The sequence below is a fragment of the Zingiber officinale genome, unplaced genomic scaffold (assembly GCF_018446385.1).
Source record: "Zingiber officinale cultivar Zhangliang unplaced genomic scaffold, Zo_v1.1 ctg26, whole genome shotgun sequence".
NCBI classification, from domain to species: domain Eukaryota; kingdom Viridiplantae; phylum Streptophyta; class Magnoliopsida; order Zingiberales; family Zingiberaceae; genus Zingiber; species Zingiber officinale.
The window spans coordinates 436-65,008 of NW_024589927.1; the positions used below are offsets into that span (position 1 = coordinate 436).

The 64,573-nt window shown below is 39.8% G+C and overlaps 7 protein-coding genes across 11 annotated transcripts; 4 read left to right on the forward strand and 3 right to left on the reverse strand.

The window, feature by feature from the left end:
- Nucleotides 1–7,616: 7,616 nt before the first annotated feature.
- Nucleotides 7,617–9,415, forward strand: LOC122037334. The gene is made up of 3 exons (XM_042596768.1): nucleotides 7,617–8,223; nucleotides 8,351–8,661; nucleotides 9,092–9,415. Exons 1-3 carry the CDS (start codon nucleotides 7,914–7,916, stop codon nucleotides 9,134–9,136), a joined length of 666 nt encoding a protein of 221 aa, XP_042452702.1. The 5' UTR covers nucleotides 7,617–7,913; the 3' UTR covers nucleotides 9,137–9,415.
- A 3,245-nt stretch (nucleotides 9,416–12,660) lies between these two features.
- LOC122037337 (homeobox protein BEL1 homolog) lies at nucleotides 12,661–16,550 on the reverse strand. The gene is made up of 5 exons (XM_042596773.1): nucleotides 15,784–16,550; nucleotides 14,987–15,668; nucleotides 13,995–14,380; nucleotides 13,624–13,684; nucleotides 12,661–13,458 (listed from the first exon to the last, which is right to left on the reverse strand). The coding sequence occupies exons 2-5, from the start codon at nucleotides 15,653–15,655 to the stop codon at nucleotides 12,832–12,834; spliced, it is 1,743 nt and encodes a 580-aa protein (XP_042452707.1). The 5' UTR covers nucleotides 15,656–15,668; nucleotides 15,784–16,550; the 3' UTR covers nucleotides 12,661–12,831.
- A 4,743-nt stretch (nucleotides 16,551–21,293) lies between these two features.
- On the forward strand, nucleotides 21,294–29,326 carry LOC122037339 (protein REVEILLE 6-like). 5 transcript variants are annotated; one of them, XM_042596776.1, is made up of 8 exons: nucleotides 21,294–21,916; nucleotides 22,937–22,994; nucleotides 23,626–23,749; nucleotides 23,825–23,929; nucleotides 24,103–24,225; nucleotides 24,896–25,017; nucleotides 27,758–27,817; nucleotides 29,022–29,326. In XM_042596776.1, exons 1-8 carry the CDS (start codon nucleotides 21,717–21,719, stop codon nucleotides 29,100–29,102), a joined length of 873 nt encoding a protein of 290 aa, XP_042452710.1. In that variant the 5' UTR covers nucleotides 21,294–21,716; the 3' UTR covers nucleotides 29,103–29,326. The 5 variants fall into 5 exon arrangements, with proteins under 5 accessions (XP_042452710.1, XP_042452713.1, XP_042452709.1 ...); XM_042596779.1 differs by having other exon boundaries at nucleotides 24,896–25,005; XM_042596775.1 differs by lacking the exon at nucleotides 29,022–29,326 and having other exon boundaries at nucleotides 27,758–28,056.
- A 78-nt stretch (nucleotides 29,327–29,404) lies between these two features.
- Nucleotides 29,405–30,471, reverse strand: LOC122037341 (transcription repressor OFP8-like). The gene is made up of 2 exons (XM_042596780.1): nucleotides 30,318–30,471; nucleotides 29,405–30,236 (listed from the first exon to the last, which is right to left on the reverse strand). Exon 2 carries the CDS (start codon nucleotides 30,202–30,204, stop codon nucleotides 29,536–29,538), a length of 669 nt encoding a protein of 222 aa, XP_042452714.1. The 5' UTR covers nucleotides 30,205–30,236; nucleotides 30,318–30,471; the 3' UTR covers nucleotides 29,405–29,535.
- A 2,747-nt stretch (nucleotides 30,472–33,218) lies between these two features.
- On the reverse strand, nucleotides 33,219–40,615 carry LOC122037338 (CBL-interacting protein kinase 9-like). The gene is made up of 14 exons (XM_042596774.1): nucleotides 40,236–40,615; nucleotides 39,541–39,603; nucleotides 36,617–36,688; nucleotides 36,306–36,413; nucleotides 36,101–36,181; nucleotides 35,887–35,940; nucleotides 35,676–35,801; nucleotides 35,490–35,579; nucleotides 35,236–35,358; nucleotides 34,774–34,881; nucleotides 34,304–34,420; nucleotides 34,159–34,215; nucleotides 33,474–33,548; nucleotides 33,219–33,399 (listed from the first exon to the last, which is right to left on the reverse strand). The coding sequence occupies exons 1-14, from the start codon at nucleotides 40,443–40,445 to the stop codon at nucleotides 33,337–33,339; spliced, it is 1,347 nt and encodes a 448-aa protein (XP_042452708.1). The 5' UTR covers nucleotides 40,446–40,615; the 3' UTR covers nucleotides 33,219–33,336.
- Nucleotides 40,616–45,057: 4,442 nt separating this feature from the next.
- Nucleotides 45,058–48,706, forward strand: LOC122037336 (probable LRR receptor-like serine/threonine-protein kinase At1g12460). Its single transcript, XM_042596771.1, has 2 exons — nucleotides 45,058–46,879; nucleotides 46,973–48,706. The coding sequence occupies exons 1-2, from the start codon at nucleotides 45,714–45,716 to the stop codon at nucleotides 48,450–48,452; spliced, it is 2,646 nt and encodes an 881-aa protein (XP_042452705.1). The 5' UTR covers nucleotides 45,058–45,713; the 3' UTR covers nucleotides 48,453–48,706.
- A 3,857-nt stretch (nucleotides 48,707–52,563) lies between these two features.
- Nucleotides 52,564–53,138, forward strand: LOC122037333 (CDGSH iron-sulfur domain-containing protein NEET-like). The gene is made up of 2 exons (XM_042596767.1): nucleotides 52,564–52,822; nucleotides 52,919–53,138. The coding sequence occupies exons 1-2, from the start codon at nucleotides 52,617–52,619 to the stop codon at nucleotides 53,016–53,018; spliced, it is 306 nt and encodes a 101-aa protein (XP_042452701.1). The 5' UTR covers nucleotides 52,564–52,616; the 3' UTR covers nucleotides 53,019–53,138.
- The last annotated feature ends 11,435 nt before the right edge of the window (nucleotides 53,139–64,573 follow it).

Consider the following 64,573-nt stretch of genomic DNA (forward strand, 5'->3'; position numbering starts at 1 on the left):
CATGGGAGTAGGAGAGAGAGGAAGAATTAGGGCCATTGAATTCGAATGATTGCCTGTCACATCAGATCACAATAGTAATATATCTTTTTAGGTATTCTTTTTACAGACAAGTGCCACATGACATAAAAGTACGACCCGCATTTATTAGGGATGTGAATCGGTAATCATTACTATGGTCAAAAGACGTGCTTACCGCACTAAGTATTAATTGTGAGTGATGTACCTTGTTTTCGAGGTGCAGGTATGGCGATGGGGAAATGACGTCAACTTGAGCCGAATGTTTGATCGGGGAGATATAAAGGAACACAAGTCAGTCGAGCTTGCAGTCCTTTGATTAGACTTGAAGGAGAGGTTTGTTATACGACAAATAAGATAGGCCCCCCGAAGTTGGGGCCGAAGTCAAGAAGGCTAGTTGATGTGACCGTCAAAGTCAAGGAGGGGTCAACACACAGGGTCATATGATCGACCGAGCACTCCTGCCGATCGGATCTTTTGTCTGATCAGCTCAATTGAAGCATGAGTCCTCCTGGCTCGATGGAGAACCGAGTCCTCCTGGCTTAATGAAGAACCGAGTCCTCCTGGCTTAATGAAGAACCGAGTCCTCTTGGTTCAATGGTGAACCTTGTCCTCATGGTCTGATTGGAGCTTCTAGACATATGGCCCGACCGAACTCTTATCTGATCATATGCCGAGTCCCCGAGATGGTCAATCTTCTGCAACCGACTTAACCTGTCCAAAAGAAATGTCAAACCGGATAACAAAGGGGACTCGGTTAGCTCATCGTTAAAGTATGACCCATCATCCCAAAAGCCCAATATCCCTATTTGACGTCTTGTGTAACCGTTGTCAGAGAATCAAGAGAATATTCCTTGTGCAATCTGTACGATGGAAGTTTCCACTCTGTTAGCCAGAGGTGGTGGACCCAATTTAGGAAAGACTGTAAAATGTCAGAATTGTTGGTCCTATTTTAATAATGCATTGATATTCATATAGAGGGGGAAAACAACGCTAATAAGGGGTATCCTCCTAATTACACAGGTACAAGAGACAACGCTACATTAAACTATGCTATCATCATTTTCTTCTTGAACATCGGAGTGCTTGTAATGGGGAATCCTCACTGACATTTTCTTCTTCTAGCTTTTCTCTCTGACACATAGACTTGATCATGACACTAGATTCTTCTTACTCGAAATCTTCTCACGGTCATTCTCAACGCCACCTCATCAATTTATCATCTTCTTCCATTTCAGACGTGATAAATTGTCTCGTCGAATACATATGCAAGAGAATTCAAAACGTTAGATATTTTCTACCTTCGTTTTTTCTACTATTTTCTTATTAATAAAGAACATATTCCATCACATTATGATGTGGTTATTATTTAGTAAGGTGGGTCCTCATCTTTACAGCCAACTCAGTGTTGATTGGATGTAGTGAGGCTTAAGAAATTGATTGATTGTAGTTTGGTTCTCACTGACGCTTCTATCCAATCTTTAGTTAAGTGCGTTTGGTTTTTCTCTTGGGTAATTAAGTAAACTGTGAGTTTGGATTCAAATCTTTTTCAGATTCTGATATCTATCGCCATCTTTAGACTTGTCTTATCTTTTGATTGTCAGATTAGAGATTCCAATTGAAGTGACAAAAAAACTTAGCTGAATCACCAACCAAATGTGCGACACCAGGGGCTGGAATGCAATATCAAGGTAAAGAAAGACTTTAGTTGCCAATCAACTTTGCTATGTCGATGATAGTCAACTAGTATTATCATATTTACAGTTGTATCATTTTGGAGATTTTAGTTTGCTCGAGCTGAGATGAAAAGCTTGTCCCTGCCTCGTTTTAGAATTCATCAAATCAAATTCTTTTGCCTAAACTTTCTGATCAGCTGTGAGACATTATTCTATGTATTATTGATTGTGTATGCAAAACACATGGTCCACTGCTACGTTGCTCTAATCTTGTACGGATAAGGAGGATATGCTACTAGAAAGAAAGAAAGAAAGAAAGAAAGTTTGGATAGATTTTCCTCTCTTTAAAAGGAAAAAAAATTAGGAAAAAGTTTCAAATCGTCATCACAGTTCATAAGATAACCCAAAAGGAAGTGCTGATGACCATGCTTCCATTTGCACATGACAAATCTTGTCGGGGGGAAAAGCCAGGTTTTGAGCTGGATTTGGACGCGGATGAGATGTAAAGAATGAACTCCAGGCGTCGCGAAACGTGGCTTATCTCTATAAACGTCACGGAATCATCTTTTCATGTGCTTCTTGAAAACATGAATGAACTCGCACATTAGGCTCCTAGTGAAATCTCCGTTAATAAAAAAAATGATAAATTACCAAATCACGTTCATGAAGTATCGGAATACTCAAATCATTTATTGAAAATTTGAAATTATTAAATCACTTATTTCATATTTATTTTGAATATAATCATGAGAATTGAGAATGAAACGAATATATAGGATTGGATTTCATATTATTTTGAATTTTTTTAAATTAATGAGTTGATTTCGATTGAAATTGATTAAAATTGACTGATATATTTAGAAAGTTCAAAATGACATAAAATTATATTATAAGGGTTCATCTAGATATTTTTGATTATATTTATATTTTTAAATATTAATTTAATATATATAGTAAAAGGAGTTGCTTTCCCTGCTCGTCACCGGTGAGGTAATTCTTGTGCAGGCGATGCATGTTCCAGAATGAAATGAGATGGATTTGATTGGATGAGTAGATTTTTGAAATATCGTGGCGGAAGATGGCACATGTAACTGACCGTTAGGCGATGCAATTTGAGCTCCTTTGTCGTGTGAATGTCGGCATATGTCACGGAGAAAATAAAGCAGCAATCCCCCAGATTTGACTCGCCCACGTGTCCTTATCGAATGCATCACCATCTTCTTAAAATCGCATTGCTTGCTTGACCACGCAAAATGCCGTTTGGAAGCAGCGATTATCCCGCCGTGAAATGAATGAATGACATGAAACATGATTAAATTTTAAATTTTAAATTTTAAATTTTAAATAAAATGAAAAACTAAAAAATATATATATGCCGTACGCCCGAGGTCATTGATGAAACTGCCTCCAAGGTCAACCTGACATGGTCTGTAGGAGGAGGTTAAAGGTCAATTCTCTTGTGGAGTGATGTGAACTTAGAAGGGTGAATGCACTCGACCGTTGCTTCTAAAATTTAAAATTAATAATGATTCATCATTGATGGTAACCGCTCTGAATGCCTTATTGTCAATAGAGTTAACTTCATTCCGATGTTACTTGTCATAATTCATCTAGATAACTCAAAAGTTAATCTAAAATGTGTATCCTCTGTAGAGACCTACTCAAATTGATGGTCTTGCAATGTTCTTGTCTGAATTCAAGTAGATGGTGTGCTATGTAGATGATTTTTCTATTGACCGTGAGAAGAGTAGGTCAGTCGACTGAGATAGTAGAACAATAGAGCCAGAAGAATGGCCAAAAGTGGAGAGAAAAAATAAATAGTAGTAGAACAAAAAATACGTGTGTGTGCTTGTAAGTGAGTATACCTGTCAATAGAGAAGACCCCCTTTTTATGCCGATCCTCGTAACTTTCATAATAATAAAGCAATAGAGAATGTCTGATGTCAGTATGTGTCGAATAAAGGTAGAAGTATGACCACGCTTAGAGGAAGGTTTCATTGTGTGCATATGCTAGGGTAGCAGAATATTCTCTGACGAGTGACTACTATTCTTTGACAAATTATTACGATTCTCTAACACTACTGTTGTCTCTTGGAAGAAATCCAACCGGCCTTATAGTCGACCGGCTATATGCTAGGAGACTGCCCAAGAGAACTGAGGAGCTTAGGCCCATAGGTTCAACTAGCGTTTTCAAGCGACCGACCATATACTGGAGGTCTTGCCCTTAAAGAGTAGGGAGCTAAATTTCAGAAGGTCCAACTGGCCATATGTTGTAAGACTTACCCCTAAAGAATGAGGAGCTGAACTCGATATGTCCGATCGACTCTTAGGTCGATCGACTATATGCTGAGTGTCTTGGCGATGAAGAGTGCGAAGCTAAACCTCGTAAGTTTGATTGGCTCCTGGGCCGACCGACTATATGTTGAATACCTTGGCGTTGAAAAATGGAGAGTTGTGCCCCGTAAGTCCAACTAACTTTGGGGTCGACCGACTATATACCGAGTGCCTTGACGATGAAAAATGGGGAGTTGAATCTCATAAGTCCGATCGATTCTGAGGCTGACCAGGCTTATATTGAGAGTTGCATTGTAATAGTGGGGAGTTGGATCCACTAAGTCTGACTGGCTCTGGGACCAATTAGGGGTGTAAAAAATGAACCCGACCCGACGACCTAACCTGAGTCGACCCGAAAAAAATCAGGTTCGGGTTGGGCATTTTCGGGTTCGGGTTGAGTTCAGGTTGACCCTGGTTGACCCGGGTTGACTTAAATATAAGGTTTTGTGGGTTTTTTTTAGGTTAAATCAAATTTTAATTTAAAAATTTAGATGTTTTTATGTATATTAATATCATGTTTGTATGATAATGATGGAGTATTGAGATAAAAGTGAAGAATTATAGGGAAAATAGTCCAAAAAAATCGTTTTGAATCGGATTTTCAAGTTATATGGGTTGGGTTCGGGTTGATCGGGTTGGTCGGGTTCAGGTTCGGGTTCGGGTTCGAGTTGAGGTGTTTTGGGTTGAACTCGGGTTCGGGTCGGGTTCGGGTTGGATTAAAAAAAAAAACTTAACCCGACCCGACCCACCCAAATTGACACCCCTAGGGCCAATCGGTTGTATGCTCAGAGACTTGTGTTTGAAGAACAAGGAGCTAAGCCTCAAAGGTAAGTGGTCTGCCTGATGATCACACTCTAACTGTCTTCTTGACGTTGATTGTCACCTCATCTTGACTTTGACTGTCATATTAGCTTGACTATCAAACCCACCTTTCTTTCAAGGTCACTTACAACATATCGTATCAAACACTATTTGTACCTTCTTGTTTTAGCTACAATGCTATAATTGTTGGAACTTAATGAGTCTCCACAGGGTACCCAGTTAGTTAGAGGATGATAACTTTACTACAATGGGTAAGGAGTTAATTTCCGACGGGCACATACCTTCGGAGAAAAAAAAACCTCTCTGATCACCCTCTAGCTATTTGGCGATCGGCTATAATTGATCCGATGATTTACTCTCCTTCATATAATTTGAGGACGGGCTTTGAGAGGCGCCTGGGATAAGCATAATCAATTTTTTTTTACAACAATTGTTGGAACTTAATGAAGGTCAAGTAAGTCATCAACTCAAGGTACCATTCTTCCCATTAGAAATTAATGCTCCTTTTCTATGTCAAGGGCCCTCAACGCAACCGGTATGTCTTCCTAATAATAGAGCAAACCTTGGCGGTAGTAATAAACATCACTAGATTTTTCTTGCTACGATAAACTATGGAGTGACTTAATAAACAACCTTAGTATTAGACTCTTTTCCAGAAAAGAAAAGCTTGATCTAGACTGCTCTCTAGATTAAACAAATTCTTAGGTTAGACTTTTTCAAGTAGAGCATTGATCTCCACACTAAACAACCCTTCCTCGTTGCTAGAAACCTTTTAGCAAATGAGCATGACAAATTGATTGTTTCTAGATCTCTAGAAATAATCTACTTCTCAAGATGACATTAAATGAGTATAAGAGAGATAAAACTCGCACCTTACACTATAGATAAAGATCCATTCTAGGTGAGAAGAAAGTTATCAAGCAAGCTTTTAAAAATAAGGATGAGGCCTTGGCCTTCCCAAGCCACTTGGTGGGGGTTCTTTTGGTCACGTTAGTAAAGGCGATGGATGATTATAGATGTTTTCGTATTTGTTCTTATGTCAAAAGTATCTTCAAAAAAATTTTATATTGAATCCCAATTGGCTATATCCCAATAACCCTGATTTTTCATACGTATTAAAACCTTAACATAGCTTTAGATTACATTTCTTAAGCCAAGCCATCTAGAACCTTGTTTAGATTTCCACCTTTTCTCGAGTTGACCCACCATAAAAACTGTCAAACAAACCCTTCATCATCCTAAAGGTTAAGCTTTTGGTGGAAGCTACCAAATTAAAGTCTCGCCTAAGTACTACTATTAAGCTTCCTAATGACAATTCACAATCACTTATACTTAAATGATGTTCATCCAAGCTTTTTCTACACTTGATGTTCATCCATAGATTCACCAAAGAACTTTTAAGTAGACGGCAAAAAAAACATCAAGGAAAGTGGCAAAATAGTCTTTTGGTAGATTCACCATTCTACCTCTCGACAATCATTTAGCTTCGGTATTGATAGAAGACTTCAAGCAAGAGAAATTTGGTGCTACTAATTATTTTACGTGTCAAAGAAGAACAAAAAAAAAAAATATTAACAATCAGATTAGGGAGGTGTCCTTGACGCATATACTCTGACGCTTAAGTTAGACGAGGGACGAGGAAAAAATGGACGATAGTGAATAGTAAATTCTGATAGCAAAGTTTACCTGCGTTGATAGGTAAAAACCCCTTATATAATGTTATTTTTTTTCTTTATACGAATATCAAGACATTATTAAAATAGACCAATTATTTTTAACACTTTGCTATCTTTCCTAAATAAGGCATAATATCTCTAAGCTTGCAGGGTGGAAACTTCTATCGTACGGACAATACAAAAAATATTCTCTTGATTCTCTAATAACGGTCATACAAGACTCTAAAGAAGGATATTAGATTTTTGGGATGATGGACCATATTTTAACGATGAGCTAGTCTAGTCTCATTTGTTGTCCGATTGGACATTGCTCTTGGACAAATTAAGTCGGCTGCGGAAGGTTGACTATTTTGTGGACTTGACATCTGATCGGACCGTATGTCTAGAAGCTCCGATCAAATTGGGAGGACTCGATTCTCCACTGAGTTAGGAAAACTCAGTATACGATCGAACAAAAGATTTAATTGATTAGAGTGCTTGGCCGTCCATGTGGCCATGTTAACTTGAGTATTGATCCTCCTTAATTTTAACCGTTATCTTGGTTAGTCTGATCGATTTCGGCTCTCATTTTGAGGTCTTAACATCAGCAATTGTGGCAAAAGATGAATATGGTCGCCCCAATGTACTCGTCAATTTGTCTCAGGGCTAATATGAAGGAGGTAAATCATGGACGACTACTAATCTTTGGAATAGTAACTAGTACATAAGAAAAATATTTATCTCGACTTTATCGAAATTCAAATCTCAAATTTTATTATGATAATTTTTATATGTTAGTCACTATATCCAACCGAGGAAATTCATGTAACATCAGCAAGAAAGAACAGAAGAGTAGAAAATAAATAAATAAATAATAGAGAAAGAAGGCTCCGTTTAAATGCCAGTTGGTTGACCAGATGAACCTTCCTGTAAAAGCATACAAAATCTGTGCTTCCTGCGGACCGTCGTTCGTCGTCCCTTTTGACCGATTCAGAGCAGCCGACTCGGTACGAAACACGCAGTGGCAAATCCAAACCCCTCCACTCAAATCTTCTTTCCTTTTTTCCTTCATTAAATAATTAAATAAATAAATAACAAGCTCCATAAATCCAACGCCAGCACCTGAAATCTTCACTCACACTAAAGAGAAGGTCCTCGTTTTTTAATTATTACTATTCTTTTAATTCTTTTATTTTTGAGGAAAAAAATAGAGGGTTAAATTCGATAAGAAAGGGAGGAGGTGACGGTTGGTGTGGCAATCGGAAGCGGATTCTCCCCGGCCGCCGCTCTGTCTGTTTTCCATTTTGATCAGTAACGCGGGATTTCCGTCGGAGCGCCGCCGCCGTTTTGGTTTATACTTCATATAGCGCCTGCTGATTGACACGCTGCAGCCGCCGTTGGCAGGTAGGTCATGGAGAAGAAGATGCTGATCGCCATGAGCTCCCCGAAGGCTAGGCCGCTCGGCGGCCGCCCGTGGAGATGGGTCAAGACCCTCTTCTTCCTCGCCTCCATGCTCGTTTCCCTCCTCCTTGACTGCGCGCCTCCGCCTCTCCTCGTCGTCGTCCTCGACTTGCTCTTCCCCGCCGCGCTCATCTCCGCCGCCGCGGCTGACTCTTCCCTCTCCGCCGCCGCTATGTCCCACCAGCTCCGGAGCTTCCGCTTCCGCTCCTCGCTGGTCGACCTCCCCCTCGTCTCCGCGCTCCGATCCGTCTTGATCCTATGTAAGTCCCAACGGAGGAATTAATTGGATTGATTGCTGAAAAAGGAAAACAAAAAAAAAAACAGGGGAATTTTCCCGTTAGTTAATCGTTCGTCGGGGTGTTTACTTTTGATCGCCGGGATTTTCAGGTGCTTTTCTAGCGTGCGGCGGGAGCCGGGGGGCGTACCTCGGCGTCGCCTCCGTCTGCGGCTCCGCCTCCGTCGTCTACGTCCTGCTCAAGGTCTCCGGCATGGCAGCGGCGGAGGCGGCGGACAGTTCGCTTCGAGGAGGGGAGCCGCGGCGGGTCCTCTCGGTGGCCGCCGGCGACAACGTGACGGCGGCTGTGGAGGCGCTGTTCCTGGCCTCGGTGGCGATGGCCGTCGCGCACATCGTGGTGGCGTACAGGACCAGCTGCCGGGAGCGGCGCAAGATGCTCGTCTACCGGATCGACGTCGAAGCGGTAACGTTAACGATCGCCTGCTCTCGAATTAATTAAATCTTCAATTTATTGCTTCGTTTGCGTTTCATTAAACTGTTCGATCATCATCGAATGGAACCAATTCTGGAATCGATTGAACTGGAAAAAGAACAAATCCTCCAGTTTCTAAATTATAGTGAATTATCAACATCGCCCTCAAGATTCAACAGCTTGTAAAACTGGATTCCTCTAACTCGACTGTTCATATCGTTGCCTTCCAGTCAAACAAGTTGAATGATAGGAAATAGGAATGGACTAAAACCGCAATTCATTGACTATTGAACATGACTTTGTTCTCTAGAGACATTTAGCTCAATTTGCATGTGGAATAGTCTACAAATGGCGATGCATTTGCAGTCTTTCAAGGTTAAGTGCATCGACTAATTCACAACATTTTTGCAACATTTTGCAGGTAAAAGTAAAAGGAGGACTGATCAGAGGAGACATCAAACTATGAAGCGGTTGACTCACAATGGAATATTATTATTATTATTATTATTATTATTATTATTATACTGTTTTATGTTGCTAGCTGAAGGCTTGGCTTTCACAAAGTGAGCAATTTTGTTGAGGGATAAAAAAGAAAACAAAATAATCATTTTTTGAGGATCGTTTTACTTTGTATATATATAGCTATGTAATTATGCTTGTTTGGAAGCAGTGTGCAAGCTACGCTGCTCTTCAACATGTAATCAATGTATATATCTTCCCATTTATTCCATTATTATTATTATTATTATTATAGTTTTAACATGCCAATTTGTACAGCGGATAGTTCATTGATCGGTTGGAATCGAGTTTACAGTAGATTCGGATATATATCCGTTTCAAGGAAGGCCTGGCCCAACCTAATCAGATTGGATCGTATTTGGGTGGCATGTCAATTGGGGACCCAACTCAAAACTGTTAAGACATATTTGAGCTAAAGGAGGATAAATAGTTCATTTCGCTTCTTTGAATGTGATTGACAGTTGAATTTACTTGGTATTCATGTTCTTGAGATGACTAATTTAAGGATCCACTACTCACACACTCATTTTCAGAAACAATCTGAAAGTGATGAAATCTTGTACAAAATCAAGCATGAGAATACAATAAGAAGAGTAAAAGCAAATACAAAGAAAATCGAAGATGATTTTACAACAATAAAATCTTGCTTAGGTTGCTATTTTGTTGATGGAAATGCCTCTTCATCGATTGAGAGTGCAACAATACTTCGTTTCAAACTTCTTAAGAATTGACTGTTTCAAAACATCATGAACCCCCATTTTCTAGGATTTCTCTTAGGATAGAGAAAGTTTCTTAATCGATTGGTCTTACCCCTAATCGATTGTCACATCATATCAACCGTCCAAAACCTACAAAATGACTCTTTTTCGTTCGTCCAATCGATTGGTGAATCATACTAATTGATTAATTGAATCAATTTAAAAACTTTCTATTCTTCGTAAAAACACTTCAATCGATTACCTCAATCGATTTGTCTAAACCCATTGGATTGACCAATCCATTTTGATACTCACTGTGCTCTTGCGAAAACACTTCAATCGATTGGCCTAAACCAATCGATTACGCTTCTCACTATGTTCTCACGAAAAACCTCCCAATTAATTAGTATAATCGATTGACTTTGGTCTAATCGATTAAGTTAATCAATTGTCCAACATTAAACTCTGAACCTGAATTTAGGATTCTTTTGCCTAATCCTAAAATCATCAATGACTTGATGAGACTTCCCATTACTTAGAATATGGTCAACCTTGACTTGTAAAGACTTATTTACTAAGTGTCTGGTTCTCCTTGACCCATTTAGACTTTCCTTTGCCAACTTCTTGTTGATTTTCAAATCATCAAGTGTTTGATCAACCTTTGACCCACTTAGACTTTGCCCCTTGCCAACCTTCCCGTTAGACTTTCGATCACTAAGTGTTCGGTCACACTTTGATCCACTTGGACTTTTTTTTACCAACTTTTCTGTTGGACTTTCTTTTACTTAACCTCTAGTTAGAACTAGTCACTCGGTAGACTTTTTATTTGTCTAACCTCCAGTGAGGATTTTTCTTTGCCTAACTTTTAGTTTGGACTTTCCATTACCTAACCTCCAGTTAGGATCTCCTTTGCCTAGTTCCCAACTAGGTTTTCCACACGGACTAGTCTCGTTTGGACTTTCTGTTGTCTAAAATCTCTAGTTAGAACTTCTCAGTCAAGTATTTAGTCAACTATTGACCTTCTTGATTTCTCTCTCACATATTATCAAATATCGAAACTCAAACTCGAGTGAATCTGAGCTTAATTAACTTGATCAATTTTAACCTGAGGAGGATTACACCAACAAATATGTGTCTCTCTTGGTTGGTGGAGCACTATGAAAAAGCATAAATCCCCACATGCATAACTGAGTTGATACTCTAACAGTAACATTGTCACGCTATGAAAAAACATAGGGCATATAAGTAATATTTATAAAGATGTTTATTTATGAAGTACGATTCTATCCATCAACTAAACATGCAAGAAATATAATAATGAATTAACAGTAGCATTTTATTATCCATTGACCAGGATGATTGTGCACATTAATCATAATTTTCATGTAATACTTGATGGATGAATATCTAATCTGATGTTTAAATAAAATGATGAAAGAGTTGATAATTTGCTACCTAATTAGAGACTTAGAATATTATAAAATTAACTATACTTTGGGTCATAATGAAAATCCTAATTTAAACAGCTACAACCTTTGTATAGTCACCGTTTTTTTATGATTTCTTTACATAAATAAGATAATAGTGAGATGATATATTCAGTGAAGACAACTAAGACAATTAATGCTTTACTTGTATTACTTAGCTAATATATATATCTTGTGTTTTAAAGGTGGGATGATAGTATTATATTGGTTGCTAAAATGCTCGATAGCCTTTGGAAAATCACGTTTGTTAGATTTCCTAGCTATCCCATTGTACTCGAGAGGCAACACATTAGCAAAACAACATATCGAGAGATGTTTTGGACCATTAGACATTGTATTAATCGAATTATTTCATAAATATTTTACGTAAGACATTTGACTAAGATGGGTAGAGTTAACCATACAATGATATATCTAATCCACTATCATTGTATGGTTAACTCCACCCTCCTACATCAAGTGCTTTCATTCTCTTGAGGACCACTTCTTCACTTCCCCTAGGGTTCAACGTCAAAAATAGCTCACCCTAAAAGTATAGTAAATGAATATATTCTTTAATTAGATTGTCTGCTTGTCGTAATTCAATCCTTTTATTCCTCACATGTACCTTGTACCATCATTCTGATTGATGTGATTAGGTTAGTTAGAATACCTTTAAACTTCTATTGATTCAATAACTATTTATTGTTCTTGGTGTTACAAATCTAAGCCTACTTTATTATATATTGAATTGAATAGAATAGTCATTCAATTTTTTTTTCTCTAATTACAATCTACCTTTTTTAAACATACTTGTTTTCACCAAATCTTATAGTGCAATACTCTTAATGAATTGCACCAACGGACCTTGTTTAGGAGAGCCTTAAAAGGAAAAACTATTTTGATTTTTTTTATTATGATTTAGTCTCTTGCATTAACTAATTCATGTAGAAAATAAATGTTCTTATAATAATGAAATTCAAACATTTCAAACAATAAAACAAAACAATAATATTAATTAAACTCCATTAATACTTATTTATTGTTTTAAAAAACAATTCATTCTTTTTTATTTATATTTTAAATAACCTATATAATAACTTTTTTACACATTTATTTATATTTAATCTAAACTTCCTCATAATCATATATATATATTTTTTCCAAATTAAACATAATTAAACAGCAAGAATTCCCTGATTTTTTTCCCTGCCCATGAAAATTTGAGATGCACGTACGTGGAGCGAGTCATCTTCTTCTTCCACCGAGGAGGTCGCATAGATTAATACCACAATTCGCCCGCACAATGATATACGACGACATGATCAAGGTTGAATTAATTAAAGGAGTAACTCGTGCATGGGGCTCGATCGTGTGTGCGTGTGTAGGCGACAAACAAAGATCGACGATGGATCTGCTCCTCGCTCCATTAAACTATGCGTACCTCCGTTTGACTTTTTGTACTTGATCGATGCGATTTACCCGGCCAAGTCCCGCAGCAGCTGATGGGCTCCCATCAGGTTCCTATACACCGTCGTCGCATTCTGCGCCTCGTCCTCCATCATCGAGGAGAACTGGTGGCTCCCGGCCGCCTGGCGCTCCCCCATCTGCGCCTCCCTCGCGAGCAGCTGCGTCGCCGGCGGCGAGAACGACAGGCTCACGCCCGGCCTCCCGGTTCCCCCGCCGCCGTCGTGCTGCTGCAGGCCGAGAGTGAGGGACACGCCGCCGGCGTGCGGCATTCCCGGCCCGGCGCCGCCTCCGTACGAGGCGAAGTCGATGTCGATGACGCCGAAGCTCTCGCTAGGGTTTTGGTAGCCCTTGCTGCTGCCGGCGCCGTCGTGGCCGCTGATGACCCAGGAGAGGGAGTCCGGGTCGGGAAGCTGCAGCTGTCCTGCTCCCGGCTTCTGCTCCTCGTCCATCTCCAGCTGCAGGGGGTTGTAAAGCAGACCCCGGCCAGCGGCGTGGTTGTTGTCATTGTTATCGTCGGCGGCGTCGTCCAGTTGCGCCGACGTTTGCATCTCGCTGTCCTTCGTTTCTTCCATGTACATCTCCTCCACCATCGGCTTCCATAGCCGTACCCGAGCGTTTATAAACCAATTCGATACCTGCTCATTGCACACAATTAAGTTGATCATAATCAAGAATTAAATATAATATAATCTCTGCATTAAAATTGTACACCGGTTACTAAAAGACAGACATGAACAGACATTCTGGTTATAGAGATCAACGCCGAGAAAGCGAAAGGTAGAGAGTTAGAATAATTGTACCTGACTCCTGGAGAGTCCAGTTTGCCGAGCTAATATGTGTTTATCAACGTCGCTAGGATACCTGTAAAAGCAACATTTATTAATTAATTAATTATAAACACTGATTAATCGAGTAGTCGCTTAATTCTCTTGTGAGAAAAAAAAAGGGGCATCATTGTGAGTCCATCGGCTGCAGGCCTAGCTCACTGCGATCCAAAATTAGAAACCTATTGGAAGAGATCGATGCTGACATTAATTTTCGCATCACTCTGGCTGGCTCATGTGTTGTGCGTGATGTATGCATGCATGTCGAACACTAGCTAGCTAGGTTAAGTATTAATTGTGTGACAGGAGGAGGAGGAGGAAGATGGGTTATGATGTGTAATTATTACGGGTGGAGGAAGTGCTCGAAGAGCCATGCACGAAGGATGGAGACGGAGCGCTCGGGGAGGCCCCTCTGCGGCCGCCAGGGGTGGCTCTCCATCATGCCGGCGTGGTGGAACGCCCGCTGCTGGCGCAGGCACTGGTCGATCCTCTTCAGCCTCGGCGTCTCGCCGCGGGTCGTCCCCGGCGCGACCGCGTCGTCCTTCTCCCCCATCGCCCGCCGCATCGCCTGCACCTGCTCCGCGATCCCGTCCCGCAGGCACCGGAAGTGCCTCGACATCACCTTCGACGCCAGCGCGGAGTAGACCGTCGCCGCCCCCTCGCCGGCCACCCCCTCGAACGACGCCACCACGGCCCGCATCTGCTCGCGATATCTTCTGTACCGGTTGTCCACCTGGAAGACGTGCAATTAATTAAGATCAAATTTTTATCCGATCCAGAGTAATTAATTAATTAATTAGCTAGTACGTATAATGCGAGACAGGATAACCAAAGAAGAGAGATATGGTGGGAACCGTATTTATGGCAGAGGGATGGAGGACCTGCAGACCTAGATACCTAAGGGAAAGGAATAGAGGTTTCCTAAAGTAAATGGAACTCCCAGAAATATCAACCTGCTGCTGTGAAGAGGCAGCACTGTACTAATGGTAGTTGCGCAGTACTGCTGGGAACTCACTCACTCACTCTGCATAATTGAACCCATCGAGATTCATGATCATCAACTCTTCTATCTACTATCGATCGATGGATGGATTTGAGGCCGATAGGAATCAGGATTCCCCTCGTTAATTTTACACTCCCTCTTCCACTGCTACTGCTACTAATATCGATCGTGCGTGGTCTTTCAATTCTCTCAGGCCTACCATGACCAATTAATATGTGTTTGCTATGATGTGGGCCGGCGATGGACAGCGATTTGGACGTGGAGTAAATCGGAATTGAAGATGATTAAGGAAAAATTAAAAAAAAATAATAAATTAGAATTGATCGGGATCATCACCTCTTCTAGCATGGCCAGGAGCTTGGCCTTCCGGGCTTGAAGCTCATGGACGTTCAAGGTGTAAAGGGTGGAGTGGTTGGCGGGAGTGGAGGAGCTAGAGGGACCTCCTCCCTCCCACTGCTGCTTGTTTTTGCTAGCTGCCTTGAGCTTGGAAGATCCGCTACTGACGCCGGCGGCGGCGGCGATTTCGAGATTACAGAACTCGTTGAGTAGCTCCCGAGCTGGAATCAAGAACTTGGAGTTCTTCAGCAGCTGGGGCGGCTGGTGGTGGTGGTGGTGGTGATCTCTTGAATTGGTTAGAGCGTGGTTTAAGGACAGGGACAAGCCGCTGGTGTTGGCGAGGGCCATGGGTGGCGGCTCGCACTGCGGTGCCGCCGGAAATAGAAACCTCGCGGCGGAGTGGTCGACGTCGACGAGCATCCGATTCTGCGGCGCCGGCGGCCACGGGCACATCAGATGCTCGCTCATCGGCGGTGCGGCGGCGGCGGAGGAGCTGGCGGCGGCGGCGACCGGGGGAAAGAAGGTTCGCCCCACGACGTCCATCCCCGCAGCCGCTTGCTGCAGGCCGTACAGCTCCTGGCTCGACTGAAAGCCCTGCATCGCGCCGGCGCCGGAGGAGAAATCGGTGTAACCCAAGGTCGCGTGATGCCCCGACTGATCATAAGCCATCGAGAATTAAATCCTGCACGCAGCGAAAATTCCAAATTCGTGAAAAAAAAAAGTTCAACCGAAGCAGGCGATCAAGGAGCTAGCTCGCCGAAGAATGACGAGGCCGGAAGAAGCGAGTCAAGATTAACCTTTTCCAGTGAATTTAAATATGAGAATCAAGCAGTAGCTCTTTCCACAGACCAAAGAAAGAAAACCCTTTCTCTCCCCATCAAATCTTTCTCCCTCTTCCGTAAACTAATCTATGAAAGCCAGAGGAATAAAGAAAGAAAGATTATAAAAGAAAAGCAGGTGGGAAAGATAACATCAATAGCAAAGGTCTCTCCTTTCTCCTATATCTCTTCGTAAAAACGCCCTCAACAGCCGCCTCATGGCCATGCACCATCCATGCTTCTTTCTTTAATTTCTCTTCTCTTCTCCTCCTCCTCCTCCTCTACTTATCGCTACAATCTTTTTGTTGAGTGGCTTATCTGGGATTGGTACGAATCCCAACACCTTTCTTTCTTTCTCCCCTGCAGAGTCCCACAGCCGGGCCACAACTTTTCAGATGAACTCTACTCCCGCTCCGCCTCTTCTCTCATCAGAATCAAAACTGGCGGTTTGATTGGGCTACAGGATCCCTCTCTGCGTGCAGCATGCTGCTGTTCTGCCTCTGCCACCTCTTTCTCCCTACCACTCTACTTCTCCAAAGCAAACACGCAGCAGGGATAGAGAGTCAGAGAGTGAGAGAAAGAGAGAGAATTGATTAATGAATGAATTGAGAAGAGAGGAAGAGGAGGAGCAGTAATAGGAGAGTGGAATCGATGCGAGTGGAAAAATATTCCAGAAACAGGGGCTGTGCGCCGAACCAAAGCGGGGGGATGTGGTCCTCCCCTTCCAACTAATTCCCATTAAAAAGCCAATGGAGAAAGAGGGGGACCAGCCCAACCCTGGGACCGCATCTTCCTCATATGCTATGCCATTCTCATTTCTTCCTCTTCCTTTCTTTTCCTTTTCCTTTTCCTTTTCCTTTCCTTTCCCCCCTTTCCTTCCTTCTCATCTCATCTCATCTCATCTCATCTCATCCACACTCTCTTTTCCCCTTGGTTAATTACTGGTGGTCCACTCCCACCTCGTACCCTATTTTTCCATCTCGTAGAACTTGTCTTCTACCTCCGCCATTACCTCCCCTTTCATCCACGCTCATTAAATTAAACACGCCTTAGCTTCTTCTTCTTCTTCTCGACGTCATCTTCCTTCTTCGGCTTGTTTCCCCGGGCCGGGATTAGAATAAGTTATACAATCAAATCCAGCTGCCTCTTGTTAACTCACCATGCTTGTCTTTTGCCGGTGTAACTTAATGGGAGAAAGGTATTTAAGTATTTTGCATGCTTCAAAAATATATTTATAGCTTGGTCTTGTGTATGATTAACGTCAAACCAAAGGAATTAAGCATGGTAAAATTAAACAGATGCAAGGCCAAGGTAGTTAGTTTGGTAGGGTTGACCTGAGCTGAATTAAAAGTTAAGATAGATGTCTGAGTCTTATGAAACAGGAGGCAAGTTTATATATATGTATATATATATAGGTCTTGAGATCAGTGATCATAATAATTGAGAGATCATGAATGAAATACACAAGGAGAAAGACAGTTTTGACTCGAGACGTGTAGTCATTAGTTGCCTCATCATAACAGGGTTGATTCTCTTTCGGATTAAACAGGCCTCAGTTTATCAGTATTTATATCTATCTGGTGGACAAAGAGGGGAAATTAAGGATGGAAACGTACGAGTGGTTGAGTAGAGAGGGGATTAGTAAGACAAGGCAGCAGCGGATGGTTCCTAATTGAATGATGAAGGGGTAATTAATGTATGGCTAACAGTGGTCGAGTGGAAGGATTAGCGTTTTATTAGGAGGAGCTTAATGTCAGGTGGATGCAGTGTCAGTGCTGGGAGGGGGACGCGGAGGTGGGGGCCACAAGGACTGATCAGAAATTAGATTGGTTGAGGGAGAGCTATCGATTCCCGTCCTATGCATGTTAGCTTGATGTGATCATCTAACCTTACGCTTTGTTTATTTGTTTGTGATGATTAAAGAAATAAAAAGAAGGAAAGAAAGAAAAAAGAAGAAGAAGAAGAAGAAGAAGAGGAAGAAGAATCGGAGGAGGTAGGGGCTTTTGTATATTAACTTTCTTTTTGAAGGATCACTGTTATACAAACAGAGTCAACGCTGGTCATCTCTGCAGTATATATAGCTTTCTTCAATATCCGTTCACTTTTGATGAAGTTGTTCTTTAAGAAATGGCTACAAGCAAATTATCGTTAGCATGTTTACTTAGAGAGGAATGAAACCGGAGCAGAAGGGAAGGAATTGATGGGCGGCTATAAAACAGCAAGTTATCTTATCTACTTCGATAAGAAGAAGAAAGGACAAAAAGAAAGAGAGAAAAGGGGTGCAATTTCTCTGCCTTTTGTTGAAGTCCATGCCAATGGTCTGGGCCCAGATCCGGGTCTGCTTGAGCTTCCAGTTGAATCGATCATGCCAACTCGATAAGCGATCGATCGACGAACCTAGATTTAGCCTGAACCTGAGCTTAATTGATGGCACCTAAACCCAATATGAATTGCACAAAAATGTTGATGAGTTATGATGTGAAGTTTGTGAACAAGATCAGGTAAATATATATGATACGGTGCATAATGGTAGAGCCCGATAAGATTAGGTAGTCATAAGTCAAGGGGGCTTGACAGTCAGAAGTCAAGGGGACATGACAGTCAGAAGTTAAGAGGATGAGGCAGTCAACAGATATGGAAGGAGGAGGCAGGACTGTGTGATGACGTCAGCAACATGATTCCCAATCGGGTTCTCATAGATTGGAACTCCAGATCCGAGACACCTTAGTCTAAGACCTGGTAAGCAGTTGGTAGATACTTGATATGGATCTAATTGATCGAGCTCTCATGGCCTGGTTATACCTAGGCCTAGTGCTCTCAATAAGCTAAACACGATCAGCTAACTCTCGGTCGGCTCTTGGACGATCTCTCCATAGCTCCCAGCCTCTCCACGGTTTAGGCCAGGTGGTATACCCGACTGATCATCTCGAGCTGCCCTATTCATACTTGGTCGGGACAAAAGGCACTACATGACAACAAGGTCAGGGGAATCGTAACCGTCTGTCAGAGAATAACTGTTGCGTATCAGGGAATATTACAATGGTCTGCGATCATCTGCGGATGGAACCTTCCTTCAGCCTATAGGTGGATGCCACGTGTCCTCCATCACCTAACAGGACCTGACACCCGATATTTTCTGACATCGGCCAGCCTTCAGAGGTACACACTGTCATATAAAAAGGGAGGTTCTCTCCTTTGCACAGGTACGTTCTCTCGCACATTCGCATTTGTCTTCTACTTTCTTTCTCCTTCACACACTGTTCTTCTGGGGGAAAAGTACCTGACTTGAGCGTCGAATGACCTGCTCTGGGGACTTTTTCTCTGGTTTCTGGCCTCTAACACCCGTGTGCTTGTCTGAGTGTGCGCAGAGCTCAGGTACCGTCGGCTCAGTCATCGTCGTCCGTCAATACCATGTGGGGTCCATTTTTGGAAGCGCATACGAGAAAAATATCTCAATTGTACCTCCGTTAACACCAACAACAATTCATCCGACCTTCATTTGACTCAGATTCTGAACAAAATTAATATACTTTTCATTCTTGAATTTTTGACATGCCTAACGCAACTCATGAGCCAGGTTGGGCACGCAGACTCGTTGATAGTCCTTCACCCATGTCTACATCTAGACTTATGGACGATATATAGATGATGCTATATATAAGGCAACTATGGCACTTATTATGGAGACCTTTATTGGCACCAAATGTGTTTGCCTAATTTTTGGCAGAAGCTAAAGTAAGAGAGAAAGAAAATAACTCGCTTTTTAATTTTACTCGTTAACATTAGCTAGAGATATAGATGATTTGTTAATTAGTTAGATAAACCATTGTGATTATTAGAAGATTAATTCAATGTCAAATATATCAAACCTCGATCACTGGAATTAATTGACTTTCTTGCATCTATAATTCAATTCATAACAATATTGTACTGTGAATTATGACATCAGTCAGATATTTGACACTCCGTGCTAACTAGGCCCAAAGCACAGCCACGAGTTTGTGTGGCCATCATTTTGCCATCTTTTAGACTGTGCTGTGATTTTCATAGCAATAATTTAGATTAATTTTAAGCATTTTGTATAAATTATAAATAATCATTGAGATCAGGCTGCCATGGAGATGACTAACACACTGTAGAAGCATTTAATATTGTTACATACGAGGGTTGCAGGGAGGACTAATACTACTATTGCTCAGTGACATTAACATCGAGATAATCATGTTGTTCTACACAGAATCCAACATTTTTGACATTTTATTTTCTGTTTTAATGGAGGAATTTAGAAAACTGCCTGCACCTCCAAGTAAATAGAGTTACTTACCATGCTGCTTGTGTCAATACTCAATAAGAAGCTAGATTGTTTCTTTGTGTCAATAAGAAATGGAACTCAGCTCACTATGTAATCTCTCTTATTGATATCAATGTAAGACAATTTAGAAACATATAATAAAGATTCAGGATTTGTCTTGATAGCTTTAATATATATATGCACAAAGGCAGATTTTATTGTGTCGTTTTTTTTAAAAGAAAAACTTAATTATATATACTTCTCTGCCTTAGTTTTTTTTGGGTTGGCGAAAGTTTGAACATGGCCCAAACCTAAGCACTTTTGGCCCATGCCTAACATTTTCTCGGTATTAAGCTCCTGTAACGAATATCAAACCTTTCTGAAGACAAGACAAGGTGTGTATTAACAGTTTTGCAGTATATTTAACTACCGTAAAGCTTGTCCTGATGCATCAATTTAACTATTAAAGGCATGAATATATGATTCAGAGCCTCCATTCCAAGCACAGCTCAGCACCTCTGTCCTCTGTGCACACGAGCTCACGATCATATAGTCTGCAAAGATCAATTTCATTAGGTAGAAACATGAATAATTAGAGACAGAATCTGTAAACAAACAATCCGCCTTAGCTGGCCTGTCTCCCCACCAGAAATCAATCTTATAGGAAGGAGATTAGTCTGCAGAACCTGCAATAGTTTATACTGGTTTCGTTTGCTCGGACTGTATAAATGGACAAGAGATTGCCGAAGCATGCAATTGCCATATACCTCTCGATCGAGTCGAAGGAGAAATGAGTAGCTGCAAGGGAGGAACTCTCTTTGCCTTGGCCATCGACAGTGAGGGTGGAAGATGTTCAGGGAGAAGGCCTATGCCGAAGCGGGGGCAGATCAAGACTCGAATAGCCATGGCAGCCATGGCCTCCATCGCGTCTGTCCTCTGGAGGGCCATCCACTGCAGCCACATCCTGGTCAGAAATCCATTTTAAGGGAAGCGTGCACTGAATCGATCTTAATTTGCTTAGTTGTTGGAACAAAAATGTGAAGGATCTCGGATAGATTTTGTGTGTGCATATATCCATACAATTTACTTGGAGCTTTCTTGTATACGAGCAGCTGCATTGCACAATTTAAAACGAGTGAAATGAAATGAGATGAAATGAAATGGCATGCTTTGAAATATTATAATAGAATTACGAACGCGAGCCGGTCCGAGGCGTGTTTATAAAGACGGGACCACCCGTACGATCACAGGCGTAGAGGCGAACAATGTAGCGAGCACATCATGTGCGCCGCGCGCCGCGGTGGCCGGTGGGGCGAGCAGTGCAGGCCACCCAGCCAAGGCACGCCCGCGTCAGCCTCACGCCCTAGTGGAGCGCCCCGAGAACGATCGGGCAAGCAATCGTGGCGTGCGCGATCCGTGCCTGGTCCATGGCTTGAATCGTGTCGAAGTTAGGCAAAGCAGAGGCGAACAAACAACGACGAGGCCATGGCCACCGAAAGCAGCGCCACCAGCATCGCAGAAAGGGTCGCGAAGCCAGATCCCATACCGCACTCCGGACGAGCACTTCGCGCCTTCTACGGTCAGAGCCTCCCGCGGTGAATCGTACCGAGCGCGCTTCTTTATGGTCCTTGTTAATCCACCGCCCGACGGTGGAACTGGAATCCGGGCCGACCCCGGCGCGCTGGGAATGGCGCTCCCCGGATTCGTGGGCTCCCTGCCGGATGACGGCACCAAGAAGATCCGGAAGCCCTACACTATCACCAAGTCTAGGGAGAGCTGGACGGAGCAGGAGCACGACAAATTCCTAGAAGCGCTCCAGCTGTGAGTTCACTAATCTGTAGTTGGTCGCTTCTTCTTCTTCTTCTTCTTGTGATATGATTTTTTCCCCATTTATTTTAGAGGAAAAAATTCTTCCATTATCTTCTCGTAAAGCTTTTCGTGAATGTGTTGGTTTAGTTAATGTATTAGGTGTCTCTACTTTGATATGTAGCAGTGCACAAGGGAAAGCAAGCATTCGGTGTCACTCTGAATACTGAATAAATTGTATAAAATAAACTTAAATGATGCTGAATCCCAGCTCCTAGATAATTTCTATTTTTTATTTTTTTTTGTTTTGGAGATGCAAAGAATACAGTTTAAGCACTCAGACAATTTCTAGTTCTTTTGAAGATATATATACGATAATCCTTAGCAAATGATCTTCTGTTAGGAGCTATTTTAGATTGTTAATGATGCCTATTTCTCTTCTGTGCAGTGTCTCATTGGATCGTCTCCATAAAGGGATATGTAGACACTTAAAATCTTTAGAGCTGATTGGTGATGCTGAAGTTAATTGTTTGAGTGTAGCTGATGGAAAATAATAAGAGTTGTCAAACATCATTCTAAGAATCCTGGATGTGTGAACTAAGGAATAATAATAATGTATAGGGAGTAATAATATTAACAATCACTCACTGCCGAAATAACATCCCAATTTGCAATAGTATTGTGGATCTATTTTTAAAAATAGGCATACAAGAAAGATATAGAGGGCTTTCATGAATACTGTTTAAACTTCCTGGAGAAGTTTAATCATTTTTGTAAAATTTTAAAATTAATATATATGAAATGATTTAACTGCACAAAATTCTGGTTACAACTTTAGCACATAATATACGCCTTAATCTGCATCTAGTCATTTAAAGCTTATAGCTGAGTAAAGGGCAACCTGCTCTTGGAGTCATGATCTCATCTTTCACAGGAAATACAACCTATGTGATTGCTAGTGTAGGATCTTTTACTTGTATCATAACATGAAGGTAATATCTATGACTTCTTTCTGTGCCTTTCTGGTTCTTGCAGTTTCAATCGTGACTGGAAAAAAATAGAAGCATTTGTTGGCTCAAAGACAGTTATCCAGGTAATTTAGATGACAATTTTGTGGGAGTAATGTAGTTGAATGTGTTGATCAATTATTAGATCTAAAAAAATGTATATGCTGCTAGTAAATTAATGTTAAGCTTGAAAATGTTACAATGCAGCATAGATAGCTTGAATACATTGTTGAGTGTGGATGTATTAAGTTCTATGTTGGGCCAAAAATGAGAACAAGAATCAGCACTTTAAAAAAAATTCTTCCCCATGATTTCCTGTTTTTCTATATACGTGTTTCTACTTCACCTTTTCTTTTACTCATAATTTGTTTTCATTAGAATATGTAGGGGAACTTGTATGCAGGGTTATGCTTCCTTGTAGACAGACTACAATTTTTGGACAGTGTAAAGACTTATAAATTGCAAATTCTATGGATGTTCAGAAATTCCTATGAAATATTGGTTTCAAAATTTTCTACAGTAGATTATCTTATGTTCTTAGCAACCTTGTAATTATCATAAACTTTATATGATCAATTCAAGTGATTTTCCCATAATATATTTATAGCATTTTCATCTGTAGATGTAGTGTTCAATTGCTTTGTTTCATCTCAGGTATTTCAAGTTAGCCATATTTTCTTGCAATTTGTTAGCTTAGATTAGAAGCTATATATGCAGATAAGAAGTCACGCACAGAAGTACTTCTTAAAGGTCCAAAAGAATGGAACTGTTGCTCATGTACCACCACCTCGGCCCAAGCGTAAAGCAGCTTGTCCATATCCACAAAAGACATCTAAGAATGGTTAGAGACATTACTATGTTTTTGCGAATTTTTTTATGGGGAGATACTTTGATATTGTATTACTAAACATTGCAGCTCCTCAAATAGCTCAACCAAAACCATTTCAAGTTACATATTTGCATGAACAAAGCTATGTCTATGGGACCAAGTCATCGTCCTTGCTCAGGAACTCTTGCAATGGTGCACACTTCTCTTCCTAGGCACAGCGGTCCCTCTTAATTCTTCTATGCATCGCATCTAAAAACTAGTTGTCTTTTTTGTTCTTGTTTTCTTACAAATAACACAATAGATAATGGTTTATTGATAGTGTCTAAAGTCTTATTAATATTTTAATCAAGGCTCTTGATATGTAGAAGGTGCACAACCAGGAGTTATTGTAGTTGAGAATTGCTGTTTGAGCAGTATTGAAAGCCCTTGTGCATCCCAAGCAAGCTGTGAAAAATGCAAGCAAGGAAACCAAATAGCATTACTTCAGGGTGAGTAATTTTATGCATGAATTAGATAATTGGGTTGAACTTTGTGAAGTTTGCTGAGTGTGTTTTTTTAATAATTATTTAGAGATGGTTCTATGTAAACTTCATCCAACTTAGTCCTCCAAGGTCTTAGCTTTTAAATTTATCAAAATTTTACTCTCCTTGAGAAAACTTTCTAATCCCACACGGGGATAAGGTTAGTTTTCTAAAAGTGGTACATGAACTACAGATCCTCAATCACAATTAATGATAGTGATAGCTGAAACTGTTAATTTTGAAATTTCCATAGGTTTCACTATAGTCTTGAGCATTATTGGTACTATTTGGGGGTGGCTTACATGTTTCTTATTCTTCCATGAAACTTGATGGCAATGTCAATAGCAATGCTCAAACCGATTTAGTTTTTTTTTATTTTGTAGAGTTTTCATTGGTCTTCCTTTGCCTTTACTAGAGATTTGTACTCATCTTACCAAAATAGTATTGTATAAACCTTTTAAACTGTATATTGAATAGGTGGAAAGAACGAATGTTATTAGATGAATTCATAAATATAATTTGAACTGTATTCAGGATGGGTCAAGTTGATTATAAATTGCTTTGAGTCTTTATGATTTCACGATATCAAATTATAAACCTTGACTTTTAACTAAACTTTTTATCTTTCTATATGAAGCCATGCCAGATTTTGTTCAGGTATACAACTTCTTAGGCAGTGTTTTTGATCCAAGTACAAGATGCCATTTACAGAAGCTAAAGGAGATGGATCCTGTTGATGTTGAAACAGTATGCCTCTATGTATGATTAATTATTCTTTGTTGCATGAAGGACTGCTTAATTTTTCTTTATTGTGTGAAGGACTTCAGTATCCAATATATGTATTTATCATCACGAAGACTGTTACCTAGTTTGAATCCAACAGTGGCTTCAAACATGTCCATATCTGGGAGTCTATGATTAAGTAAACTGCAGAAAGTAATATAATTTGTTTTTGTCACTGCATTTCCTTGCAAATCTAATAGGTTAATGCATGTATTTCCATATATCAAAATTAATTGCCTAATTACCCTTTAGTCTTTTCTTTGAAGAATGGGATTATTATGAAATTAATCTTTTATTGTATTTAACTGCAAGTTTGTAGTTTCCTTTGTAGCAAAATGTGATTACGCTCACCCCAAGCGTCCCTCACATCTTGTCCCTAGGTTATGTGAAGGGTGAGATGGTTTTTTTTTCCCCCAAGGGCATGCGTCCGTTGGAAATTGACCCCTTCCCACATTATAGCAAAGTTGTCATTCTTTAGCCAACTGGACATCCCGTAGGGACAAGTTTGTAGCTTCTTGCATTTATTGATAGTTGACTTGCACCATTTGCAAATAGGGATGGTATGTAGAAGCAAGTCGAGGGATGACAGTTTTGGTATACCATTAAAGATTATTATTGAAGCTATAAATGATGTACGAGCAAAGTTGCAAATCTATGGCAATAAACCGGAAATAACCCTAAAAGTTAATCATCACTAGCCTTCTAAATGGAGAGGTTGATCAGCTTTTACATGAGGTTCAATCACATTTGACACTTGTCCTCCGTGTGGTGCATATCTAGCTTAAAGATACCTCTCTCGATCAAAGTTCATATTTTTATTTTGTTTGGTCGAACTGTTAGACTCACCAACACATGATATGGAATAATGACCTCTTAGACAAGCACAGACTAGCAGTCATCTTTACTTTTCTGTACCTTGTCAGTTTGATTAGCTTTTCTAACAATCGTTCAATATTTCTATGGAATTTGTTTGCCATAATCAGAAAAGTTATCTCATGATCTTAAACTTATTAAAAAAGGTAGATCCACTACCTTATCGGCCCTCCTAGTGCCGCCATTACGCCAGAGATACTATGTGTCCACCGTCTGCGCTACACCTTGGGACGATCTTAAACTTATTAAAACTTTGAAAAGAGATGAAGGGGCCATGCCATGCATATACATTAAGAAGTGTTATTGATCCATAGAATCTTCAATAATCAATGAAGAAATTGCATGTTAAGGCTCCATTTGTTTCTGGAAAAATGTCAGCTGCTAAACATTTTCTGCATTTTCCAGTGTTAGATAGCAGAAGGCTACGGTAAAATAAAAATGATTTCTGTGAAATCATGTCTTAGGAAAATGACTTTTCCTCTTGTAAAGCGAAGGCCATTTTCTGGCATTATTCTTTATGAGATCATACAATTTAATAGTAAAATAACGTCTTGTCTAAAATAATGACTATAATGATATTTAATTTCTAAAACATTTATAAAAAGAATATGGAACATGATCATAAATATTTAATGTTGGGTGGGAATAAATAATAATAACTTTTTTGCATAACAAAAAAAAAAGATGATAATAATTTGTAAAATATTATAAAATAAAATAATATTGAAATATTTTACACAGCATGCAATGATTCACCTCTAGTAATATTTAAATGTTTTAAATTACTTTTAACTTTTAACTTCGTCAAGCCAATGTTAACTTTTTAACTATAATTTAATCAATTTCATAATGATATATAGTTTAACTAAAAGTGATAAAAAAATAAAGAAATAATGAAATACAAGTAATATAATTGTTAAAATACTTATTTATTAAAAAGAGTATAATAAATCAATTATAAATATTATCTTACTAACAAAGTAATTTTAATTATTAAATAATGCTATAAAAAATTGTTAAAATATAGTATAGTTATTAATGATAAAGTAAAACATATATATTATGTAAATGTTGGTATTAATAAATAATTAATATTAAGTAAAATATTCTAAAATTAAACTTTATAATTAAATAACAATGCAACAAATTATGTTAATATTATAAAATTATTTCATTATGAATATAATAATAAATAAAATGGTATAAATATTATAATTTTGTTAATAGAAGATTAATAGTACTAGTAAATAATGCACTAATAATAATATTGTAATAATTATTGAATATTTTTAATAAAAGTTTAGTAATTATGATAAATAATGTCATAATAAAATGGTAATAAATTTTAAAATATTAAATTAAAATACAAAATAGTATCAAGAATATTTATTTTCTAAATAAACATAAAACTGTCAATATGGAGTGTAGCTTTTCTGTTGCATTTCTCATATTTGCAAACAAACACCAGTAGTTGTTTTAAGTTGTTTGCAGTCAAACTAGGATACTGGAGAACATTTTATTTGAAAGTGTTCTTCTCTGGAAGTATTTTACATTAAGTAAATGGAGTCTAAATATTTTTTATGTTACAATCACTTTTTTTTGGTGCAAATACTGTAATGTTAATTCTGTAAAATCTGCTTTCCACATGCTTTTTTTTTAATCTGGGAAATTATATTGTTGTTTAGTAGCTTCTTTGGTGTCCTTCATTTTAGATATGCACTAATTGATCTTCATTTCAAAAGAAAAAAAATAATAAAGGCTCTTCACTTTTTTTACTCAAAATTTTGATATGCATTCCTCTAATTTGTTATAGGAAGGGCTAACCACTTCAATTGTTTTCTAGGCTTTATTGTTAATGAGGAATCTGTCCATCAATTTGACTAGCCCTGATTTTGAAGATCATGTAAGTATCTTCCATTATTTGTCAAGTACAACTGCCACGACTTGGTTGCATGCTTGCATCGAATGTATCATTTTTGTAGGGTAGTTTGTTCATACATGATTGGCTGTGACTACACGCGTTCTTGTTCAATTTAGTATTTGATTTTATGTTAGAGCATTGATTGTAGCATTTCCATTTGCCCATGTCACAATGCTGCACCGGTTAGAATATAGTTATTTAGGCTGAATTATTGACCACTATTTATTGATCAAATTATGAATGAATGGTGGTCCTGTTTCCCCTGCTCTTTTGGTATCTTTAATTGTGCTTATTTATTTAATTTATTTGGGGCCATACGACTTGGGATGTGACCAGTATTTACAGGTCCATACTAATCCAAATCATGTAAGATAATAAAAATGCATAAAACATGGTTGGGAGTGATAATAACCACTCGCTTTAAGAAAACCAAGATTCTAGTTACAGAGTCTCAAACACCTACCTTCACGTGGGACTCTAATTATAGAATTGACACCAAATAAGTGAGAGAAAGGTTGAGTATATGCTAATGGTTGTTTCAAGTCATTAGTGGTAGTAATGTTATAATACTGGGCTTATTGTTTGGTTTCCTTGCATGGAAGTTGTTGATTTGCTTAATGTATAAGTCTGTAGACAAATTAGAACAAGTAGCAATAAACTTGTGGCTTGACCTGAAACAGTAATTCAGAAAATTGTATTTGGGTTGGTGAAATCACTGTACTGCTACAATACAGCGTAGCTGTTTAATCTTAGCCTTTGAAATTGATGTCCCCATCTAGTCCCAAGTCATCTCTGTCTTTGTATTGCAACCTGCGTGACAATTCTTAAATCATAAAAACAATCCCAATATCGACTCTCCTTGAACACTTTGGTACTTTGGCTGGCATCAGACCTCTTCAATGTCGTAAAGATATATTTGTTTGCTACAAACACCTTACGGGTGACTGAAATTACTTGCATCTCTTTTATTTTCTGGAGTTTCTGATTTACGTTTGCTGTATCCACAATTTTCGGTTTTCTTTTGCATGTATATATCTATAATCTCATAAGCTCGTGAACTATCTTATATCAACACATCTGGAGACATTACACTGGATGAAGTTAGGATCTATAGCATAATCAACCTAGCATTTGCTCCATTAGATTTCTATCACTGTCATGAACTTAAAAAGTTCGATTCATGCAGATGAAGTTACTGGCCGGGTATGGCTCTCAAGTGTCGGAACCTAAACCTGTCAGCGCTGACAAGCTACTACTTGCTAATTAACATTCAACTACTGTTTGTACCTGCAAGATTAATCATGTCATTTACACGTTTCTATCACATTAGTTCTTGATTTGTTTGCAAGCCTCGTCTGAGTACGGCCTTAGCTGGTCTGTCTCCCTCAGTAGCTAGCAAGCAAATATCACAGCTAAAGCCTATACAGAATTGCGTACGATCGGACCAATCCTGAGGTTGCAGAATGCCAAGTGCGAATCTCCTTGTCGGATCATTCCCCACCCACCACGTCCACTGCCAGGAGGACACACTCAACTAAACCCATTTCATGCATTATAGTCTCTGCAAAATAGATTCACATCACTTCCCTATTCATTCCTTTAACTGAAACAAGTATTCTCTGCGTGTGATCGACACATTGGCTTGTAAGAAATCCTTCGAACAGTTAAATTTCTTCAGAGAATGTAAATTGAGTATGACATTAGGCTCGCCGGGGAGCTGCAAGTCTCGGGGCGGTGGCTCTGTGGAGGAGCTTCGGAGTGTGCTCGTAGCCGGCGAACACTTCCTCCCATATCTCCGCAAAGGCCTGGAGGATGGTGGTGTGGTGCTGCGGCGCGTTGAGCGTGAGCAACCGGCGGAGAAGCTCCTGTAGCTCCTCGCCGTCGACGATCTCTTTCTCCACGATCATCTGCAGCATCGACCTCCGAAACTCACCCAGCGGGTCCTTTGTCTCCCTCACCACAGCCACGCTTTCCTCCTCCACCCGCCGCCCGCCGCCCTCACTGAAGCTACGCTTATGCTGCCGCTTCCGCTGCGGCGGCGGCGGCGTGCACTGCGCCCAGGACGCCACGTCCTGCTCTAGCTCGCCGAGCTGGCGGAGTAGGCCGGAGACGCTCGGCGTGCTGGCGGAGCTCTCCACCACCTTGATCTCTGGATCCCAGTAGGAGGAGGTGGAGGGCGAGGTCATCGTGAGAGTCTCCCCCGACGACGTCGCCTCACGCGCCCTCTGCTGTGCCGGAGCTGCCGCCGCCGCTGCAATCGTAGATTTCGCGTCGGAGCTCGACGACGAGACCGCCACCGATTTGGAGTTCCGGCAGCCGCATCCGGCTAGGCCGATGAAGGAGCTGCTCCTCCTCCGCTGCGCGCTCATACTCTTCTCCTTCAACGCAAAACTACTTGGCGCTGCATATTGCAACTCATCAACGTTGAATTCACATCAACAAACAGAAGGAGAAAAGCCCCAAATTTAGCAATTCAGCGTACAATAGTAGCGAAGAACTCTTTGAACGGCATTCAACTGTTCCCTCCGATCCGTCGGACAATTTATGCCGCGGACAGCGATCGATCGATCGATCTCCCTCCTTTGCTACGCCCTCGTGGTTCTAATCATCGCCCTCCTCAAAGCATGGCACTCCACGATGATGAGCTGCCCCGCATTGCCGCTTAAATGGGGCTCGGAAACGAGTAGGCTCGCGACATGTCAAGGAGAAAGTCTCTGATAATCGTCACGGACACGATTATCTAAATATACCTTCTGAGCTTAGAAATTACTTGTTTCATAATTAAATCTTCGAGCATGGATAAATAAAAAAAATTAGAAAGGAAAAAAAAAACACTACAGCTAAGATGTGCATGATGATGGGCTGCCGTCCTCGCACGGGAATAAAATAAAACAGCCATTATTAAAAAAAAAATCCCAAGATTTTCTCAGAGACGTTTGGTTCTCTCCTAGAAATCGAAATGGGAATGAGTATCATAATATTATAGAATAGAAATGAGTATGAACTTGGGTATCATTCTTAAAAATGATATTTAGTTAGTTAAATATTTTCAATCGGAATGAACCTAAATTTTCTTTTTCACCCTTACAGGAAAATAAGAGAAAAAATTAGATGGGAGAGAAAGTTGAATGTGAGAGAAACATATGATGAGAGAAAATGATGAGTGAGAAAGTGTGATGAGAGAGAAAGTGTGTTGGGAAAAAATAAAGAGAGAGAAAGGAGAGAGAGCATGATAGGAGAGATTGAGAAGAGAAAAAGTATGATGAGAGAGAAAGAGTGATGGGAAAAAATGAAGAGAGAGAAAGTATTATGAGCGAAAATGAAAGAGTGAGGAGAGAGAAAGTATGATGAGAGAGAAAGTGGGTTGAGAGAGAAAGAGTGATGGAAAAAATGAATAGAGAGAAAGTATTATGAGAGAAAATGAGCGACTGAGGAGACAGAAAGAGTGATGGAAAAAATGAAGAGAGAGAAAGTATTATGAGAGAAAATGAAAAAGTAAGGAGAGAGAAAGTATGATGAGAGTGAAAGAATGATGGGAAAAAATGAAGAGAGAGAAAATGCGAGACTGGGAGAGAGAAAATATGATGAGAGAGAAAGTGTGCTTAGAGAAAAAATGTGATTAGAGAAAATAAAGAGAGAGAAAGTGTGATGAGAGAGAAAGTATGATGAAAAAATAAATAGAAAATGTGTAATGGGAGAGAAAGTGTGATAGAAGAGAATGAAGAGAGAGAAAATAAGGAGAGAGAGTATATGATGGGAGAGAATATAGAGAGAGAATGAGGAGAGAGAACGTATCTTGAGAGAGAAAATGAGATGATAAAATAAGGAGAGAGAAAATATGATGAGAGAGAGTGTGAAATTTAAAAAAATTGAACAAATATACTAAGGGTATTTTTGTCTAAAACTTAATTCACAATCTTATTCCATCAAAACACAAGGGAGGGGGTGAGTTTCATCCATACCCAAATTTTTGAGTTTCATTCCAAAATCTTGATTCCATTCTCATTATTCAAACATAAAATTTAGGAATAAATCCATTTCCTCGTTCCCAAACCATTCTCAGTTTTTACTTTTTATCATCAAAATATTGAAAAGTATTCTAATGCTGTGTGACTCAGTTAGCGACCACAGTTCGTGAGAGGAGACGGCTTGTTTCAGTTGCCAATTGGAATTAAATGCATGTAGGTAAAGGCTTCAGTTGGGGCGTCCAATCAGATTTCTAATCTGTCCTCTTCTGCGTTTGCTGTATGAAGTTTGTTTTAACTGTTAATATCAGGCGCAAATCGACATTTTTAAGAGAGATTGCTCAGGTAGAGCAGAGCAACGAGGGCCATTCTCAAGTTAGATTCTGTAGTTGAAATCAGAATTCCTGTTCTCAGAGGCTATCGACCATTAAGATCCTGCAATCAACTGTTTCACACATAATTTCTGTTAAAGTGAGAAGAAATCTTCAACAACGACCTTAAAACGTAAACTCTAGTTAATGATGTTGGTGAAAAAAAATTCTCAAGGCTTGAGATTTTGTTTGCAAATCTGAATCGGTATATATAATAGTTGTTATGAGTGAGAAAGGTGACAAAGTGGGACAATTTTGAGAGGAAATGAGTGTGACATGGAATGTGTTTGTCTGTAATCATCCCAACTCAATTGAGCTGGAGTCTCCCACTCTGCTTTAATTCAGATCCCATCACAGATCCAAGGATTTGGAGTCTTGGACATATTCATAACCAACCAAAAGAAAAAGAAAACAATTATCATTTAAATAAAATATACATGTGCTTCAGCTGTCCTCACACATCAGATTATTTTGTACATAATAAATCAACCTTATTCCTTGAAATATTTCGGATCCAAATGGCTCCATTCTATGCAATGTTTGAAAAGAAGACAGAATTAGGCTGTTTAACTAGAGTTTGTCCAGTTCAATTAGTGGATTTGACTAGTTCAATTAGTGAAAACAAAGAAGAGAGATACGATTAGTGAAAGACTTTTTAGGCCTTCAAAGAGAGCTTTGTGGTTCTTTAGGTTGATGTTTAACGAAAGAGAGAATGGTTGGATAAGTCATGATGTGATGCTCTCGCCTAGCTTATTCATCTTTCTTGGACCTCAACATTAAAAAATTGAGATGAATTATGCTTTGGCTTCCCCAGAAATGCCGACCAATATCTAATTGAAAAGGCCTTGATGGTCTAGTTGGTCGAGTATCTTGAGAATTAAATAGTTTGCAAAAGAGAAGAGAGAGACAATTAGAATTGAGTTGATTGCTTAAATATATTTCTTTAGTTTACTCGATCAATAAATATATTTTAAGAAGATGGAAGTGAAATATGCAAGCCAGTTCATTTGGGGAACTTTTCATTTGGTTATAAAGAAACAAAACAACTATATATCAAGGCGAAAGTTTTATTGAGAAGCACAAGAAAATCCAACAGAATCAGTCGATTTACATTTACGGCATCACGGCATCTAGCTATAAATGTAACCGCAAAACCATTTGGTTTCTAAGTGCTAGTTTCAGTCTTCCAGACTATATCTTTGAGGCCCGAAGAGAAGTTCTTGTAAAACTGCATTGAAATGATCATTGTGATTATACATGGGAATGAAGTGAAAGAGAATGCAATTTTAGTTTTTGGCATACCTTGTGAAATTCCAATGTATCGCCGCCAGTTTTACGAAGCTCGACCATGTGAAGAGAAGGAGCTACCTCAAAAACCTGGAGGATAATTATGTTAGGATTCAGTAGGTATGAAGTACATTTTCCCCCTCTCTTTTTGGAATTATTTTTTAAAAGAAAAAAAATACGTACCTATGAAATAAATGATCAGTTTACAGGTTAAGAGATGCACACATTTGCAGCAAATGTGTGTATTTATTATGGATCAATTAATCCAGAGAATGTATGGTTCGAGCATTAATGTAGCTTAGAAGAAATCTGTTGCATGTACGAATTAACTCAATGCAATGTTATGTATTCATTGTTAATTTTGACCTATCACACGTGTACATAACAAAACCTTGAACTTGGGGCTAAACCAATCCTAATAATTTCTAAAACCTCTTAGAATCCATTACCATACAAATTCATGAAGGATGGTACTGCAATTGATCTTGATTAAAGGCAACTAAAGGATGGTGAGAACTTAAAAGTATTTTACTTCTCTTGATAAATAAAAAAAATCTTCTCTTGCCCATGGATATAGGACTTGATTTGGCTGAATTAAGTTAAATTCTTTGTGGTATCATCAATGATTAGGATCTCAAATTCCCAACAGACAGAACGCCAATAGTTAAATGAACAAAGAGAGGCTAATAAATTTACTTACCTCTGTCGCTACAGATAGGTGCCCTTTTCGTCCAGACTTATCACCTTGTAATTTCATCTTGACAGAAGAAAAGTAGCAATCAGCTAGCTCAGAATACAGTTGCATCAATGTAAAGTAGACATCATAGTTCATTATGTGAACTTACCTTGTAATTGTGCTTGCGCACTTTGAAACCAAGGGGTTTAGCAGCCTCCTCTAGCTTAGATAAGATTTCATTTGGAGGATGCTGAGAAGTGAAGCGTGTTTCTCTTTTGACTAGACCCTGTATACAACAAGGAGATATTGTTATCCTTCGATAAGCAGCACAACTGCAGGTGAAACAAATTGTAAAATGATAGTGGCAAGTTTAATTAAGGACTACCATATAGAATGATTTAATGCAATTCAATTGCCTATCGACCCAAGAGATATCTTCCAGTTCAGTCGAAAAGGAGATACTAAAATTACACACCAATCTCTCTTGAAAAACATTAGATGAGGCACCAAATCCATGGCTAGAAGATTCCATAACTTCGTTTACTTAAAAAATGGATCCATTTGGCTGCTTTTGCAATAAAATCAAAGAAAAAAATGTCCAACAAACATATGGCAAGCAATAGGCTCAGTAGAATGTACCATCTGCTTTTCAAACAAATTTCCCAGATTGAAACCTTGTGATCTAGAAATGAGTTCGAAGGCATTCATTGACTCTGGCTTTTCTTTCTTTTCTGTTACAAGATGTGCCTGACATACATAACACAATAAACCAAAAAATGTAATTGTGAGTAATCATTATTGGATTTATCTGCATTTTGACATCAGAAATTAACAAACTGCTTGCAAAGAGGTGTCAATGGCTGTGCCCGGGCCAAGCATGCATCTGACTGGGCCCATGGATGCCTGGACAAGCATAAATTGCACTACAGAAAATTAGTTACATTGTGGGTGGCTCGACATGCATGACATGCCAGGTGTCAAACCAACTAATCTTCTTTTCTTAGCTAAAGTCGGCGTCATTGCACACCTAACTCAACATATCAACCTCTTTGACAGCTCTACTTATACTAGCAAACATACTCATTTATGTTTAGTAATTACCTCTGAGTTATTGAAGACGGCATCAATATCATCAAGGCTCACATCTTCACCACGTTCAAAAGATGGTGGCTTATATCCTTTCTTGAACCATTCGTCTGCTAAAATTTCTGGAATTGTTATTCTCTGTGATAAAAGAGCAAGGTGATATTAAGTTTCAAAGCCAAAAAAAAGTTTGCATTTACATACTAGTAGTCACTGTAACTTCTCAATTTGGTGGTTGAAAAACAAAGGAAAGTAATACAATCAAAACTTACAGTTAGAGGATTTGGATCTAGAATACGAGCAATAAGTTTCTTTGCACCAGACGAGAACCAAGCTGGGAATGAATAATCTGCCTTAGAGATCTGTGGTTTAGGTGAATTAAGATGATACTCAGAAATAGGGAAATATGGACTTATTGATAAGAAAAACAATGATGCATCTACTGATATAACATTTACCTTTTTATACAAATTCATGATGTTCGGCTCATCAAAGGGCAAGTATCCAGCCATTAGAACAAATAGTATTACACCACATGACCATACATCTGAGGTTGTACCATTATAGCCTTTATCATTGAGGACCTGAAACCATTAGCAGATTCCAGTTGTTTACTGTAACAAAGCTGCAAAATGTGATCAATGAAAGAAGACAAATTTAAAGATAAACCTCAGGTGCGACGTAGTTAGGAGTTCCACATGTAGTATGCAATAATCCATCCTCCTAACCAACCAAACAGATATAGGATTACATAACATTGGAGTAAATCAAGTGAAAAGAACTAAGTTGGATAAACAAGTCAATCCATGGGAATTCCTGGTAAACCAGGATCTGTTGGTTCAAGACATACATAAAATCCTGGTTTACCAACAAAATCACTTACCCGTATTTGTGGGGCAAATGCACTTAAACCAAAGTCAGAAACTTTAAGTACACCGAAAGAATCTAAAATCAAGTTCTCTGGCTGCAAATCAATCAAGTTTCATTAATTTTGGCTGAAGAACCAAGAAACACGTTTTCAAGAAATCCAGTATATGGCATATCCTAATCATTTGTTCTTAAATGAAAATTAGTGTATATGAGCAGACCTTTAGGTCTCTGTGGTATACACCTCTACTATGACAGTAGTCCACGGCATTGATTAGTTGCTGAAAGTATCTCCTTGCTTCGTCTTCTTTTAATTTTCCATGGTTGACCTAGATATAAGAAATTTGATCTGTCAATAATAAGAAGATAACTGACTTCCTATTGAAATACATCTACTTAAAACTTTTAGTTGTTCCAATATTGTAGTCTCAACAATGTATCTGAAATGAAAATGTGAATTATGTTGTTAATCTGCAATACTGCATCTAACTTTCGGGACTATGGCAAACATTTGATATAAAAAAATCCTTACTATTTTGTCAAAAAGCTCGCCTCCATCAACTAATTCAAGAACAATGTATATCTTTGTCTTGCTAGCTATAACCTGGGAAATTAAGGTGACAATCAATACTCTCAAGATACAAATCCATTCACTTTACACAAAGTTGTTGCAGTTTCTGAAACAAGGCCATGAAATATATCAATATTTTCAGGAAAAATAAATAGATTCAGTGGATCCAAGTACATTTATTTTTAATAAAAATAAATAACTATCTACAAATATTAGATAGTCTCACACTAGTGCAATTTTTTACAATTTTTTTTTTTAAAAAAATAAAATGTAACAGATGTGCTTTCAGAATATTAAGAGACATGGACTAGATATATCTGGTTCTTCTTGGTGGAGCTGAATCTTTATTTCATCCAAGATATAAAGCATAGACATTCACATTTTTTGCATGACATTTGTTGATTATGTATAAAAGATCACTACTAGATATATACAAACAGATAAGTGTATGGGCGGTTACCTAAACTTAGAGGTGTAAATGCATCTAACAACATCTTAATGGCTTCATACACGTCAGTATGTAAATGTAATCAGCTAAAATTGTAAAGGATATATGGTCAAGGGTTGGTCTGCCTTTGAATGAATGATGATGCTAAAAGCAAGTTGGTTGCTCCACGTATAGATGTGTGTATCTGATCAAGCCTACTTCACCTATCATGATGATCCTAGACTCAGATTCATATATAACAGAAATATGAACCAAATGTACCACTAAATTATCTCCTCAAAAACACTGCACGAGTTATCTAAAATTTGAAGTTGATAGCAAATATCACAAAGATAATAATTTAACCATTATTTACACTATGTTTTAAAAATAATGTGGTTACAATAACCATTAAATATCATCCAAATGATCCATAAACTATGTATGTGGCGTGTTTTCATGGTTCTATTAGTTGCCGATGTCATGCAAGACTATGGATTGATTGCTAAATTGGACTAGTAACAAAACCTCGAAGTTTAGTTAAATGATAAATCAGTTATATGCGGCACTTTATTGTGGATTAGAGCAACTTGGACATGGCACATGCCTATATTAATTGTTGTTTTTATTAGAACATGAATACCAATGTGTGACTTTAACCCACAACAACAGTAATCATATTTAATTCTAATACTTTTAATACTCACCCTGAAGTCGGAGAAAAAGTGCAAACTATGGACAAGTAGCTATATACACAAGAAAGTTCTGACAAGCAAAACATGCAACTGACACATGACCATGACGAAAGTTAAAACATAATAATCAGATAGGTGAAACCAAATCTTTGATAGAGCATGCAACCAATGATTACTTCTACCTTTGATCAACACATTGATAAAGAGAGTATAAATAAATAACAGATAAAGTGAAACCAGCATGAAGATAGATATTGGGTCAAATCTCTTAAGTGAACTTTTCTCAAAGTGATGCATACCATAGCACGCTACACCCAATAGACTCAGAGAAAATGGAAAATGCAAGCACTCATGGATCCTAGAGGAAAGATGGATAGCACAACTCAACCCTTTGTTGTAAGTAGCAAATTGAGAAAAAGGCATTTCCTATGTTTAGGTCTTCACTGGAAATATATACTATAGATCATCCTTTGTTGTAAATAGTAAATTAAGAATAGGACATTTTTTATGTTCAGGTCTTCACCAGAGATGTATAGCACAATACCATACTGAAAACAATAGACTTTCTTCAGAAGAGTGCAAGAAGAAACCATACTATTTGTGTCTTCACCGACTCATGTGGCCAAATGGCACATGCAAACAAAATAGAGAATGTGCTCAAGCAGCCTTTCACGCTTCCATTGTGAAAGGGAAAGCTGCTGGGAAGAAGCAAGAAATATGAGGGAAGAAGATACCAAAAGAGAAAGTAGTAGATGTTTACAAATTTGGATAGAAAAAAAAACTAGAAAGCACAAAAAAAGCAACATGAAAAGTAATTTAAGGAAGGAACATGCTAAGGAACTCTCTCTCAGGATGCAACCTGAAGTAGACAAGATTTAGCAGGAAGAAAACCAATAAATTATGTGCAATATAATAAAACATTCTCATAACCAATTTAGATGGCCCATCATGCATACATGAGAAAAGGACTACTAATAAAAATCCATGCTCGGTAATCCAACTGGGTTTTTGGAATTCCCCTTGAGACGAATTTATCTAGAAGAGGGGAATCCCCCTGCCCCATCACCCCCTGGAGCTTTGACCCCTTTTCCTATCAAGCTACAAACCAAGAAGGCTCCTTGTACCAAGAAAAGTAGCCTTAAACAAATAGAAGGAAAAAAAGAAGGTTGCTTCACCCAAAAACTTCTTGACCAACTGCATATTGACAATTTGTTATCAGAAATCAATGGTTTCGTCCCCCATTCCAGTGGGTGTATAGAAGGTCAAGCAAGCCCTTGACCAAAGTGAAATTTGCTTAGCTTGGTTCAGTATGCAAACAACTTACTGTGGATTAATTTTCCATATTAACTGCACCCGTCTACAGAGATGTTTCATTAGAAAAACATCATGTAAACCATTTTCTTGGTGATGGATCTAGGACTATGAACTCACTTGAAAATGAGTCCTAGAACTATTTTCTTTAAAGACTTTTTTGTCTGCTGATTTGATGGGAATCCCTATTTCATAGGAAATAAACATTTAAGTATATTTGAATGTGAAGGTTCAGAATACAAGATCCAAGCTAGGACCTAATGCTATCCATCTACAAATCTAGAGCACACAGAAGGATAGCTTAAAGTCATCAAACATTATAAACAGCAATCAGCTTCAAGTCACAAAGAAGTTAAAAGCAATACTTTACAAGAACACTGAAAAGATACCAAATGCAAGCCAACTTTTCAAGATTATATTCTAAGAGTCCATATAATCTATATTTGAGATACCTCATGAATTTGGACAACATTTGGATGCTTAATCAGCTTCATGGTAGATATCTCTCTTTTTATCTGAATTGAAAAATGTAAGAAATATCAGGTCCTAAATACAAATTAGCTTTCTTATAAGTTTAGGGCAAAAGAATTATTTTGACATTTTGTTTGAAAAAAATAGTAATTCTTTTTCAGTCGCATAAAGCCATAGACGAGGTTAAACAGCAACAATGAATCGATTTTTTCCATTTGCTAAGACAAATTAGACATGACCAACATGGAAATGAAGAACAAAAAATGAATACACAATCAAACCGAGAACTAGTATGAAATTCATATTTTGCAGGGTCGCAATCAACCATCCCATATTCGCGGTTCTATTTCTTCTCACGTTCACAAATTCAGCCAGAGGCAGCAAAGACTTCCAATTGATCGAAGGAAAACGGTTACCGCGCCAAAATGCCACTTAGAAAACGGTTTTATAGATGTATAAAGTTTAAACTTCAATCTCCCATAAACACCAAAAACACCGATAATAAGATAACAAGACCCCCGCAATTCATCGCACGAGAAGAAAGGAAAGTTCAAACATAAGAACGAAACAAAGAATTGCGCAAAAGCCTTTTTTTTTTTTTTTTTTTTTTGAAATTCTCGTTCAAAATATAGGAGGGAAGAAGAAACAGTAAAGCCAGGGGAGACTGAGCAGAAACCTGCTCGACCATCTTGTGGCGGAGGACATGCTGCTTGTCGAGGATCTTGATGGCGACGCTGTCGCCGGTCTGCACGTTGCGGGCGTACTTGACCTTGGCAAAGCTTCCCTCGCCGAGGGTCCGCCCGAGCTCGTACTTCCCCACCCTCGTCCGCGTCGCTATCCCTCCTCCTCCTCCTCCTCCTCCGACGCCGCAGCCTCCGTTGCTCATCTTTCTTCCTTCTCTTTTGGTTTGCTCTTCTTCCTCCGGTACTCTACCTATCAATGGCGTGGAAGGATGGCTCTATAAATATCCGCGTGCTTAATTTAACAAAGGAAGAAGAGGAGGAGGAGGAAGAAGAAGAGGGTTCGGAGGTTAAACCACAAAGGAAGGAATTTTGGGAAGTGTTCCGGGTGGGACCCACCGACCCCACCAATAATTTACCCGCCGCGTTTATTGATTGGTGGGTCCACATCATTTCTTCTTGTACGCGTGACACAGCTCCGACTTCCTTACCTTGCCCTCCTCTTTTAAAATTTCATTAATGCCCGTCTAAATAAATAAATTAAAAAAAAGGGCGCCGTTAGTTAAGATCGCCCCTCGTTTTTAAAACATTAAAACTTCTCTTATTTTTTAAAATATTGTTATTTTAATATTATTATAATAGACAATTAAATTTAATTAAAATCATTTCAAAATAATTAAAATAATAATTATTAATTAACTATTACAATATACAATCATTAAATTTGATTTTAATTTTATAAATAATTTCAATCCAGATTAATACTGACCTTGCTAAAAAAATATATAAAAGTGTATTGTATGTAGTATTTTTTTTATTAAATTAAATTTGAAAGCTAATTTAATTTTATATGTTATAAACAAGGGATGCTATTTTAATATTTTAAAATGAGGAGACGTATTCATGATTCTGATAATTAAGGAAGTCTTTTTGATTTTTATATAACCATTCAAATAGAACATAGTCAATTATAGCCTATTAAATATAAGCCATGCACGTAGTATAATAATTATTTTTAATTATTGGAGTACAGTAAAAAAATCATAGACAAAAATTATAATAACGCCCAGCTTTATTTTTTTTAAATCATAAAAATGACATTTCTTACATATATTTACTTAATAGTAAAAAAAACATGTTAGTTCCGGTCATCGTCTCCTTCGTAATCACCATAAAAATTAAAAACAACGGTTCAAAAAAATATATAAAATTTAAGTGAAAAAATTAGTGAATCATTATCTCTAATCCAACCACTAAGTATTACAATTTATTTTAACCCATCACCGCCCCTCCCTTTTTGTCACTATCAGGTGTCTCATTTTACTAAATGCTATAGGGAAAATATTACAAAATATGGAATAACAAATTTTTTTTTTCCGATCCCATTTTACTTACCTGCGTAAAATATAATTAACAATGTATATTCTTATAAATATTTTCTTTTATATTTTTATTTGTTGGTATATTTCATAAATAATTAGGGGTGGATCAGGTGAAGTCAAAGTCTAAGATAAGTTGATAGACAAAGTTGAAGTGACAATCAAGATTAGAATATAAATAGATGGTCAAGTCATTCATATCGAGAATCAACTCCTCATTCCTCAATGCTAAGGTATTTAGTATGGAGTCGATTAGCTTCAGAGTTGGTCGGACTTAAGGGTCTCAGTGCTTCATACCTCAGTGCCAAGACACATCAAATAAACCTAGTTAGCTCCCGCAACGGTTAGACATACAATACAACTCTCAGTATATATTCGATCGGCTCAAGGGTCGGTCGGGCCTACAGGTCATATCTCCTTATCTCTCAACATTAATATAGGGTATAGTTCTCTATCCTTCAGTATATGGTCGGTTGCCCTGAGAGCCGATCGGATTTACAAGACATAGTTATCTATTCTGTAGCACTGAAATAACTCTCAGCATATGGTCGGTTGGCTCCAGACCTGATCGGGCTTTCAAGACTATGGTTGGTCGATCACAATGCCGGTCAGGTTTACAAGGCTCAATGCCCCCACTTATATATAAGGCTAATGTATGAGGTAATTCTCAGTACAAACTTGGTCGATCTAAGAATCGATCGTACTTAAAAGACTTAGTTCCCCATTTCTATTGTCAGTCTCTCATTATACAGCCGATCAGCTATTAAGTCAGTCGAACTACCTCCAGTGGACAACATTGTCAGAGAACTACAACAATACGTCAGAGAATAACATATACTTGTCAAAGAATATTTTGCTGCTATAATATATACGTATTATAAAGCCTTCCTCGAAGGGTGACTATACATCTTCTATTACCTGATATTCTAATAGCATATTCTCTTAGTTGTCTCATTAATGTCAAAAGTTATAAGAAGTGATTCATATACTGATAATGAACGATTACTCGGAGGATGACTGCACATCTTTCAGATTGTATATCTTCCATCACTATACATATTCTGGCACCGAATATTTCCTGTTGTCTCATTATTGTGGAGGTTATGAGAGCCAACATAAAAGGGGTTATCACCATTGGTCAAGTACGCAAAAAAAAACATTCTCACGCTTTACATTGCACGCACGTATGTATTATTCATCTTTTTCTCCACTTTTCGCTTGACTACCGTATTGACTTGAGCGTCGAAGAGTTTGCGTCAGGACCCCCTCCTTGGTTCTCGTTCTAACATTTCCTTTGCTCTCTTGGCGGTGTGCTAAGGAAGGAATGCCCTGAATGAGTGCTAGGCGTCATTTTCTTCTCCATTCTAGAGTTTTCTCTTAGTTAATAATAAAGTTACCTTCCCAACACGCTATTTCCATCTCTTTCAGATGATTAATCATCTATATTTTTTTTTATTAATCTAGATATCTAAACTTAATTCAACTAGTGTAGCAATCTATATATGGAAAGTTCATGATCTAAATTATTAAATTTTAAAAATAAAATATATAATAATAAACGGATGAACTAAATCATAAGATACAAAGTAAAGAAGTTAAATTAAAATTGAATCGAGTTTGAACTAAATTCAACGAGTAAATATGGAGATAAGTGTTATGTTGATTCAAATTGGAATTGATTTGAAGTTGAGTTATGACCGAATTAAGTTTAATGTTTAAACGAGTTCGAACAATTTAAAAAGAATTAGGATATTTTTGACGAAACCTTTCATTTTTTTCTCTCCCTCTTCTCCCTATACATGTTACATCCTAATTGTACTGTATGTCACCCCTTTGCTTATTCCTTTCTTTTATTTTTTTTCCTCTTCTTCCTCGTTTGCTTCTTCTCCTTCTTTTCTCCAACGTTAGTAAATCTATAATTTTTTTCTCTCCTCTTTTGAAGCACAAGAACTTTTTTCTTCTCCTTTCTCTTTTCCAGCAAGCAACAAATGTAGCACTAGTTGATGTCCTCTTCTAGCAACAAGATCAAGTAGCCATCAACCCGCTATCTTCTTCCTCTTCTAGTATTTTTTAGGATTTTATTGGTACAACAAAATAGTCATCTCTTATCTTACCTTGCTCTCTTTGTGTTATTGCCGAACTTACAAAAACTAGTCAAGATTGTCAACAAAGAAAGTAAAATTCTCTTTTTTTTTATTTTTTCATCTTTATTTTATCTTTTCTATTTTTTTTAAAAAATAATGATCTTCTAAATTATAAATTATTCCTTCCTTGTTTCATGCTTCATTATCTAATAATAAATTTGCACGAACGAACGAACAAACAGCGTTAGGTTGGGAGAGTAAAAAAATTCAAAAGGAAATAGAAAGGGCAAAATAGTACATTTACGACGAGCTAGTCAAAAAGTTGCAGAACAAACAAAGATTCCGTGCGACAGTAACACGTCCGTATCCGCTGCGTCCGCTTCCAACGTCGAAAGGGACGCCGAGCGAATGGCGCATCCATCTGCTCATCTTATCCGGCGGGCCCGGGCTGGCAAACGGATGCGAAATCCAACACGTTCGTTGGCGGTGGCTGCGGCGGCGGCGGCGGCTTCATTGCCACCGCCCGAACTCTCTCTCCTTCAATTATTTGCTTGGCGTTGCGTTTCGATCAGAGATGCAAACTCAGATACTTCAACAAAAACATTGATTGTTTCATGCCTTTTCGGCACACAGCTGATGTCGATGGCACCGCACAGAAACAATACGAGCAAAGACAGTCGAAGCAATTGGTTTAGTCTACAAAACGAATCAAAGTACAATTATACTCTCTGCATCTTACAGTTGATTCGTTTTGCTGTTTTGTTATGATATTATGGGCCTATCGATGGGCTCGATTGCTCTGTCGTGATACGGCCCAATTAACATCACCCAGTTTAGTTTAACTCTCGTCCAATGTTCATTTAATAACCTAATAAATGACCTTGAGCTCTGTACATGAAAGCTTGAAAACATTCGTTACTTTCCTTTGTAAGGTTGTTCTTTTTGAGAAATTTATTTATTTATTTATTTATTCTGGACAAACCTTTTAGTCATATATACATTTTTTTTTTAGTCTCATAATAGACATGCAAGAGGATGTCGCTACCGGTGTCGTTGGAATGATACCATCACCTGTTCTATGCCTCCCCTACTCATGATTCGTTTACAGATAAATCCATACAATCGTAGCTGTGATCGGGTTCTTGTGCTGCTCGCGAGCATTGATCTAGCTAACAAGACAACTCAGCAATTAATGAATCAATTATTCGTCTTGTTTCGTGAAGAGTGGCGCTATATACCGTTCTTCCTTCCCGATAAGAAATTGACTTGCCAATTCATGGTGAAATCAGAGGAAACGCGAAGAAAGTTATAGTATGAATGCTTCCCTCCTCCATTCCAAATATGAAATATTATATCTTCGTCGTCTCCTTCGCAGATGCGAAGAGAAGTGGGACAGATAAAAGAACAAGCTGGAATTGTTTGGATCCTGGTGTTTGAGCTGGCACTGACTTCTTCAACACCGAGAGCCTCTTTATTAAAAACAGCATGAGAAAGCAGAGGGTGCTGACCTCTGTCTCGCAGCTACCTTTTTCTGGTCTGGGCCAGGGCCACTGGCATTATACACGCATTAGAGAAGCCAAAAGTGCTAACGAGATGCCTAATCGGCTTCTCTTTGCTTGTATCTTTTTGCTCTGCTCTGCTACTGCTACTACTCTGGTCGGGATTGTGGCATTGTGCTGGTGGTGAATGGTGATGGTATTGGTAGGAAAGGGAAAGAGAGCACTGAATGCAATGCCCGGAAGGAGAAGGAATAATGAAGGAAAAAAAAAAAAGGAAGAGAGAAGGACAAAGGCTGGACCGAGACCACGTGCTTCCTCCTCTTGGCCATTAATTACCCGTTCACCGGCGGATCTTCCCACCCATTTAATACCACCCTCCCCAATAATAAGCCGCTCACCTACTACGCTCGTCTGCCATTACTGATGCCAACGGCCACGGTGAAGGCGGTGACCACACTCCGCCCTCTTCACCCTCGCCTTTCCTCGCGAATGGAGTGAACCGCAGTCTGAAAATGAGGAACCGGCTCTGCCTCGTTGTAGTCGTCGTGGCGCTCTTTTTCTCGTCGACTGGGGAGGCGCAGACGGCGGCGGACGCGGAGAGGGAGGTACTGCTCGAGTTCAAGGGAAACGTGACGGCCGACCCCGGCGGAGCGCTCGCTTCCTGGGTCGTCGGGGGCGACCCCTGCCGCGACTTCGCCGGCGTTTTCTGCAATGACGCCGGCGCCGTCGTGAAGATCGTCGTCCACGGCGCTGACCTCGTGGGTGTTCTCCCGGCTTCTCTCTCCCGCCTACGGTCGCTCCAGATCGTGTCTCTCTTCCGCAACCGGTTCTCCGGCGGGGTGCCGGCGGAGTACGCTGCTATCCGGAATCTCCGCAAGCTCAACGTCAGCAGCAACCTCCTCTACGGCGGCGTCCCTGGGTTCTTGGGTGGCCTCCCCGGGCTCCGCCTCCTCGACCTTTCCTACAATGCCTTCTCCGGCGAGATCCCCACCGCCCTCTTTAGTCAGTGCCTGAGGACGCGGTTCGTTTCGCTCGCTCACAATGCCCTTTCTGGTTCGATTCCGTCGGACATCGCCAATTGCTCTAGTCTCGTTGGAATCGACTTGTCCTTCAACAATCTCACGGGAGAATTCGTCCCTCAGATCTGCCAGCCTCCAGCCATCAACTACGTCTCCGTGAGGCAGAATTCGCTATCGGGAACAGTCGCTGACAAGGTCTCGATGTGCCAGAGCTTGGAGCTTTTCGACCTCGGGAGCAATTCCTTCACCGGAATGGCGCCTTTCGATCTCCTTACCCTGCAAAATCTTAGCTACTTCAACGTGTCGTCCAATCATTTTCAAGGGGAGATTCCGGAGATCAGCGTTTGCAGTGCGAGACTAGGGTTCTTTGATGTCTCTAGCAACCAGTTGAGCGGTGGAATTCCACAGAGCATCACAAATTGCCGAGGGCTGAGGTATCTGGACGTAGGGTTCAACAGTCTAAGCGGAAGCATTCCGCCGGAGATAGGGAACATGAGGTCTCTCTCTGTTCTTAGGCTAGGGAACAATGCCGGCATTGGAGGATCGATTCCGGTGGAATTTGGGGGCATTGAGCTGCTTCAGATTCTGGACGTCCACAATCTTCAGCTTTCTGGCGAGATCCCTGTTTCACTCAGTCAATGCAGATTCCTTCTTGAGCTGTGAGTCATAGCTACCAAAATCTTCTCAATCCATGAATTCCTTTGAGTCTTATCTTTAGGCAATCAATGAGTGTCAATGTCACAATTTTTCAGGGATGCATCGGGCAATCGCTTGGGAGGGGGAATCCCAGATACCCTCAATAACATTACCTACCTCAGATACCTAGACCTTCACCAAAACCAGCTCAATGGAAGCATACCCTCAACTCTGGGACAACTCACATATCTTGAATACCTTGATTTTTCCGAGAATCATCTGACTGGAAACATACCAGAACCTCTTCGAGGTTTAACTTCGTTGAGGTTCTTCAATGTTTCTGACAATAATCTATCTGGACCCATTCCATCAGCATCTACAATCCAGCAGTTTACCAATATGTCATTCTTAAACAACCCATTGTTATGTGGCCCTCCATTGAGTACCCCCTGTTCTTCAAGCATCTCTCCTCGGAGAACAAGAGTATTGGCCACCCCTGCAATCATAGCAATCGTTGCAGCTGCTATAATATTGATTGGTGTCATTGTGGTCGTCGTCATGAATATCCGGGCAACTAGGAACAGGGAAATCCAGGAAGAGATCTTGGTTTCTGAGAGCACTCCTCCAGCTTCAACAAACTCAAACGTGATCATTGGAAAGCTGGCTCTTTTCAGCAAGAGTTTGCCATCTAGGTATGAAGATTGGGAGGCAGGAACCAAGGCATTGCTTGACAAGGACTGCATTGTCGGTAGTGGATCAATAGGAACTGTGTTTAAAGCCACATTCGAGGGTGGTGTTTCAATTGCAGTGAAGAAACTCGAGAGACTTGGCAATGTCAGGAACCAGGAAGAGTTTGAGCAGGAGATTGGCCGTCTTGGTAGCCTCAGCCACCCAAATTTAGTAGCATTCAATGGTTACTACTGGTCATCCACTATGCAGTTGATTCTGTCTGAGTTTGTTCCTAATGGAAATCTGTATGATCATCTCCATGTTTCACGCAATCTGAACTCAGGCAGTACTAGTAGTGGTGGCACGGGTGATTTGTTCTGGTCTAGGAGATTCAATATAGCTACTGGAGCAGCAAGGGCTCTTGCATATCTTCATCATGATTGTAAGCCCCAAATTCTACATCTTAATATCAAGTCTACAAACATACTACTAAATGAAGAATACGAAGCTAAGCTATCTGATTATGGACTGGGAAAGCTGTTACCAATCCTAGGTAGTTATGCCTTGACCAAGTTTCACACAGCAGTAGGCTATGTTGCCCCAGAATTGGCTTCACAGAGCTTTAGATATAGCGATAAATGTGATGTCTACAGCTTCGGGGTGGTTCTATTGGAGATTGTTACTGGAAGGAAGCCTGTGGAAAGCAGAGGGGCATCTAAGGTGGTGGTATTGCAGGATTACGTGAGGGGTATTCTGGAGGATGGAACTGCATCTGATTGTTTCGATAGAAGGCTGAGGGGTTTCTCAGAGACTGAATTGATTCAGGTTCTTAAGTTAGGGTTAATTTGCACTGTGGAAACACCATCAAGGAGGCCAAGTATGGCAGAAATTGTGCAGTATCTGGAATCGATCAAAACTAATTCATGATCTGACTCTAAAGTCAAATCTAGAATTGGATGCCAACTTAGTGGATGTATAACTAATTTATGAACAAGCAACTGCAAGGGACCCATAAAGTTAGAAAATATGATTCTTTTTCCAATTCCCAATTTGTTCTTTGATTACACTTGTGATTGTATTTTTATGAGACCAAGATTTTTCTTGGAGCGGAGATGATTTTTTCATTTGAGGGAAATTGTTTATGAAACTCTTCAAATAGGAGCAATGCTTTAGACCATTAAGCTTTGTTGTTGGTTTTTCTAGTTGAACAGTGATATTTTGTTGTAAGAACACTAATTCTTGTTGAGACACAGATGACATCTTCTTTCAGTTTACTAGGTGGTTGAGATTAATACTGTCATCCTCAGCAGCCGCAAGTCGGCAAAAAGGCAGCTGTGCCTGCGCCAACCCGTCTCAGGGCCAACACGGAATCCTCAGCAGCCACAAGATTGAAGCTTCAATGGTCCTGACCCAGTAATTTCATCTTCATCTAATAAGAAAGTAATGAAGGTAAGAATCCAGCCAACTTGTCAAATGCCATTAACTTATTGCCGAGGTTGAGGCTTACTTGTTGATTACTTTTGTCTTGATGAGTAGGATGGGGTATCATTGCATGTGCTCTTGAATTCTTTGCTATTGATTTTGATATGGACACTTCTGACTCTGCCACTTCTCCTTTTCCAACACCCCAAACTTGGTTGCCACTCAACTGGCATAAAAAATTATCTTCAGCTTGAATTGTGCTTGTTTGGTTCAAAGAAAACATTAAGAGCTGCAATTATAGCAGTTTTTTTTCTTCTTCAGAGAATGTAAAATTTAGTGGTCTCTTGTACTCCTAAATCAAATTGCTCCTACTCTTTCTCATACTTTCGTGTTACCCAACCATGAAATTCTGGCATCTGAAGCAGGAATTGTGCTTGCATATAATTAGTGTTCAGGAACACTAAGAGTCCAAGTAAACTGCTTGTACAGTAGGAGAAGAAAAATCTGAATGATCCCTTACATTTGGTTGAATAAGGAAGCTTAATCCTTTTCAGGTAAGGCTAGCATCGTTTCATACTATTTCATCCTCATATCTCATCTCTTTGTTTGCTGATTTTGATCGCTGCAGGGACTTGTTACGGCTTGTTCTCTACCAAGTCGTGCTGTCAAAATGAGAAGCAAAAAGCTAAGAGCACAGAGGCATTCGCAGATGATGTCAACCTAATGGAAACTTCTATAGGAGGATATGTCCTATCTTTGCTGCTTTGGCAGCAAAGATTTTGGCAATTCTGTACATTTTCTGCCTCGATCTCAGACTGTGTTGATGTCCCAAAAGAGTAGGAAGAGACAGAAACTGATGAGAGTGCCTTGAGACTGCGTTAAAGAGTTTTGCAAAAGAGGTAACATGCATTGAATGACTCTGGTTAGTTTCTGCAGTTCTGAGGCATCATGGACCATCTGAAGGTGATCCCTTTCATGGTCCCATTATTCAACTAATTCATGCTCGGAGTCTTAAGGCCTGGATTTGAGCCGTTGTCTCCATCTGAGTAATTTAAATGCCATCAGTTGGGTTGTTTATTTGGAAGATCTTGTCGTTTAATCGCTTGTTTTTATGTGATATGGTTTTTTTTAGAAACTGGGAAGGGGAACCGTTCCAAACAACAATAACACTTGATTCCTTTTTTGATTGAAATCAGGGCAACCCATCAGTCTACTTCTACACACTGCAAAGGGTAGCAAAGACACAGCATGCTAGCTCCTTTCTCCTGTCTACCTCGAGCGAAAAGTGTGCGGGAAGGGAAATTGAAGTTCATGGAAGAATTTCTACGTAATTTGTGAAAGGAAGAAGAAACATAGCTGGATCAAAAAGACATAACTAGTGATTTTATTTTATTTTTAAATATCAAACTGCCTTTGTGGGCAAGGGCTTACGTGGTGTTAGTGTGAGGAAGAGGTCAATTGGGTTAGTGGAGCTTTGGATCATGGCCGGCAGGATGCTGACAATGGCAATAGCCAGCCAGTTCAAGATGAGGTTTATTGAGAAAGAAGATTGAAGATTAAAATGATCTTTTAAATATTCAACCCCCTCCTCCATCAAATTTGTCTTCTCCTCTCCAGTTCTCCTTTCTTTGTGATTTAGATGTGTTATTAAAATTTACTGAGAAACACTTTATTTCTGTCTGGTCACTTGAGAAATATTTTTTTTCCATCTAAAGGTTATGTAGATCAAATAATTCAGCCCCACTTGGTTCGCCTAACTGGACTAATAGGCATGTTTGACCCACCTAAACTGATCGGTGGGACTAATTGACAGTTTTGGCCCACTTTGAATGATTAACTCGCTCAAATTACTTGGCTCATCTAGATCCTTTAACCCGTCTAATTCAACCCAACTAAATGACTAACCTTGATAGGTTAATCGGATTGATCAATTTGAATGGACTAATCGATCTGACTAATTAATTTGTTAAACATGATCTTGGTTAGCTTGGCCCAAATGATCCACTAAGCTAGTTACCTTAAAGCCAATCCACTTGCCCCCGTGTTATGCTGTAGTGGAAAGACATCCAATTATCATTTAGATATCTATGTTTCTATTCTTAGTTATCGCGTATTTATAAAAAATTTTCGTACAAATAGTACTCATAATTATCAAGGGATGCTTGACTTTTAAGCCGTCGATCATGAATACTTCTTAATTTACTCTAACGAGTTAATGAAAATTTTTTATAAAACAGAATCAATCATTTCAGATTTAACGTTATCTTACCTTGTTAAATTTTTCTTAAAGTCAATCCGCTTGCCTCCATGGGCACACACAGTTAATACTTGTGTGTAGTATTGATACAAAATGTTACAGGATCGATCCCAGTGTTTGTGTAATACTTCGCTAGTCATCTAACTCTATGCAAAGAATCAATAGAGAATATTTATTTAATTATATTAGATATCTAGATCTTATTAATTTGAAGGTCTTATTTCTGTCCATCAAGTAAATCTAAAAAAAAAAAAAATACTATAGCTCTTGAATGATACTTCGCTACTCATCTAACTCTATGCAAAGAATCAATAGAGAATATTTATTTAATTATATTAGATATCTAGATCTTATTAATTTGAAGGTCTGATTTCTGTCCATCAAGTAAATCTAAAAAAAAAAATACTATAGCTCTTGAATGATACTTCACTAGTCATCTAACTCTATGCAAAGAATCAATAGAGAATATTTATTTAATTATATTAGATATCTAGATCTTATTAATTTGAAGGTTTGATTTCGGTCCATCAAGTAAATCTTAAAAAAAAAAAAATACTATAGCTCTTGAATGATGCTTCAGTTTCACTAGTAATTCAATTATCATAGATATCATTTCACTAGTTTTTAGCCATAAATGTGTCCAATGTAAGAATTAAATCTTAATTGTTTGAGAAATGTAGTTATCTCTGGCTCCCACATCTACCCTATGGGATAAGATTTGTCTATTTTTTTAATCTAGGTATTTAACTATTTGACTCAACTAATTCAGATGGTCGATCTAATTCTATAAAAATTTTCTATCGATTATCAGAATAAATTGAAAAGTACTCATACCGATTTATCCAAACGATCAATATTTTTAAAATTAAAATTTAATTCTTAAATATCTGATTAACCGTTTTAAAGAACCTAATCACTGTAGTAGTCCGATGCCAAATTTGTCCATTCAAACTATCACATGAACATCATGAATTAATAAAATTAATAAACTCATTATAGTATATGATTATATGAAAAAAAGATAAATTATATAATTAATTTATAATACGGTGAAAGAAATTTTTTTCATCAGCTAAAATTTGATCTCTATCCTATTTTAATAAATCTACTATCCTCTAAACACTCATGGGACATATAATGAACTCATTAAACAAAGACCGAGGCCAACGGACAAATAACAAATCTATTTATTATTACATTATGACCCAAATTGTATTTTACTGTATTTTTAGTTTCGATAAATATAACCATCAATAATTTTCATTTATTTTTTTTTTAAAAGAATATTGCTCGTCAATGCCACAGGCCCACGGCCCTCCGCTGCTTCCTGATCTAACCCTCGGTATATTAACCCTACGGAGCTTGTCCCCAATCTCCACCTACCATACCCCAGTTCAAAGGTTCAACCGATCATGGCGTCTTCGTTGATGCTCAGCACGGCAGCTCGTCTTCCCTCCTCCCCGCTCGAGATCCGCGCCGCTCCCCGTCGCCGCTCCGCCGCCGCCTTCACAGTCCGCGCCGAGGGTGGAATCAACCCCGACGTCCGCAAGAACGAGGAGAAGGTCGTCGACTCCGTCGTCGCCTCCGAGCTCACCAAGCCTCTCACCGCCTACTGCCGGTACTCACCCTGCTCTCCCGCTCCTCCTCTTCCTCCTCCTCCATGTTCCTCTCTCCGACCAACTAAGCAAGCATTCTCATTGAGATCTGTTGTCAGGTGCTGGAGATCGGGCACGTTCCCGCTCTGCGATGGAAGCCACGTCAAGCACAACAAAGCCACCGGCGACAACGTCGGCCCTCTCCTGGTCAAGAAGTAGGCGAAGCAGCTGGGCAGATGAGTCGAGAAAGGGTGATTGAATTTGGCAAATAAATGAAGCACTCGATGCTCTGTTTTGTGTTTCTTTCTTGTGGAAAAACGCATCTGGTATTCTGGTTCATGCCCAAACACTACCGAATAGATCAGGGTTTTGTTCTTGAAACGAGATCTCTTTTTTAGATTCAACATCAAGAAGAAGGTCTAGCTTATTACCCATCCGCATATCTTCACCCCCTCTTCCTGTCATCGGCTTCCAATTTTTTTAACGCTGCGACGGTATCAAAGAAATACGGAATGATGCGGTGAATAAGGTGGTCGAGTCGGGTCTAAGTCCAGGTCAGTTAACATGAGAGTCAAAGTCAAATAAAGATCAACACTAGGGGCTAACTCAGACGGTCGTCTCAACCGAGAGGTCATCCATCGGACCCTGGGGTCAGCCGGATGTCAAGACCTTCATTTGATTGGACCCTTGGGTCAGTCGGATGCTGAGCTCCTCAGCATTGATAAAAAATCTCTAAGTCGGATCAGCGTTATCCAAAGCAAGGTTCACTTTATCGTTTGGGGCTAGCACAGTTAACTATTTTGGTCGAGTGATTTAGTTTATCGTGCTATGATCTGATTGGACAAATTGGACATTTGGTCCAACCAAACTTTGGTGCCAAACGGAGAGGCTGAGCGAAGGATTGGTCCTCGGCGACATTCATCAAATCCAATCGGATTGCTCTTATAAGCGACAACCGATGAGACTACATGAGAGACTTGATCGGTTGGTCAGTTACACATATTGAGGGTCCCTTAACTCAATGGTGTCATATTCTTTTTTGATATTTTGTGTTACGTATGACAGAATATTTTATATGCAAGTTGTACATTAAAGCTTTCACCCTGCTAAACGCTGAGATTGCGGATATATTTTGGGAAAGCTATTAGAGCATCTTTATAGTATGTCTTTTTTAGAAACATTTTGATATTTATGCACAAATAAACAGTAACGCTATAAAAGGGGTCTCCATCTACAAGCACAAGTATGCGACGCTACATAACTTTACATACTCATAGCTATTATTCATTTCCTATTCATCACATTTAATCATATCACTGACTTGAGCATCAGAGGGCATGTGGCGAGGACTCCCTCCTTGATCCGGTTGCTAACGCTCTTTTGGACACGCAGGATCGTTCAGAGCCATCTTTTCTAGCTTGGAGTCTTCGCACGGTCAATACCAGAGTCACTTACCCAACACACCATCTCCACCGATCACGACATTTTACTGAATTGCTTTATGAACTTTCATTATTATTTGATATGGCGAGTAAGGTAGGACCCTCAAAGTTGGGTTCGATGTCAATAAAGTCGACTAATGTGGCTGTCAAAGTCAAGAATGGGTCAACTCTCAGGTCGTAAGTCAAGAATGTGTCAACTCTCGGGTCGTATCGATTGTTAGGACCTTGATGCCAAGCTAGAGCGGGTGAATAGCCGATCACCCAAGTCGTTCGCTCCCTACACTCGTTAGGACAGTGGAATATAAGAATGCGAGTAATATGAAAGCTAACTACTAGAAGACTATAAAAAAAGTACAAATAAACCGCTAACACATTCGTTTAACGTGGTTAAGAGATTATGACTCATACTCCACGGCTGTTCGTAAGGTGGGTGATCTCTCAATCCGTCGATAGATCAATCCCCAGAATGATGGATCAAAAAGAATTTAGATATCTCCATAATGGTATGATATTGTCTACTTTATGTCTAAACCCTCATGATTTTGCTCTTGGACTCTACCCAAAAGACATTATGCTAATGAAGATATCTTTTTCTTATAAACTCATGATCTTGTTAGGATCCTTCGTACTCGGCTAGAGAGGGGGGGTGTGAATAGCCGCCCCAAATCGATCGCGTTTCTTCCTACGATTAGGTTAGTGCAGCGGAAATACAAATAGAAACGAAAGGAGAAGAAAATCAAACCTTAACACAGCGATGTACGAGGTTCGGAGATGATACTCCTACTCCTCGGCGTGTCCGTAAGGTGGACGAGCCCTATCAATCCGTCGGTGGATGAGTCCCCGGAGAACCGGCTAATACAATATACTCCTTGTGGGTGGAGAAACCTCGCCACAATATTTGCAACAGCAATAGGAGTACAAATAGGAACAAGAAAACAAGAACAGAAATGTAAACTACACTTGCTTGCCTTCTTGAAGTCAGCGGGAACCCTGGGAAGCGGCTTCTCGGATCCAAGCCTAGCTAGAAAACCGACAGGAAGAAGCTCACGAAGCTTTAGCACCCAGAGCTCAACAAAGCTCGGCAAGAAGGAGAAGCGAAGCTTGAGACGGAGAAAAACTTCCGAAGGAAGAAGAAGAAACCACAGAAGCCCTCGGCCTTTATACTGCGAAGAAGAAGCGGTGAAGAAACTGGCGTTGCGTCGCAGCTAGAACCTGATCGATCAGGCCTATCTTGATCGGTCCCGGACCGATCGGTTAGTCTGACGAACCTTACATGCGTACTACGTCGATGCGTGGACCGATCGAGCCAGCTGGATCGTTTACGATCGGTCCACGGACCGTCGAGAGAGGTGGATCGGTTCTGACGATCCCCTTCCTTCCCTTCGCGATGCTGCGTCTCGATCGGTCCACGACCGATCAGGACATCTTTGATCGATGCGTGGACCGATCACCGCTTTCTTTCGCCTCGATCGGTCACGGACCGATCGATGAAAACTTCGATGTCGATCGGTCACGGACCGATCGAGCAACAGTATCCTGGATCGATGCGGTGGCCGATCCGAGCAATTTTGCCCAAACCAAGTCCCAAGTCTTCGAAACCAATATCCGGTCAACCTTGACCTATTGGTACTTCATCCCTAGCATCGGTCACTCCCTTGACTGCTAGAACTCCGCCAAGTGTCGGTCAATCCTTTGACCCACTTGGACTTTCAACAGAAGTCCGATCATCCACGATCCATCTGGATTTTCCTTGCACAGCTTCACTCACGGGACTTTCACCGGCTTCACTTTCCAAATGCCTAACATCCCGTTAGGACTTTCTCCTTGCTTCACTCACGGGACTTTCCAACGGCTTCACTCACCGGGACTTTCCACACCGCCTAACATCCAGTTAGGACTTTCCCATTCACCTAGCTTCACTCACTAGGATTTTCACAGCCTCACTTCATTCTCCCTGCTCGGCTTCACTCACGGGACTTTCACCTTCACCTAGCTTCACTCACTAGGATTTTCACTGGATTCAGTCACCAGATTTCCATTGCTGCCCTCACGGGACTTTTCCCGTGCAAGTCTCCATACTTGGACTTTTCACGTGCCAAGCTCCTGCTTGGACTTTTCGATGCCAAGTCTCCATACTTGGACTTTTCGAATGCCAAGCTCCACTTTTCCGTGCCAAGTCCCTGCTTGGACTTTTCCGTGCCAAGTCTTCATACTTGGACTTTTCCCGAATCAGGTCAACCAGGTCAACCTTGACCTACGGTTGCACCAATAATCTCCCAAACATCTATTCTTGTCCCACATCAAGAATAGAACTCTCTCACGAGTGTCAAACATCAACATGCAACACAACTAGGTCAACCTTGACCTAAGGTTGCACCGACAATCTTCCCAAGTCAAACATCAAAATACAACTCGAGTCACGTCAACCGGGTCAACCTTGACCTAAGGTTGCACCAACAATCTCCCCCTTTTTGATGTTTGACAAAACCATAATCAAGTTAGGTTAACCCGATAACCTAACTTAGGTTTTCAATCATCTTTCAATGTCCAATGTTCTTTCCTTGAACATTCTCTGGACATTCTCCCCTTAGGTTAACCCGATAACCTAACTTGGGTTCTCCAATAATTCTCCCCCTTTTTGACATACATCAAAAAGAATTCCAATGTTCTTCCTTGAACATTCCTTGACATTCTTTCCCTAGCTTAGGTTAACCCGATAACCTAACTTGGGTTCTCCAATAATTCTCCAATGAACACTCTCCCCTTTTTGACACACATCAAAAAGAAAAAGGAGAGTATCAAGGTCAAGAATTTCTTCCTAATGAAAGTCTCATACCTTTCATTGAAACTCTTAATTTCCCCCTTGATACTAAACTCAACAATCAATTTAGTGATAACCCCATATCACTAATCCTCAAAAGTCTTAAGGAGTAAAAACTCCCCCTAAAAGTCAACTCCCCCTAAAGGCCAACTCCCCCTTGACCATTGCACCAACAATGTCTTGGAGAGTTTCAAACCCTTAGAAACCTAAACCACAAACTTTCACAGCTGGAATTTCAGACATACAGTCGAAATTCAGCTTTTGGCACGCCCTGATCGGTCACCAGACCGATCAGGATCCCATTGGATCGGTCCCCAGACCGATCCACATTCACTGGGATCGGACTGCCTCACTGCCTCTTACTGGATCGGTCTCCGGACCGATCCACACTTCCCTGGATCGGTCCAGTGACCGATCCACTCCTTCCTGGATCGGTCCAGTGACCGATCCAAGATCCCTTATCAGAATTCTTAAATTTTTACCCGAAATTCAGAAACCCATAAACAATTCCAGAAAATTTCAAAAATTATGAAACTTTGAGGATACACTCCTCATAACATATACTATCAAGGAAAAATAGTTTTCTATGAAAATAACTTCCATTTTTCAATCTTGATACAAAGTTCAAAAACTTTGAAATAGTTCAAGTTTAACTCAACTTTGTATCACAATGTTCAATGATGAATGCTATCACTAGGAAAACTTCATCAAGGTTTTTCAAATCAATTTTAAAATGCTTTTAAAACCATTTGAATTTAGGACCATAATCTTAGGGCTAGATGTACATGACTTGTACACAAGCTTTCCCTATGATCCTCCTTTTCTTGAATTAGGCTCATCTAGGTACAAAAACTATGCATCTTGATCCTAACTCATGATCCTAATATCTCACACACATCTAAGGTGTATCAACCCACATTCAAGTCAATTTGATGTGAGATATGGGTTAAGGTCAACTTAGGCTAAGTTCTCATGCATTTTCTAAACATCAATTTGATCTCAATATCAAATTATATGTTTGTCCTTAAATCAATTTCATTGATTATAATGCAAGAGATGATGACATGGCATATAATGATATCATAAGTAAAAACATGTGCCAATGTCATGATGTCATGGCATAATGTTTGAAACTAAACTAACACATGACACATAGATAACCTAAGCATTATCATGACATATCAAATGATAATAAAATGAATATGATGTCATGGCATGGCATATGGCAACCAATCATGGCAAGTTAGCACAAATAAAATACCTAAATCCCTATCTAAGTATCCTTAGCCTTAGCTAACTTAAAATCTAACCCTAGATTGCCCATATATCCCTAAGAGAAAACCAAAATCCCAATTATGGTATTTCTCTAGGTTTTCCTCAAATTGTGCCACTTAAGATTAAAAATGATATTTCCACCATTAGGCACATTTAGCTCTTCAAAGGAGTAAATGATAATTCCATTTCATTTTCAAAAGTTCTCAAAACCTTGAAAATACTCCTTGAGTGTCAATTTCCTCAAAGTTGGGTTAACTACCCTTCTTATTGGAGTTGACACTCTCTAACCCATCTATGGGGTAGAGAAGATGCTCCTAGGAACCCAATACCTACTTGAGCTCATTGGATTCACTAAATATTCACTAGGGATAACTTCCCTAGCAACCCTCCTAATGACCCTCTTAGGCTTTAAAGCCTTGGTCATTTGGGACTCATCAAGATCAACTCTAGGGGTGACTCCCCTTGTGACCTTGGTGTTGGTCTTCCTAGCCCTAGGTTTTGTTCCATAATCGAATGGAACATTATGATAGGTGGGCTTGACCATTTGGGACTTAGGTTTGTGACCCAAACCTTTCTTGTCCTTGGGCTTTGGAATTTGACCCTTAAACCCTTGAGATGACTTCTCCAAGTTCTTAAGAGCCTTTTCCAAAGTATCAAGTCTTGACCTCAAGACTTGATTCTCCTTCTCTAATACCTCAATTTTTGATTTTTCATTTTTCTTTGAGGCATTCCTAGGCATGTGTCTAGTTGATTTAGGGTTTCTACCTTGGTTTTCCTTAACTTTAGAAGCGTTAATCCTAGGGTTGGTATTTCTAGTGTTATCCTTACCTAGGCTAACATGTTTAGCTCCTAAGCACATGTATTGGTTCCTAAAGTTAACATGCTTATCATTATTAACAATTGCAACAAAACTACTAGCATGAGTTTTATTAGAATTGCAATAATGAACCTTAGAGGTTACCTTAGGATTTGCCTTAGCTCCCCCTATCGTTGTGCCCGGTCTCTTGCCCTTGTGAGGTTGCCTCCCCCTCGGACAATGGCTCCTATAGTGTCCCCTTTGCTTGCATTGGAAGCACACGATGTGCTCCTTGCCCTTGCGTTTTGGGACTCCGGCTTCCTTGAACTTTGGCGCCGGTGGAGTCTTTCTTACCCTCTTTGGACACTTACTCTTGTAATGTCCATGTTCCCTACACTCAAAGCATATTATATGTAACTTATTTGAAATTGAAATGCTTGAGTTACCTAGGTTTGGGGATGGGTGTGAGCTCTCTTCCTCATCCCTTCCGGAGGTAGATGTCTCTTCTTCTTGCTCGAACTTGAACAAGAGGAACTCTCCTCCTCTTCTTCCTTGGATGTTGAGTAGCCCTCAACTCCCAATTCGCTCCCTCCATGATGTGAGCTACTTGGCTCACTTAGCTCCTCTTCATGGCTTGAATTTGAGCTCTCCTCATGGAACTTTGCTAAGTTGTTCCACAATTCCTTGGCATCGTTGTATCTACCTATCTTATGCAAGATATCACTAGGTAATGAAAATTCAAGAATTTTCGTTACCTCGTCGTTGATTGTGGATTGGTGGATTTGCTCTTTCGTCCACTCCTTCTTCTTGATAGGTTTTCCTTCCTCATCCATCGGTGGGGAAAACCCTTCTTGTACACAAAACCAATTTAACATATTAGTCCTAAGAAAATACATCATCCTTACCTTCCAATATGTGAAGTTGTCGTGAGACTCGTAGAAGGGTTGAATCGTGACATCTTCTCCATAGAGATCCATCTCTAGCCCGTGCTCCCCCGGGTGTTGATCCGTCGAAGAGCGGCCTTGCTCTGATACCACTTGTTAGGATCCTGGGTACTCGGCTAGAGAGGGGGGTGTGAATAGCCGCCCCAAATCGATCGCGTTTCTTCCTACGATTAGGTTAGTGCAGCGGAAATACAAATAGAAACGAAAGGAGAAGAAAATCAAACCTTAACACAGCGATGTACGAGGTTCGGAGATGATACTCCTACTCCTCGGCGTGTCCGTAAGGTGGACGAGCCCTATCAATCCGTCGGTGGATGAGTCCCCGGAGAACCGGCTAATACAATATACTCCTTGTGGGTGGAGAAACCTCGCCACAATATTTGCAACAGCAATAGGAGTACAAATAGGAACAAGAAAACAAGAACAGAAATGTAAACTACACTTGCTTGCCTTCTTGAAGTCGGCAGGAACCCAGCTTCACAGAAGATCAGCAGCAGCTGACCAGCCGAAGAAGCTCACGCGAAGCTTTAGTGGAGTAGCGAGCTCAGCAAAGCTCAAGCAGAACAGCAAAGCTCAGCAAGAAGAAGAGAAGAAGAAGAAGCATACTGTAGAAGCCCTCGGCCCTTTATAGAACTGCGAAACTGCAGCCCGCGAGGCGACGGCGGTGGCGGAGGCACGCAGGCTGAACCGCCTGGTGATCGAGTTGAATTACTGGGTCTACCGGATCATCGCGGAGACCGATCAGGGCCAGATGCAGGCCGCCAACAGGGGCTTCGAGGCCGCGCTGCCCGCGGTGATCCGACGTTCTCCGGCTTGCTGACCGACGGCAACCGGATGGCCGAGGACATCGATGCGTACATGCAGAGGGGCTCGGGCGACCTGACCGATCAGACCAACGAGACCCGCCGGACGCTGATGATCGTCAGCGGTCTCGGCATGCTGGCGGGGCTGCTGGCGATCCAGAGCTTGGATTTTGCCCAAACCAAGTCCCAAGTCTTCCAAACCAATATCCGGTCAACCTTGACCTATTGGTACTTCATCCCTAGCATCCGGTCACTCCCTTGACTGCTAGAACTCCCCCCCAGTGTCCGGTCAATCCCTTTGACCCACTTGGACTTTCCAACACCGAAGTCCGATCATCCCTCATCCATGGATTTTCCTTCCAGCTTCACTCACGGGACTTTCACCGGCTTCACTCACCGAGATTTCCACACTGCCTAACATCCCGTTAGGACTTTCTGCTTGGCTTCACTCACGGGACTTTCCCACTGCCTTCACTCACCGGGACTTTCCACACCGCCTAACATCCAGTTAGGACTTTCCCATTCACCTAGCTTCACTCACTAGGATTTTCACCGCCTCACTTCACTTTTCCCAATGCTCGGCTTCACTCACGGGACTTTCACCTTCACCTAGCTTCACTCACTAGGATTTTCACCTGGATTCAGTCACCAGGATTTCCAATCTTCCCTCACGGGACTTTCCCCGTGCCAAGTCTCCATACTTGGACTTTTCACGTGCCAAGCTCCCTGCTTGGACTTTTTCCAGTGCCAAGTCTCCATACTTGGACTTTTCCAGTGCCAAGCTCCCTGCTTGGACTTTTCCAGTGCCAAGCTCCCTGCTTGGACTTTTCCGTGCCAAGTCTTCATACTTGGACTTTTCCCGAATCAGGTCAACCAGGTCAACCTTGACCTACGGTTGCACCAATAATCTCCCAAACATCTATTCTTGTCCCACATCAAGAATAGAACTCTCTCACGAGTGTCAAACATCAACATGCAACACAACTAGGTCAACCTTGACCTAAGGTTGCACCGACAATCTTCCCAAGTCAAACATCAAAATACAACTCGAGTCACGTCAACTCGAGTCGGGTCAACCTTGACCTAAGGTTGCACCAACAATCTCCCCCTTTTTGATGTTTGACAAAACCATAATCAAGTTAGGTTAACCCGATAACCTAACTTAGGTTTTCAATCATCTTTCAATGTCCAATGTTCTTTCCTTGAACATTCTCTGGACATTCTCCCCTTAGGTTAACCCGATAACCTAACTTGGGTTCTCCAATAATTCTCCCCCTTTTTGACATACATCAAAAAGAATTCCAATGTTCTTCCTTGAACATTCCTTGACATTCTTTCCCTAGCTTAGGTTAACCCGATAACCTAACTTGGGTTCTCCAATAATTCTCCAATGAACACTCTCCCCTTTTTGACACACATCAAAAAGAAAAAGGAGAGTATCAAGGTCAAGAATTTCTTCCTAATGAAAGTCTCATACCTTTCATTGAAACTCTTAATTTCCCCCTTGATACTAAACTCAACAATCAATTTAGTGATAACCCCATATCACTAATCCTCAAAAGTCTTAAGGAGTAAAAACTCCTCCTAAAAGTCAACTCCCCCTTGACAATTAGGTAAAACTCCCCCTAAAGGTCAACTCCCCCTTGACCATTGCACCAACAATGTCTTGGAGAGTTTCAAACCCTTAGAAACCTAAACCACAAACTTTCACAGCCGGAATTTCAGATATACAGTTGAAATTCAGCTTTTGGCACGCCCTGATCGGTCACCAGACAATCAGGATCCCATTGGATCGGTCCCCAGACCGATCCACATTCACTGGGATCGGACTGCCTCTTACTGGATCGGTCTCCGGACCGATCCACACTTCCCTGGATCGGTCCAGTGACCGATCCACTCCTTCCTGGATCGGTCCAGTGACCGATCCAAGATCCCTTATCAGAATTCTTGAATTTTTACCCGAAATTCAGAAACCCATAAACAATTCCAGAAAATTTCAAAAATTATGAAACTTTGAGGATACACTCCTCATAACATATACTATCAAGGAAAAATAGTTTTCTATGAAAATAACTTCCATTTTTCAATCTTGATACAAAGTTCAAAAACTTTGAAATAGTTCAAGTTTAACTCAACTTTGTATCACAATGTTCAATGATGAATGCTATCACTAGGAAAACTTCATCAAGGTTTTTCAAATCAATTTTAAAATGCTTTTAAAACCATTTGAATTTAGGACCATAATCTTAGGGCTAGATGTACATGACTTGTACACAAGCTTTCCCTATGATCCTCCTTTTCTTGAATTAGGCTCATCTAGGTACAAAAACTATGCATCTTGATCCTAACTCATGATCCTAATATCTCACACACATCTAAGGTGTATCAACCCACATTCAAGTCAATTTGATGTGAGATATGGGTTAAGGTCAACTTAGGCTAAGTTCTCATGCATTTTCTAAACATCAATTTGATCTCAATATCAAATTATATGTTTGTCCTTAAATCAATTTCATTGATTATAATGCAAGAGATGATGACATGGCATATAATGATATCATAAGTAAAAACATGTGCCAATGTCATGATGTCATGGCATAATGTTTGAAACTAAACTAACACATGACACATAGATAACCTAAGCATTATCATGACATATCAAATGATAATAAAATGAATATGATGTCATGGCATGGCATATGGCAACCAATCATGGCAAGTTAGCACAAATAAAATACCTAAATCCCTATCTAAGTATCCTTAGCCTTAGCTAACTTAAAATCTAACCCTAGATTGCCCATATATCCCTAAGAGAAAACCAAAATCCCAATTATGGTATTTCTCTAGGTTTTCCTCAAATTGTGCCACTTAAGATTAAAAATGATATTTCCACCATTAGGCACATTTAGCTCTTCAAAGGAGTAAATGATAATTCCATTTCATTTTCAAAAGTTCTCAAAACCTTGAAAATACTCCTTGAGTGTCAATTTCCTCAAAGTTGGGTTAACTACCCTTCTTATTGGAGTTGACACTCTCTAACCCATCTATGGGGTAGAGAAGATGCTCCTAGGAACCCAATACCTACTTGAGCTCATTGGATTCACTAAATATTCACTAGGGATAACTTCCCTAGCAACCCTCCTAATGACCCTCTTAGGCTTTAAAGCCTTGGTCATTTGGGACTCATCAAGATCAACTCTAGGGGTGACTCCCCTTGTGACCTTGGTGTTGGTCTTCCTAGCCCTAGGTTTTGTTCCATAATCGAATGGAACATTATGATAGGTGGGCTTGACCATTTGGGACTTAGGTTTGTGACCCAAACCTTTCTTGTCCTTGGGCTTTGGAATTTGACCCTTAAACCCTTGAGATGACTTCTCCAAGTTCTTAAGAGCCTTTTCCAAAGTATCAAGTCTTGACCTCAAGACTTGATTCTCCTTCTCTAATACCTCAATTTTTGATTTTTCATTTTTCTTTGAGGCATTCCTAGGCATGTGTCTAGTTGATTTAGGGTTTCTACCTTGGTTTTCCTTAACTTTAGAAGCGTTAATCCTAGGGTTGGTATTTCTAGTGTTATCCTTACCTAGGCTAACATGTTTAGCTCCTAAGCACATGTATTGGTTCCTAAAGTTAACATGCTTATCATTATTAACAATTGCAACAAAACTACTAGCATGAGTTTTATTAGAATTGCAA

Coding starts and splice junctions, on each gene's coding strand:
- LOC122037334 (XM_042596768.1), top strand. CDS start 7,914: ATGGAGAAGAAGATGCTGATCGCCATGAGCTCCCCGAAGGCTAGGCCG. Junction 8,224..8,350: donor CCGATCCGTCTTGATCCTAT/GTAAGTCCCAAC, acceptor CGGGATTTTCAG/GTGCTTTTCTAGCGTGCGGC. Junction 8,662..9,091: donor ACCGGATCGACGTCGAAGCG/GTAACGTTAACG, acceptor AACATTTTGCAG/GTAAAAGTAAAAGGAGGACT.
- LOC122037337 (XM_042596773.1), bottom strand. CDS start 15,655: ATGGCTTATGATCAGTCGGGGCATCACGCGACCTTGGGTTACACCGAT. Junction 14,381..14,986: donor TCCTGGCCATGCTAGAAGAG/GTGATGATCCCG, acceptor CACGTCTTCCAG/GTGGACAACCGGTACAGAAG. Junction 13,459..13,623: donor CTGGACTCTCCAGGAGTCAG/GTACAATTATTC, acceptor TGCAATGAGCAG/GTATCGAATTGGTTTATAAA.
- LOC122037339 (XM_042596775.1), top strand. CDS start 21,717: ATGGTCCTTGTTAATCCACCGCCCGACGGTGGAACTGGAATCCGGGCC. Junction 22,995..23,625: donor GCTCAAAGACAGTTATCCAG/GTAATTTAGATG, acceptor CTATATATGCAG/ATAAGAAGTCACGCACAGAA. Junction 23,750..23,824: donor ACAAAAGACATCTAAGAATG/GTTAGAGACATT, acceptor TAAACATTGCAG/CTCCTCAAATAGCTCAACCA.
- LOC122037341 (XM_042596780.1), bottom strand. CDS start 30,204: ATGAGCGCGCAGCGGAGGAGGAGCAGCTCCTTCATCGGCCTAGCCGGA.
- LOC122037338 (XM_042596774.1), bottom strand. CDS start 40,445: ATGAGCAACGGAGGCTGCGGCGTCGGAGGAGGAGGAGGAGGAGGAGGG. Junction 36,414..36,616: donor GCGAGCTTTTTGACAAAATA/GTAAGGATTTTT, acceptor TCTTATATCTAG/GTCAACCATGGAAAATTAAA. Junction 33,549..34,158: donor ACCTATCTGTAGCGACAGAG/GTAAGTAAATTT, acceptor ATTATCCTCCAG/GTTTTTGAGGTAGCTCCTTC.
- LOC122037336 (XM_042596771.1), top strand. CDS start 45,714: ATGAGGAACCGGCTCTGCCTCGTTGTAGTCGTCGTGGCGCTCTTTTTC. Junction 46,880..46,972: donor TGCAGATTCCTTCTTGAGCT/GTGAGTCATAGC, acceptor ACAATTTTTCAG/GGATGCATCGGGCAATCGCT.
- LOC122037333 (XM_042596767.1), top strand. CDS start 52,617: ATGGCGTCTTCGTTGATGCTCAGCACGGCAGCTCGTCTTCCCTCCTCC. Junction 52,823..52,918: donor CCTCTCACCGCCTACTGCCG/GTACTCACCCTG, acceptor ATCTGTTGTCAG/GTGCTGGAGATCGGGCACGT.